This window comes from Coregonus lavaretus, assembly GCF_964263955.1.
Source record: "Coregonus lavaretus genome assembly, chromosome: 33".
Lineage (NCBI taxonomy): Eukaryota > Metazoa > Chordata > Actinopteri > Salmoniformes > Salmonidae > Coregonus > Coregonus lavaretus.
Window position 1 is genome coordinate 25,897,652 of NC_140020.1, and position 72,089 is coordinate 25,969,740.

Here is a 72,089-nt window from a genome sequence, read left to right on the forward strand (position 1 = left end):
GAATGGCTTTACTTTTCAGCAGTGCAAATGTTAGTGTTACATTAGGCCCTGTGGTTTCTTGTGTCATGATTCTACCATTGGACATAATAATCCTCATAGGATTGTAGCCTACATATTACTTATTCAATCTCAATTCAACATGATATGGAATTATATGGAACTATGTATGATTATGTCACAATCAATAGAAGTCTCTGGTTGCTATGACGTTGTTAACCTAGATTAACTATTAGTTATGTAGTCATGATTATGACTCAATAATATGTCATAACACTGAGCAATACCGCTGCTTTTCCATCCATAGAAATTGAATCTCATTCTAGTTCTGTGGATCCATCATTCAGGCACAAGACAAAAAGTTGCCTGAAGGCTGTGTATCATTGTATTGTTGACCCAGACGGAGTGCACTTCACAAGGATTGTCTTTATCTGAGAAAGCTAACCATGGATAACTCTCCTGGAGGTAAGCACTGATTGGGCTGATGTAAGGTTGCATAATTCTGGTAACTTTCCCAAAAGTCCCCTATGAACGACTACCAATGGAGCAAGGATTGACTTCATTTGTACAGTCCAATAGTCATGGTGTGCAGAATGTGTCATTGCTGAACCAAGGCTTTGTCCTCTAATCTTCCTTGCATTCTTTCTTTAGTGAACCAGGAGCAGGGAGACATACCAATGATCCCATTGGTCCATGAGCCCATGTCAGGGTAAGGGTTTTCTATGTAACACAATGTAACATCTGCACAGAGGTGCATTCTTAAAGAAATGGGAATTGGGGGACAAAGAATCCTAAAGATGGGCATGGTGTGAAATCTCTTTATCTCAGTCTGATAAACGTCCTGATGACTGCTAAGGATGAGATGCAGTGGGCCCAGAACCAGGTGAACAACTTGCAGCAGTCAATGGACCACATGCAGGGGCAGCTGAATTCCATGCAGGGGAAGTTTATTGAGTTGCAGAGTGCCCTCTCTCAGGTAGTAGATTAGTCTCAGCAAGAGTAGGATGAGTCATGTGTAATCATGATGATTAATGATGATGGCTGGAATGATAATGGTAATTCTAATGTCTTTGTAACTCCTATACTCCACCTGCACTGGATAGCTCCTTGATGACATGCCTGTGGTACCTGAAAGGGAGGGGATCCAACCGACAAACATCATCCCTGTGCAGAGGGAGGGGATCCTCCCGACAGGCATCATCCAGAGGGAGGATCCCAACAAGAACCAATCATTCCAACAAGGCATCATCCCAACACAAACCAATGGAATGGAACAGATGGAATGGCATGGACCACCTTCACCTCCCATCATCCCCATAGTGGGATCCTGGGATGCTGGAGTGAATGCTCCACGTTGTGGACATTTCTATGCCAGGAGAAAAGGTAATAAGAAAAGCCTTATCTTATGAGTGTGTTGTCTAAATGTCTACGTGAAACAGATTTAACTCTAGGAATCCATGTGCCTGTAGTCTGGTTGTGTTTGGGTTGTAACAAAGTATCATTTCAAGACACACTGTCAGCTAGTGATTGTTCTGTACTGTGATGAGCAGAGTGGCTTGACTTCTCCCACTTGTCACAGATATCCGGAGTAGATATGTGGCGGATCCTGCTTTAATGACCATCACCAAGCCGGAACACTCCGAGGCCAACCCTCAGAGCCAGACTGGCAGCTGGCTGGCGGCTGAACCTCAGCCCCCAGCACCCCCAGTACAGAAAACACCAAACAGTGGAGGCTGGCTCAGCTGGTTCTTCTGTGAAAAGAAAAAGGTTCCTCAGATGACAACGATACCAGATGACAAGCCTAGTTCTGTAAGTAACCTGTTATGTATATTCTATATAGAGACACTCTAGTGGATTCATCTATTTCTCAGTGGCTTGATTCACATTGATGGGTTGACACAAGTCCCATGCCCAAGGCTGAGGTATTCACTTTAATTCACGTCAGTAAAGCAGTGGATGACCATTGTATTTCAACTGTAAGAATGTTACTAATACATTTGCAAATTTGTTGATATGTTTTCCAGAATAAGCCTGTTCTACCTCCTCCCCCGATGGGGATGTATCTAGGGAACTCTAGTCTCCCCAAAGGAGTGAATCCTTACTCCATGAAAGCAGGTGAATAGTGCTTTAGACTACATGAGGTTTAACTCCAAGACTATACCAGCCAATGATAGCCCTCTCTGATGATCTCCTGCTAACACCTTTCCTTCTAACAGCAGGTCTAGGGGGCAGGTATCCCAAGCTATTGAACCCTGGTGGGATCACCACAACGCCTCCATACCAGGGACCTGGATCGCTCCCTGCCCAGCACACAACACTCATGGCACCAATGGCTGTGCCATTCGATGTTTAAAGGCAGAAACTTGCCCAAGGCACTCTATCCTATTGAGGTTTGACACTGAACAATCCTTCCGCAATGTATTAATTGAGTTAGCTTTACTTTACAGCAACACCTGGCTGAAGTAGCAGTGATGTTTAAGCTATTTATTTTTGTCTCACAGGTCATTTTCCAGGAGGGATCATTTGATATTTCAGCATTTTTAAAAGACAAAAAAAAGCATAAAAAAGTTATTAAAAGACTCTGTATGTTCACATAGCTTTGATATGTTTTCTGGCATCCTTTACAAGTCCATCGCTTGTGCATTTCTCTATGTTACATACTATACAGATGGCTGTATTATTTATACATATATTTCCCAAATATATAAAAAAATATATTTCATTTATCTATTTCATAAACATAATATCAAATGCAATTATAGTGCATATATTTAAATATATTACTTTACTGCAGGCCTGGCGTTGTGGGCGGGCCTTAGGGAGCCATGCTCGCCCTACCATACATTTACATTTACATTTTAGTCATTTAGCAGACGCTCTTATCCAGAGCGACTTACAGTTAGCACATACATTATTTTATCGAACACACAACCCTGGCGTTGCAAACGCCATGCTCTACCAACTGAGCTACATCCCCTGCCGGCTCCACCTCCTTGCCTGTGTAAATAAAATACATGGTTGAATGAAATTTTGCATGACTAATGTTTTTGTTGTTGTTGCTATAACATGCTATGATATGATATGATATTTGGCCCATTTAAAGTTTCAATTACCTCTATTTTTTATTGTTAAATTAAATATGGCTCAAGTAATTAAGACTGACAGGGTTTTAGACCTATCATAAATGCATCATGAAGCGTGTGTCTCTTTTTGCTGATTCAAATGAATAGTGGGTGGAGCGTTATGTAGACAGCCTCGTGATCGTTCGGAATGTCATGTTCAAGAGTAGGCTACCTTAACTTGTTTGTTCATCGTGGTCAAAATGGATATTAGAAATTGGTTTGCTAAAAAGAATGCCTCATCTGCTGCAACAAGTAGTCTTAAAACAGCCGGCCACAACACAGCAATGATATGGAATAATTTACTCTTTATTGTATTGATATGACATAGACATTGTCAACGGATTCCTTTGTATATGTTGAAATAAGCTGATCTTTGTATTTAAAGCAGTAGCTTTTTATGTTATTTTTATTGTAGTATGGAAGCAATGAATTTCATCATATAGGCTAATTTGAGAAGAATTTGTAAAACTATTATTTGACACAAGTGGTGGTGATCTGTTCAAAATGACCATAATGTGACTATTTCACGAATGGCCATGAGCGCACAAGTTGGTTAAAAAGGTACGCTACAGTAGGCCAATTTTACAGAAAAATCAGAGTGATTATTGTTATATAGAGGCAATTCTGTTTTGAATGCTTCCCAATCTACTTAATTACTGTCATGAATTCATCTTGCCTTGGTCTGCAAATGCGATCAAAGAGTTGCATTAGCCTATTATAAAGGCGATTTAAGCAGCTGTGGTGAGTGTTAGTAAAAGCATTCTAATTTAATTTACATTTCAGTGTATTTCCTATGTCATGTAGGTAGTAGGCCATGCATAATACAAATATACGGAGCTGTCCATGGTGCTGAAGTTAGAGATCAATGTACCGGTAATGCCGAAGCCAGTAGGCAGCAAGCCACGTCAACAGGTGGAACGTGGACATGGGTAGGCTTATGCATGTTGTGCATAAGCCTACCCAGTTTTACATCTCAATAAAGTAAGCGGTTGGCACTTGGCACATACCTGAAAAAAAGAATGACTTAGCCCTAGAGATGAGAGGGAAAGTGTCCTAGTAGTGTTCCCATATCTCCTATTAATTCGCTGACAAAATATTATCATTAACTGCTCTTGAGTGTGAGGATACAGTGGTGAGGATGATTGCTTTTGTGTCTCAGGGTTGGAGATTTATCTTATCTATCACACAATATTTGTTGCTCAGAATGTTTGGCTCCCAAATAACACCAGCCTGTGGTGGAGTGGTCATTAGGACAGACAGAGAGAGAGAGAGACCTTAGACCTTCTGTCTGAGGACCAACTAGGGTCACCCAGCCACAGACTTGCGGGATCCCCCCCCCCCCCCACATCCACACCCCCACCCCAACCAATCAATACCCCCCCAAACCAACCATGCCCACATCCCATATAGGCCCCCTCAGATCAGACCTATGCCCCTCCTGCCCACCCCACGCCCCCCACTCCCGCAAAGAGGGCCTCAACATAAAAGTCACACATACGCCCAGGCCGTGAGCAGGCAAACAGGCCCAACCCCCACGCTTACACTAGCCCAAGATAATGGAATGTATCAGATGCTCAGCAGGCTCTGCTCACACTTACTGGTCTGAGGCCAAAACACACGACTAACAACATTGGACACTTTATGGAACACAAATCCTTCACTATCTCGTCCTGGAGTATCCAAGGCCTGAGGTCATCTGCCTTTGGCCTAAAGATCAGGAACCTGGACTTTACCAAATAAATCAGAAATACAGACATTGTCATCCTACAAGAAACATGGTATAGAGGTGATGGACCCACTGGTTGCCCTCTAGGTTACAGAGAGCTGGTAGTCCCATCCACCAAACTAGCAGGAGTAAAACAGGGAAGGGACTCAGGGGGTATGCTAATTTGGTATAACTCACTCTATAAAAATAAATAAAAACAGGAACATTTTACATTTGGCTAGAAATTCAAAAGGAAATGATCTCAACAGAGATAAATGTCCTCCTGTGTGGTACCTATATCCCCCCACTAGAATCCCCATACTTTAATGAAGACAGCTTCTCCATCCTAGAGGGGGAGATCAATCATTTCCAGGCCCAGGGACATGTACAGTGCCTTGCAAAAGTATTTATCCCCCTTGGCGTTTTTCCTATTTTGTTGAATTACAGCCTGTAATTTAAATGGATTTTTATTTGGATTTCATGTAATGGACATACACAAAATAGTCCAAATTGGTGAAGTGAAATGAATAAAATAACTTTGCTATGAAGCCCCTAAATAAGATCTGGTGCAACCAATTACCTTCAGAAGTCACATAATTAGTTAAATAAAGTCCACCTGTGTGCAATCTAAGTGTCACATGATCTGTCACATGATTTCAGTGTATATATACACCTGTTCTGAAAGGCCCCAGAGTCTGCAAAACCACTAAGCAAGGGGCACCACCAAGCAAGCGGCACCATGAAGACCAAGGAGCTCTCCAAACAGGTCAGGGACAAAGTTGTGGAGAAGTACAGATCAGGGTTGGGTTATAAATAAATATCAGAAACTTTGAACATCCCACGGAGCACCATTAAATCCATTATTAAAAAATGGAAAGGATATGGCACCACAACAAACCTGCCAAGAGAGGGCCGCCCACCAAAACTCATGGACCAGGCAAGGAGGGCATTAATCAGAGAGGCAACAAAGAGACCAAAGATAACCCTGGAGGAGCTGCAAAGCTCCACAGTGGAGATTGGGGTATCTGTCCATAGGACCACTTTAAGCCGTACACTCCACAGAGCTGGGCTTTATGGAAGAGTGGCCAGAAAAAAGCCATTGCTTAAAGAAAAAAATAAGCAAACACGTTTGGTGTTCGCCAAAAGGCATGTGGGAGACTCCCCAAACATATGGAAGAAGGTACTCTGGTCAGATGAGACTAAAATTGAGCTTTTTGGCCATCAAGGAAAACGCTATGTATGGTGCAAACCCAACACCTCTCATCACCCCGAGAACACCATCCCCACAGTGAAGCATGGTGGTGGCAGCATCATGCTGTGGGGATATTTTTCATCGGCAGGGACTGGGAAACTGGTCAGAATTGAAGGAATGATGGATGGCGCTAAATACAGGGAAATTCTTGAGGGAAACCTGTTTCAGTCTTCCAGAGATTTGAGACTGGGACGGAGGTTCACCTTCCAGCAGGACAATGACCCTAAGCATACTGCTAAAGCAACACTTGAGTGGTTTAAGGGGGAAACATTTAAATGTCTTAGAATGGCCTAGTCAAAGCCCAGACCTCAATCCAATTGAGAATCTGTGGTATAAAGATTGCTGTACACCAGCGGAACCCATCCAACTTGAAGGAGCTGGAGCAGTTTTGCCTAGAAGAATGGGCAAAAGTCCCAGTGGCTAGATGTGCCAAGCTTATAGAGACATACCCCAAGAGACTTGCAGCTGTAATTGCTGCAAAAGGTGGCTCTACAAAGTATTGACTTTGGGGGGGGTGAATAGTTATGCACACTCAAGTTTTGTGTTTTTTTGTCTTATTTCTTGTTTGTTTCACCCAAAAAAAATATTTTGCATCTTCAAAGTGGTAGACATATTATGTAAATCAAATTATACAAACCCCCCAAAAATCCATTTTAATTCCAGGTTGTAAGGCAACAAAATAGGAAAAATGCCAAGGGGGGTGAATACTTTCGCAAGCCACTGTTCTAGTCTGTGGTGACCTAAATGCTAGAACTGGACAAGAACCTGACACCCTCAGCACACAGGGGGACAAAGACCTACCAGGAGGTGACAGCACCCCTCCCCATATGTCCCCCTAGACACAACTACGTCAACATAACCAACAAAAACGGGTCACAACTCCTGCAGCTCTGTCTCACACTGGGTATGTACATAGTCAATGGTAGGCTTCGAGGGGACTCCTACGGTAGGTATACCTATAACCCATCTCTTGGCAGTAGTACTGTAGACTACTTTATCACCAACCTCAACCCAGAGTCTCTCGGAGCATTCACAGTCAGCCCACCGACACCCCTATCAGATCACAGCAAAATCATAATCTACTTGAATGGAGCAATAATCAACCATGAGGCATCGAAGCTGAACGAACTGCATACTATTAAGAAATGCTATAGATGGAAGGAGGGTAGTGTAGAAACCTACCAAAAAACTATTGGCCAACAACACATCCAATCCCTCCTAGACAAAATGTTTTCCTTCAATAGTGAAGGTGTAAACTTAGGAACAGTAGGAAGCCTGAACAATATATTTGACCTATCAGCTGACATATTAAATTAAAATTCCGGCAGAAAACCTAAGACAACTAACAACAATGAGAAATGGTTTGATGAAGAATGTAAAAACCTAATAAAGAAATTGAGAAACCTATCCAACCAAAAACACAGAGAACCAGAAAACTTTAGCTTACGCCTTCACTATGGTGAAACACTAAAACAATACAGAAATACACTAAGAAAAAAGAAGGACCAGCATGACAGAAAACAGCTCATTGTGATTGAAGAATCCATAGAATCAAATCACTTCTGGGAAAATTGGAACACACTAAACAAACAACAACATGAAGAGCTATCTATCCAATATGAAGATGTATTGATAAACCACTTCTCCAACCTTTTTGGCCATATAACAAAGAACCAGGTGCAAAAACATATACATGATCATTTACTAAACTTAGAATAAGTTATTAAAGACTACCAGAACCCACTGGATTCTCCAATTACATTGGATGAGCTACAGGACAAAATACAACCCCCCCAAATTCAAGTTGGCTATTCTTGGAGTGATCAAGCCTTGGACCACAAATTCAAGTTGGCTATTCTTAAACTCTTCAATATTACCCTCAGCTCTGCCATCTTCCCTAATATTTGGAACCAAGGCTTGATCACTCCAACCCGTAAAATTTGACCCCAATAATTTCTGTAGAATATGCGTTAGCAGCAATCTCTGAAGAATCCTCTGCAGTATCATCAACAGCAGACTCTAACATTTCCTCAGTGGAATCAATGTCCTGAGAAAATGTCAAATTGTCTTCTTACCAAAATACTGTACGACAAACCACGTATACACCATTATTGACAAACTGGACTCAGAAATCAAATGTCTACTGTTTGCAGATGATCTGGTACTTCTGTCCCCAACCAAAGAGGGCCTAAAGCAGCAGTGAATCTCAGTAAGACAAAAATAATGGTGTTCCAAAAAAGGTCCAGTAGCCAAGACAACAAATACAAATTCTATCTAGACACTGTTGCCCTAGAGCACACAAAGAATTACACCCACCTCATCCTAAACATCAACACAACAGGTACAGTTGAAGTCGGAAGTTTTACATACACCTTAGCCAAATATATTTAAACTCAGTTTTTCACAATTCCTGACATTTAATCCTAGTAAAAATTCCCTGTTTTAGGTCAGTTAGGATCAGCACTTTATTTTAAAAATGTGAAATGACAGAATAATAGTAGAGAAGTTTACATACACTCAATTAGTATTTGGTAGCATTGCCTTTAAATAGTTTAACTTGGGTCAAACGTTTCGGGTAGCCTTCCACAAGCTTCCCACAATAAATTGGGTGAATTTTGGCCCATTCCTCCTGACAGAACTGGTGTAACTGAGTCAGGTTTGTAGGCATCCTTGCTCGCACAGGCTTTTTCAGATCTGCCCACAAAAGTCCTTCAATGCAAAACAGTATTTTAATCAGTTATTTGGTGATGTGAATATATTTACTGTATCTAAAATTGATAACTAAAAAAAAAAAACACACTATTGAAACATTTCTGAAATTCACTGAGTAGGATGGTATTTCCTGTCCTCCTCTGCTGTACAATGTTTTAAAACAGTTGCAGCCAACAGTATTTTTCAGTGACAACACGTTTGCGGCGTCCTCGGAGACGCAGATAGCTAATTAGCACGGGTAATCGACTCTGTCTTCCGTCTGTTGTCTGTAAACAAGCTCTGTAAAATGGAAATATGTCCATGTGGGGGAGTCTTAACCCTATAAAGGTGTTTTAGGAATTTAACCTTAACATTTTTATAATAATAATAATTCTTGCTGATATGAAATATACGTTCTTTGTTTCCAAAGCCGTACCGCAAGCGATCCGTGCTAACGTTTAGAGCTAGCATCAGGGCTGTAAACAACTCCCACAGCCAGAAGATACTATTGTCAATAGGCACTAAAGGTTATTAGTGTCTATGAATGGGCTGGGATTGCCTTACAACTATATATACATTCCTTATTGTAGGTGAAGGAGAAACCTCACTCAATATTGCCATTGTCTTTAGGCCTAGCTGAAATGTGTGTAATGCATCCAGAATAGGTTTTTGCTCAGAATTACAATAGCCAATGTTGTTTACCACTGTTACCATCTACGCATGGATGCCATTGTGGCAGGTTAATCTGGTTCTTCTACTATAATGGTATGCAGCCACAGGAGTCAAAATTATATGACCATTAGACCATGTTTGAATCAATAGCTGAATGACAAATGTTTAACTCGAGGGAAGACCTCTTGTAATAACATTTATAGTTGGGTGGATTTCTGTTGGGTGGATTGTTGCACAATTGCTGTTATACTAATCTATAATGAGCCTTTTAGCTAATCAGTGGGCAAGGCCAGCCCCCCTGCCAAGATGGGCCAGCCTGTTTTTCTCAGGCTGAGGTCACGCAAACTCATATTCAAAGTGAAACAGGGCTTCAGCAAAGATACTTGTTCTGACACTGTCATCAGTTAGACAGACAACATCATGGATTGTAAAAAACTGAAAGGATGGGTGTCACTGCTTATAAACTTGGAGCACATTCCACTTTGTCATATTTTTTTGGGCAGCTAAAACCATGATTTGGACAAACAGTAAAGTGCATTAGCCTCACGATTCCTGTAATGAAACTGAGCACCCTGACCCTGTGCCTGTTTCACAGGGACCTGCTGCTGTAATGAGCAAGCCACTCTCCTCTTCCCCCATGCGCTTGAGAGAGAAATGTGGTCTAATCGTTTAACATTTCAAAATGCAATTGCGGGAAATCACCGCTTTGGAAGTTTAGTCTCTTTGTCCCGTTTGAAGAGTGGAGGGCCTCAGCTTTCTCAATAGTCAGCTCAATAGTTTTACAACCAAGATATTTGATATGGCTTTGAGATATGGAGCGGCGCGCGGCGAAATGCACACCGGCCTTTGCGAGGGTATAGGCCGATAGGTCTCATGGGTAGTAGCCTACAACTGCAACATGTTTTTAGGACATAAAATGTACTGTTGGTTGAATACATGGCTACTAGCAGTGGGTATTATATTTAGAGTTATCGATCTAGTTAATGTGTTTTGAGTTTCCACTTCCTCGTGTTGTACCCCAAATTAATTAGCCTAATGATATTTGAGGTGCACATAAAGATGTATCTCTATTGAACAAAAAAATTCTGGAGTCCTATTTTGACAGTAAAATATAGCAAATATAGTCTTAATTGTCATCCCATAATTCATGACAATCACTGGGTTAGGTTAAATGTATTGAGTCATGCATTCCTGCTTGTACGTGTTAGATGAAACAACTTAGTCTGTCTATTTATTACACTTCTTAATAAAGCACTATGAATGACTTCATAAAATGATTACTCATAATTTGGGGGGCTGGTGCCAACAACTGTAAAAGTTAGTAGCACCAGTGACACCAGGGGAAAATGTTAGCCTGGAGCCCTGTAATAGTAATTGACCTAGAGACTGCTGCCCTATGTACATAGTCATTGAACACTGGTCACTTTAATAATATTTACATACTGTTTTACCTACTTTGTGTGTATGCTGTATTCTAGTCAAGGCTCATCCTATATAACTACTGCTGTACACACCTTTTCTATTCATACATTTTCCATTATGTCTATACACACCATCATATAAACTCAGCAAAACAAGAAATGTCCCTTTTTCAGGACCCTGTCTTTCAAAGATAATTTGTAAAAATCCAAATAACTTCACAGATCTCAATTGTAAAGGGTTTAAACACTGTTTCGCATGCTTGTTCAATGAACCATAAACAATTAATGAACATGCACGTGTGGAACGGTCGTTAAGACACTAACAGCTTACAGACGGTAGGCAATTAAGGTCACAGTTATGAAAACTTAGGACACTAAAGAGGCCTTTCTACTGACCTGCTCATCTGCGTGAACGTGCCTTAGACATGCTGCAAGGAGGCATGAGGACTGCCGATGTGGCCAGGGCAATAAATTGCAATGTCCGTACTGTGAGACGCCTAAGACGGCGCTACAGGGAGACAGGACAGACAGCTGATCGTCCTCGCAGTGGCAGACCACGTGTAACAACACCTGCACAGGATCGGTACATCCGAACATCACACCTGCGGGACAGGTACAGGATGGCAACAACAACTGCCCGAGTTACACCAGGAACGCACAATCCCTCCATCAGTGCTCAGACTTTCCGCAATAGGCTGAGAGAGGCTGGACTGAGGGCTTGTAGGCCTGTTGTAAGGCAGGTCCTCACCAGACATCACCGGCAACAACGTCGCCTATGGGCACAAACCCACCGTCGGGACTGGCAAAAAGTGCTCTTCACTGACGAGTCGCGGTTTTGTCTCACCAGGGGTGATGGTCGGATTCGCGTTTATCGTCGAAGGAATGAGCGTTACACCGAGGCCTGTACTCTGGAGCGGGATCAATTTGGAGGTGGAGGGTTCGTCATGGTCTGGGGCGGTGTGTCACAGCATCGTCGGAATGAGCTTGTTGTCATTGCAGGCAATCTCAACGCTGTGCGTTACAGGGAAGACATCCTCCTCCCTCATGTGGTACCCTTTCTGCAGGCTCATCCTGACATGACCCTCCAGCATGACAATGCCACCAGCCATACTGCTCGTGATTTCCTGCAAGACAGGAATGTCAGTGTTCTTCCATTGCCAACGAAGAGCCCAGATCTCAAACCCATTGAGCACGTCTGGGACCTGTTGGATCGGAGGGTGAGTGCTAGGGCCATCCCCCCTCAGAAATGTCCGGGAACTTGCAGGTGCCTTGTGGAAGAGTGGGGTAACATCTCACAGCATGAACTGGCAAATCTGGTGCAGTCCATGAGGAGGAGATGCACCACAGTACTTAATGCAGCTGGTGGCCACACCAGACTGTTACTTTTGATTTTGACCCCCCTTTTGTTCAGGGACACATTATTCAATTTCTGCTAGTCACATGTCTGTGGAACTTGTTCAGTTTGTCTCAGTTGTTGAATCTTGTTATGTTCATGCAAATATTTACACATGTTAAGTTTGCTGAAAATAAACGCAGTTGACAATGAGAGGACGTTTTCTTTATATGTATATTCCGTCTATCTAATAACTCTATATTAAATTCCTTTATTTTTATTTAGGGGATTTGTGTGGTTTTTTGTATTGTTCGCTATTATTAATATCACTACTGCACTGTTGGCGCTAGAAACATCATTTCGCTACACCCACGATAACATCTGCAAAATGTCTATGCGGCCAATAACATTTGAAGGTATGTGTTGATTCAGGAGAACATATATATGACGGGCACTAATTAGCAATATAGGCTAAGTTGCTAGCTTGGCTTTTATAACGTGGAATGTTTAAGCAGACAGAACAGAACAAAAGCAGCACTGAGTGACACCAGCGAAGATGCTGAGACAAACAAAATGGTTAGAGAAGAGGCACAGTTATAGTGGTGAGTTGTCTCCAGTGGTGTTTTTACGTATTTGTTTTAAACATGAGCTGGTTAAAAAAAGAGGACCATGTCTCGCCAATCACTGGTACAGAAAATGGTTGAGAAATGCTGTACTTTACTGCCAATGTTATGTCAGCACTACTGCCTGTGTGTAGGGTCAGGGTGAAGGGTGCATCTATGGTTGGTGGTATCATGATGGTGGGAGGGATGGTGGTGTACGCAGCGATGTGGATAATGCCAGGGCTGAATTCTTGTCCCAGTCCGCCCCTGTGCATTTATCAGTGCATTTGTGCACACCCTGCAGGCTCTGATGTCTGTGAACGCACGGCTGAGGCAGCTCTACCCCGACAGCGAAGAGCTGTTTGACATCGTCCTGATGACTAATAACCACGCCCAGGTCGGAGTGCGCCTCATCAACAGCATCAACCACTACGGTTCGTGGTCGACACGCTCAGCCATGCCTACTACAGTGCTATAAGCAGAGAAATACAATGACCAGTAATTGGAGTAATTATATTTCTATGGTTATAAGACGCGCTTATTGTGAGCTGCATTTCATTGAATGATGGGTATTTTTGACCAAATATGTTTTTAGTGGTTGTATGCATGTTTTGCATGGATGTTAGTGGCAATCTTTGGCTACCAGCCTGATGATACCATCACATTTGTATGGGGTTCTGATACGTTTTTGTTTTTCACTCTACCTGACAGATTTAACCATTGAGAGGTTCTGTATGACGGGAGGGCAAAGCCCCATTGGCTATCTGAAGGCCTATCTGACCAACCTGTACCTCTCCAAGGATGGAGAGAAAGTCATGGAGGCCATTGAGGAGGGTAGTTGAAAATGCTGCTTTCCTTTGTCCTCTAGGGATTAAACTGGTTTAGGTTAGCATGGATGCTAAATTGGTAACAGAGTAAAAAACTGTAGATGTACATTGTGGTAACACTTTTTATAGGTATGATATAGCCTACATATATGATACCGTTGTAATGCATTTTTAAGACTTATGAGCATGTATAAGCCCCTTTTTTATAATGTCTTTATAAATAGGCATTGCAGCAGCGACCATGTTTGCATCTGGAGATGTGGAGAACAAGCTTTCCGACACACAGCTGAAAGTTGCCTTTGACGGGGATGCTGTCCTCTTCTCTGATGAGTCGGAGATCATCGTGAAACAACACGGCCTGGACACGTTCTTTGAGCATGAGAAGGAGTTTGAGAACAAACCTCTTGCACAGGTGTTCATGAGAGTATATGCCTCCTATTTTATGTTAGCTTTTGACATGATTCCAAATGTTCTTTCTTTGGGTAATACTTTATTTGGAGTCTCCCTATAGAGGGTTATAGATGTTCAACTTACTATCAACAAACTTTTTAACTAACACACCCACTTACCCTAATCCTTAACAAGTTGTTGCATATCATCCGTGGCTGTTGATAGTTTGAGCATTTAAAGACCATCTATAATAGGGGACTATCCAAATAAACTGGAACCCATTGATGTATTTGCTTTAATAAAAAATGTAATAATACTATGCTAACCCTATGTCTCATTCACTCAGGGTCCCTTAAAGTGTTTCCTGGAGGCGCTTGGTAAGCTCCAGAGGAAGTTCTACGCCAAGAACGAGCGTATGACCTGCCCCATTCGTACCTACCTAGTAACATCCCGCAGCGCAGCCAGCTCAGGGGCCCGCGTCCTCAAGACCCTCAGGAGCTGGGGCCTGGAGATCGACGAGGCCCTGTTCCTAGCCGGGGCCCCTAAAGGGCCCCTCCTGCAGAAGATCCGTCCCCACATCTTCTTTGATGACCAGATGTTCCACATCGAGGGGGCCAAGGAGCTGGGTACTATCGCGGCACACGTGCCTTATGGGATTGGACAGAAGTACCACAAGGAGAAACTTAGTGAGCAGCCTGCCAAAGACACAAAGTAGTGAGCCTCCTAGGGGTGGGAAGGTATCATACATTATGCAAATAGTTAGTTGCGCACAACCCTGTCATCAGCGGTAGGTTTTGTTTTGTGCTGGATTTTGTATTAAAAGTGCCTTTATCAGAATATACTGTAATAAAAATGTAGTAGTACTCACTTCAGGGATTTTTGCTAGAATAAAACAAGTTTTACAATGTCACCTGATGTTCTCGTTCATAAGGAGAATACTTTAATGCAATATTCATCATATTCCAGTTGTTAATTACAGAATTATCTATCTAGTTTTTGCAAGAATGTATGTGTTCACATTTCACACACACAAGTGTTTTTTATATCTTTAGAGAAGAACATTTGGTCTCATTTGCTGCAGAGACCAACATGTACACTACCTGTGAAAAGTTTTAGAGCACCTACTCATTCAAGGGTTTTTCTTAATTTTTACTATTTTCTACATTGTAGAATAATAGTGAAGACATCAAAATTATGAAATAACACGTATGGAATCATGTAGTAACCAAAAAAGTATCAAAATCAAAATATATTTGAGATTCTTCAAATAGCCACCCTTTGCCTTGATGACTGCTTTGCACACTCTTGGCATTCTCTCAACTAGCTTCACCTGGAATGCTTTTCCAACAGTCTTGAAGGAGTTCACACATGCTGAGCACTTGTTGGCTGCTTTTCCTTCACTCTGTGGTCCAACTCATCCCAAACCAGCTCAATTGGGTTGAGGTTGGGGGATTGTGGAGGCCAGGTCTTCTGATGCTGCACTCCATCACTCTCCTTCTTGGTTAAATAGCCCTTATACAGCCCGGAGGTGTGTTGGGTCATTGTCCTGTTGTAAAACAAATGATAGTCCCACTAAGCACAAACCAGATGGGCCATGAAGGCCTGATTCACACAGTCTCCTCTGAACAGTTGATGTGTCTGTTACTTGAACTCTGTGAAGCATTTATTTGGGCTGCAATTTCTGAGGCTGGCAACTCTAATGAACTTATCCTCTACAGCAGAGGTAACTCTGGGTCTTCCATTCCTGTGGCAGTCCTCATGAGAGCCATCATAGCACTTGATGGTTTTTGCGACTGCACTTGAAGAAACTTTAAAAGTTCTTGAAATGTTCCATATTGACTGACCTTCATGTCTTAAAGTAATGATGGACTGTCGTTTCTCTTTGCATAATTGAGCTGTTCTTGCCATAATATGGACTTGGTCTTTTACCAAATAGGGCTATCTTCTGTATAGATACCTTGTCACAACACAACTGATTGGCTCAAACACATTAAGAAGGAAAGAAATTCCACTAATTAACTTTTAAGAAAGCACACCTGTTAATTAAAATGCTTTCCAGGTGACTACCTCATGAAGCTGGTTGAGAGAATGCCAAGAGTGTGCAAAGCTGTCATCAAGGCAAAGGGTGGCTATTTGAAGAATCTCAAATATAAAATATATTTTGATTTGTTTAACACTTTTTTGGTTACTACATGATTCCATATGTGTTATTTCATAATTTTGATGTCTTCACCATTATTCTACAATGTAGAAAATAGTAAATCCCTTGAATTAGTAGGTGTTCTAAAACTTTTGACCAGTAGTGTATTTTACAGTTAACTGCCAAAATAATGGAAGCAGATGAGTAAATGAGGGATACAACGTATATTGAAATCAGGCACTGAATGGTTTGTTAAGCATGACAACTATGTAAACCATTTGCGATGGCCGTCTCAGTCACCAGATTTCCACCCAATTGGACACTTATGGGAGATTCTGGAGCGGCGCCTGAGACGAGTTTTCCACCACCATCAACAAAACACCAAACGATGGAATTTATCGTGGAAGAAGGGTGTCGCGTCCCTCCAATAGAGTTCCAGACACGTGTAGAATCTATGCCAAGGTGCATTGAAGCTGTTCTGGCTCGTGGTGGCCCAACGCGCTATTAAGACATTTTATTTTGGTGTTTCCATTATTTTGACCTGTATAGTCTCAACACTCCTGCATCTAGACTTCGGCCAATGCATGTCATGGAATTGCGGTTTATCATAGCTTTGAAATCCTTTGCATAGAGGAACGGCAAGGATATGTGCATAGTGAAGGTATGAAAGGGAGCATTTACAAGGTAGAACGCTAATTGATATGAAAGTGATGCGTTTTGGTTTTCATGCTTAGGCTACCATATAAAATAGGCTTTATTACATTTATTTACACTTAATATCTATTCCACTTTTTACTATCCATTCATTGTTCTAATAAAGGGTTCTTCAATTCCGGTCCTGGAGGGCCGAAACACTTCTGTTTTTTTATTTCTACCTGGTAGTTAATTGCACTCACCTGGTGTCCCAGGTCTGAATTAGCCCCTGATTAGAAGGAGAGGATGAAAAACAGACCGGAATTGAAGAACCCTGTTCTAATATATTCGGTTTTCTTATTCCATAAAAAAATTACTTTTTAAACGCAATAAAGCTCACCTTGCTCTTAAAGCTATATCAAAATATCAAGCAAGCTAGTTGACCATATCTGCTGTTCCACTTGTAAAATGTTACACGTCCGGCGTTACGCTTACAGTTTAAAGTTGAATATACATAATGCGAAAGGACAGTCTCATGTTGCACATGTAGTGTTTTTCTTTTTAAACTCTAATTTCTATATTTAAGAAGATCAAGTCTGTCTTTTTGTAAACGTTTAACTGAGAATAAAGGGTTTATCGTGTGCATCTAGCAGTACGGTTGCAGGGAGGTTGAAAAAGGTTCGAAACAGAATTGAACGGTTGATTTTGTTTTTATGTATTATCAAATCTCACCAATAGATGGGGCTGCTGGCTACAAAATGGCTGAATTGTTTTGTTCACTGTTTTGTGATGTCTACATTGGCCTTTGCGTTAGCATTTTATGCTCTCAAGTGAACTATAACAATCAAATGTAGGAAACTCATTCAGATCCTGGAGTAAAATCTTCCATAAATCAGCCTTGCTCTTCTGAACCAGAGTTGATCAAAAGCCTCTCTTCTATGCACTTGCAGGTACGCCCCACAGGAGAGCACTGTCATTCACACTATTTAGTGTACATGAGGTATCTTTCTGCCTGTTGGGCAACGGACTGCATCTCCATGAGCTGGGCCCAGTCTGCAGTTGCCATGGATACTCTGGGTGCTGACACTAGGAGGACTGAGTAGCCACTGCTTGTTTAAGACACTATTCATAACAAAGGATTAGAGGCACAAAGTACCCCCACTGCGTTATATGAGATACACCTCATCCTCATCACACAGGCACTATAATTAGCTGTACGTGGGTGTTTGCTTGTGTGAAGGTGGGGATCATGGTGTTAATTCTGTAAATTCTCAAACCATTGTACTTTGTAAAATAGGTAATTCACCTCATCCACTACCAATATGTACTTACCTATGCAACAGATGGTTGATTGTGGTTGTTGCTCTACTACTGTAGATGTCTGGGATTGACCTGTATGTGTTTGTGTTTTCCAGAATGAGTTCAAGGCCAAGAACATCAAGAAGAAGCAGAAGGTGAGCATTATAATGTCTGTAGATGAAAACAGAAGGTAAGGGGGGTTCTCAATGATAGGAGACGGATTGGAGCGTGTGGCTATGTGGGGTTTATTTAGGATCATCTTTGAAGAGGTAGGGTTTGCATGAACATTATCTGTTGGTGATAAGTGTGTGTCAGGATGGGATGGGGTTGTTTTGGTGTCTACAGGGATGTCAACAGCAGCAGCAGCACTTGACTGTATCGTGCTTCCAGGGGGCTAGCATGTGGAACATCTTTAGGCTGTGTTACATAGGACTGACACACACACAGTGATACGGCTGCTTCTTGCCAACAGGAAACTGTGATATGATAATGACATGTATTGTGGTCAGCTGGCCCCGTTCCTTACGAGAAGGAGCAGGATGAATCCCACAGCAGCAACATTATCCAGGTCACCAACCGAAATCTGGGAGGGGCCTAAAATACTGTAATTCAACCAAATGACTATCAACTCACTGTAACTTATTGTAGGTCTATTTATAGAGGAACTTATTTAGTTGTTTAGTGATAACGTTTTTATAAGACATTGGCCTATAAGACAGAGTTGAAAGCAGATGTTCATCAAGGACTCTACTATAGACTTCTATTTCCTTACAAAATAGTGTAACAAATATGGTTCTGTGCATATATAAAAGCTATATGTATTGAGTTTCAGTGGATTTTAGAATGGCTTTACTTTTCAGCAGTGCAAATGTTAGTGTTACATTAGGCCCTGTGGTTTCTTGTGTCATGATTCTATCATTGGACATAATAATCCTCATAGGATTGTAGCCTACATATTACTTATTCAATCTCAATTCAACATGATATGGAATTATATGGAACTATGTATTGATTATGTCACAATCAATAGAAGTCTCTGGTTGCTATGACGTTGTTAACCTATATTAACTATTAGTTATGTAGTCATGATTATGACTCAATAATATGTCATAACACTGAGCAATACCGCTGCTTTTCCATCCATAGAAATTGAATCTCATTCTAGTTCTGTGGATCCATCATTCAGGCACAAGACAAAAAGTTGCCTGAAGGCTGTGTATCATTGTATTGTTGACCCAGACGGAGTGCACTTCACAAGGATTGTCTTTATCTGAGAAAGCTAACGATGGATAACTCTCCTGGAGGTAAGCACTGATTGGGCTGATGTAAGGTTGCATAATTCTGGTAACTTTCCCAAAAGTCCCCTATGAACGACTACCAATGGAGCAAGGATTGACTTCATTTGTACAGTCCAATAGTCATGGTGTGCAGAATTTGTCATTGCTGAACCAAGGCTTTGTCCTCTAATCTTCCTTGCATTCTTTCTTTAGTGAACCAGGAGCAGGGAGACATACCAATGATCCCATTGGTCCATGAGCCCATGTCAGGGTAAGGGTTTTCTATGTAACACAATGTAACATCTGCACAGAGGTGCATTCTTAAAGAAATGGGAATTGGGGGACAAAGAATCCTAAAGATGGTCCAATGGGCATGGTGTGAAATCTCTTTATCTCAGTCTGATAAACGTCCTGATGACTGCTAAGGATGAGATGCAGTGGGCCCAGAACCAGGTGAACAACTTGCAGCAGTCAATGGACCACATGCAGGGGCAGCTGAATTCCATGCAGGGGAAGTTTATTGAGTTGCAGAGTGCCCTCTCTCAGGTAGTAGATTAGTCTCAGCAAGAGTAGGATGAGTCATGTGTAATCATGATGATTAATGATGATGGCTGGAATGATAACGGTAATTCTAATGTCTTTGTAACTCCTATACTCCACCTGCACTGGATAGCTCCTTGATGACATGCCTGTGGTACCTGAAAGGGAGGGGATCCAACCGACAAACATCATCCCTGTGCAGAGGGAGGGGATCCTCCCGACAGGCATCATCCAGAGGGAGGATCCCAACAAGAACCAATCATTCCAACAAGGCATCATCCCAACACAAACCAATGGAATGGAACAGATGGAATGGCATGGACCACCTTCACCTCCCATCATCCCCATAGTGGGATCCTGGGATGCTGGAGTGAATGCTCCACGTTGTGGACATTTCTATGCCAGGAGAAAAGGTAATAAGAAAAGCCTTATCTTATGAGTGTGTTGTCTAAATGTCTACGTGAAACAGATTTAACTCTAGGAATCCATGTGCCTGTAGTCTGGTTGTGTTTGGGTTGTAACAAAGTATCATTTCAAGACACACTGTCAGCTAGTGATTGTTCTGTACTGTGATGAGCAGAGTGGCTTGACTTCTCCCACTTGTCACAGATATCCGGAGTAGATATGTGGCGGATCCTGCTTTAATGACCATCACCAAGCCGGAACACTCCGAGGCCAACCCTCAGAGCCAGACTGGCAACTGGCTGGCGGCTGAACCTCAGCCCCCAGCACCCCCAGTACAGAAAACACCAAACAGTGGAGGCTGGCTCAGCTGGTTCTTCAGTGAAAAGAAAGATGTTCCTCAGATGACAAGGATACCAGATGACAAGCCTAGTTCTGTAAGTAACCTGTTATGTATATTCTATATAGAGACACTCTAGTGGATTCATCTATTTCTCAGTGGCTTGATTCACATTGATGGGTTGACACAAGTCCCATGCCCAAGGCTGAGGTATTCACTTTAATTCACGTCAGTAAAGCAGTGGATGACCATTGTATTTCAACTGTAAGAATGTTACTAATACATTTGCAAATTTGTTGATATGTTTTCCAGAATAAGCCTGTTCTACCTCCTCCCCCGATGGGGATGTATCTAGGGAACTCTAGTCTCCCCAAAGGAGTGAATCCTTACTCCATGAAAGCAGGTGAATAGTGCTTTAGACTACATGAGGTTTAACTCCAAGACTATACCAGCCAATGATAGCCCTCTCTGATGATCTCCTGCTAACACCTTTCCTTCTAACAGCAGGTCTAGGGGGCAGGTATCCCAAGCTATTGAACCCTGGTGGGATCACCACAACGCCTCCATACCAGGGACCTGGATCGCTCCCTGCCCAGCACACAACACTCATGGCACCAATGGCTGTGCCATTCGATGTTTAAAGGCAGAAACTTGCCCAAGGCACTCTATCCTATTGAGGTTTGACACTGAACAATCCTTCCGCAATGTATTAATTGAGTTAGCTTTACTTTACAGCAACACCTGGCTGAAGTAGCAGTGATGTTTAAGCTATTTATTTTTGTCTCACAGGTCATTTTCCAGGAGGGATCATTTGATATTTCAGCATTTTTAAAAGACAAAAAAAAGCATAAAAAAGTTATTAAAAGACTCTGTATGTTCACATAGCTTTGATATGTTTTCTGGCAGCCTTTACAAGTCCATCGCTTGTGCATTTCTCTATGTTACATACTATACAGATGGCTGTATTATTTATACATATATTTCCCAAATATATAAAAAAAGATATTTCATTTATCTATTTCATAAACATAATATCAAATGCAATTATAGTGCATATATTTAAATATATTACTTTACTGCAGGCCTGGCGTTGTGGGCGGGCCTTAGGGAGCCATGCTCGCCCTACCATACATTTACATTTACATTTTAGTCATTTAGCAGACGCTCTTATCCAGAGCGACTTACAGTTAGCGCATACATTATTTTATCGAACACACAACCCTGGCGTTGCAAACGCCATGCTCTACCAACTGAGCTACATCCCCTGCCGGCTCCACCTCCTTGCCTGTGTAAATAAAATACATGGTTGAATGAAATTTTGCATGACTAATGTTTTTGTTGTTGTTGCTATAACATGCTATGATATGATATGATATTTGGCCCATTTAAAGTTTCAATTACCTCTATTTTTTATTGTTAAATTAAATATGGCTCAAGTAATTAAGACTGACAGGGTTTTAGACCTATCATAAATGCATCATGAAGCGTGTGTCTCTTTTTGCTGATTCAAATGAATAGTGGGTGGAGCGTTATGTAGACAGCCTCGTGATCGTTCGGAATGTCATGTTCAAGAGTAGGCTACCTTAACTTGTTTGTTCATCGTGGTCAAAATGGATATTAGAAATTGGTTTGCTAAAAAGAATGCCTCATCTGCTGCAACAAGTAGTCTTAAAACAGCCGGCCACAACACAGCAATGATATGGAATAATTTACTCTTTATTGTATTGATATGACATAGACATTGTCAACGGATTCCTTTGTATATGTTGAAATAAGCTGATCTTTGTATTTAAAGCAGTAGCTTTTTATGTTATTTTTATTGTAGTATGGAAGCAATGAATTTCATCATATAGGCTAATTTGAGAAGAATTTGTAAAACTATTATTTGACACAAGTGGTGGTGATCTGTTCAAAATGACCATAATGTGACTATTTCACGAATGGCCATGAGCGCACAAGTTGGTTAAAAAGGTACGCTACAGTAGGCCAATTTTACAGAAAAATCAGAGTGATTATTGTTATATAGAGGCAATTCTGTTTTGAATGCTTCCCAATCTACTTAATTACTGTCATGAATTCATCTTGCCTTGGTCTGCAAATGCGATCAAAGAGTTGCATTAGCCTATTATAAAGGCGATTTAAGCAGCTGTGGTGAGTGTTAGTAAAAGCATTCTAATTTAATTTACATTTCAGTGTATTTCCTATGTCATGTAGGTAGTAGGCCATGCATAATACAAATATACGGAGCTGTCCATGGTGCTGAAGTTAGAGATCAATGTACCGGTAATGCCGAAGCCAGTAGGCAGCAAGCCACGTCAACAGGTGGAACGTGGACATGGGTAGGCTTATGCATGTTGTGCATAAGCCTACCCAGTTTTACATCTCAATAAAGTAAGCGGTTGGCACTTGGCACATACCTGAAAAAAAGAATGACTTAGCCCTAGAGATGAGAGGGAAAGTGTCCTAGTAGTGTTCCCATATCTCCTATTAATTCGCTGACAAAATATTATCATTAACTGCTCTTGAGTGTGAGGATACAGTGGTGAGGATGATTGCTTTTGTGTCTCAGGGTTGGAGATTTATCTTATCTATCACACAATATTTGTTGCTCAGAATGTTTGGCTCCCAAATAACACCAGCCTGTGGTGGAGTGGTCATTAGGACAGACAGAGAGAGAGAGAGACCTTAGACCTTCTGTCTGAGGACCAACTAGGGTCACCCAGCCACAGACCTGCGGGACCCCCCCCCCCCCCCCCCCACATCCACACCCCCACCCCAACCAATCAATACCCCCCCAAACCAACCATGCCCAAATCCCATATATGCCCCCTCAGATCAGACCTATGCCCCTCCTGCCCACCCCACGCCCCCCACTCCCGCAAAGAGGGCCTCAACATAAAAGTCACACATACGCCCAGGCCGTGAGCAGGCAAACAGGCCCAACCCCCACGCTTACACTAGCCCAAGATAATGGAATGTATCAGATGCTCAGCAGGCTCTGCTCACACTTACTGGTCTGAGGCCAAAACACACGACTAACAACATTGGACACTTTATGGAACACAAATCCTTCACTATCTCGTCCTGGAGTATCCAAGGCCTGAGGTCATCTGCCTTTGGCCTAAAGATCAGGAACCTGGACTTTACCAAATAAATCAGAAATACAGACATTGTCATCCTACAAGAAACATGGTATAGAGGTGATGGACCCACTGGTTGCCCTCTAGGTTACAGAGAGCTGGTAGTCCCATCCACCAAACTACCAGGAGTAAAACAGGGAAGGGACTCAGGGGGTATGCTAATTTGGTATAACTCACTCTATAAAAATAAATAAAAACAGGAACATTTTACATTTGGCTAGAAATTCAAAAGGAAATGATCTCAACAGAGATAAATGTCCTCCTGTGTGGTACCTATATCCCCCCACTAGAATCCCCATACTTTAATGAAGACAGCTTCTCCATCCTAGAGGGGGAGATCAATAATTTCCAGGCCCAGGGACATGTACAGTGCCTTGCAAAAGTATTTAACCCCCTTGGCGTTTTTCCTATTTTGTTGAATTACAGCCTGTAATTTAAATGGATTTTATTTGGATTTCATGTAATGGACATACACAAAATAGTCCAAATTGGTGAAATGAAATGAATAAAATAACTTTGCTATGAAGCCCCTAAATAAGATCTGGTGCAACCAATTACCTTCAGAAGTCACATAATTAGTTAAATAAAGTCCACCTGTGTGCAATCTAAGTGTCATATGATCTGTCACATGATTTCAGTGTATATATACACCTGTTCTGAAAGGCCCCAGAGTCTGCAAAACCACTAAGCAAGGGGCACCACCAAGCAAGCGGCACCATGAAGACCAAGGAGCTCTCCAAACAGGTCAGGGACAAAGTTGTGGAGAAGTACAGATCAGGGTTGGGTTATAAAAAAATATCAGAAACTTTGAACATCCCACGGAGCACCATTAAATCCATTATTAAAAAATGGAAAGGATATGGCACCACAACAAACCTGCCAAGAGAGGGCCGCCCACCAAAACTCATGGACCAGGCAAGGAGGGCATTAATCAGAGAGGCAACAAAGAGACCAAAGATAACCCTGGAGGAGCTGCAAAGCTCCACAGTGGAGATTGGGGTATCTGTCCATAGGACCACTTTAAGCCGTACACTCCACAGAGCTGGGCTTTATGGAAGAGTGGCCAGAAAAAAGCCATTGCTTAAAGAAAAAAATAAGCAAACACGTTTGGTGTTCGCCAAAAGGCATGTGGGAGACTCCCCAAACATATGGAAGAAGGTACTCTGGTCAGATGAGACTAAAATTGAGCTTTTTGGCCATCAAGGAAAACGCTATGTATGGTGCAAACCCAACACCTCTCATCACCCCGAGAACACCATCCCCACAGTGAAGCATGGTGGTGGCAGCATCATGCTGTGGGGATATTTTTCATCGGCAGGGACTGGGAAACTCGTCAGAATTGAAGGAATGATGGATGGCGCTAAATACAGGGAAATTCTTGAGGGAAACCTGTTTCAGTCTTCCAGAGATTTGAGACTGGGACGGAGGTTCACCTTCCAGCAGGACAATGACCCTAAGCATACTGCTAAAGCAACACTTGAGTGGTTTAAGGGGGAAACATTTAAATGTCTTAGAATGGCCTAGTCAAAGCCCAGACATCAATCCAATTGAGAATCTGTGGTATAAAGATTGCTGTACACCAGCGGAACATATCCAACTTGAAGGAGCTGGAGCAGTTTTGCCTAGAAGAATGGGCAAAAATCCCAGTGGCTAGATGTGCCAAGCTTATAGAGACATACCCCAAGAGACTTGCAGCTGTAATTGCTGCAAAAGGTGGCTCTACAAAGTATTGACTTTGGGGGGGGGGGGGGTGAATAGTTATGCACACTCAAGTTTTGTGTTTTTTTGTCTTATTTCTTGTTTGTTTCACCCAAAAAAAATATTTAGCATCTTCAAAGTGGTAGACATATTATGTAAATCAAATTATACAAACCCCCCAAAAATCCATTTTAATTCCAGGTTGTAAGGCAACAAAATAGGAAAAATGCCAAGGGGGGTGAATACTTTCGCAAGCCACTGTTCTAGTCTGTGGTGACCTAAATGCTAGAACTGGACAAGAACCTGACACCCTCAGCACACAGGGGGACAAAGACCTACCTGGAGGTGACAGCACCCCTCCCCATATGTCCCCCTAGACACAACTACGTCAACATAACCAACAAAAACGGGTCACAACTCCTGCAGCTCTGTCTCACACTGGGTATGTACATAGTCAATGGTAGGCTTCGAGGGGACTCCTACGGTAGGTATACCTATAACCCATCTCTTGGCAGTAGTACTGTAGACTACTTTATCACCAACCTCAACCCAGAGTCTCTCGGAGCATTCACAGTCAGCCCACCGACACCCCTATCAGATCACAGCAAAATCATAATCTACTTGAACGGAGCAATAATCAACCATGAGGCATCGAAGCTGAACGAACTGCATACTATTAAGAAATGCTATAGATGGAAGGAGGGTAGTGTAGAAACCTACCAAAAAACTATTGGCCAACAACACATCCAATCACTCCTAGACAAAATGTTTTCCTTCAATAGTGAAGGTGTAAACTTAGGAACAGTAGGAAGCCTGAACAATATATTTGACCTATCAGCTGACATATTAAATTAAAATTCCGGCAGAAAACCTAAGACAACTAACAACAATGAGAAATGGTTTGATGAAGAATGTAAAAACCTAATAAAGAAATTGAGAAACCTATCCAACCAAAAACACAGAGAACCAGAAAACTTTAGCTTACGCCTTCACTATGGTGAAACACTAAAACAATACAGAAATACACTAAGAAAAAAGAAGGACCAGCATGACAGAAAACAGCTCATTGTGATTGAAGAATCCATAGAATCAAATCACTTCTGGGAAAATTGGAACACACTAAACAAACAACAACATGAAGAGCTATCTATCCAATATGAAGATGTATTGATAAACCACTTCTCCAACCTTTTTGGCCATATAACAAAGAACCAAGTGCAAAAACATATACATGATCATTTACTAAACTTAGAATAAGTTATTAAAGACTACCAGAACCCACTGGATTCTCCAATTACATTGGATGAGCTACAGGACAAAATACAACCCCCCCCACCCCAACCCAAAAAGGGCTGTGGTGTTGATGGTGTCCTAAACAAAATGATAAAATATATGGACCACAAATTCAAGTTGGCTACTCTTAAACTCTTCAATATTACCCTCAGCTCTGGCATCTTCCCTAATATTTGGAACCAAGGCTTGATCACTCCAACCCATAAAATGTGACCCCAATAATTTCTGTAGAATATGCGTTAGCAGCAATCTCTGAAGAATCCTCTGCAGTATCATCAACAGCAGACTCTAACATTTCCTCAGTGGAATCAATGTCCTGAGAAAATGTAAAATTGTCTTCTTACCAAAATACTGTACGACAAACCACGTATACACCATTATTGACAATCTGGACTCAGAAATCAAATGTCTACTGTTTGCAGATGATCTGGTACTTCTGTCCCCAACCAAAGAGGGCCTAAAGCAGCAGTGAATCTCAGTAAGACAAAAATAATGGTGTTCCAAAAAAGGTCCAGTAGCCAAGACAACAAATACAAATTCTATCTAGACACTGTTGCCCTAGAGCACACAAAGAATTACACCCACCTCATCCTAAACATCAACACAACAGGTACAGTTGAAGTCGGAAGTTTTACATACACCTTAGCCAAATATATTTAAACTCAGTTTTTCACAATTCCTGACATTTAATCCTAGTAAAAATTCCCTGTTTTAGGTCAGTTAGGATCAGCACTTTATTTTAAAAATGTGAAATGACAGAATAATAGTAGAGAAGTTTACATACACTCAATTAGTATTTGGTAGCATTGCCTTTAAATAGTTTAACTTGGGTCAAACGTTTCGGGTAGCCTTCCACAAGCTTCCCACAATAAATTGGGTGAATTTTGGCCCATTCCTCCTGACAGAACTGGTGTAACTGAGTCAGGTTTGTAGGCATCCTTGCTCGCACAGGCTTTTTCAGATCTACCCACAAAAGTCCTTCAATGCAAAACAGTATTTTAATCAGTTATTTGGTGATGTGAATATATTTACTGTATCTAAAATTGATAACTTAAAAAAAAACACACTATTGAAACATTTCTGAAATTCACTGAGTAGGATGGTATTTCCTGTCCTCCTCTGCTGTACAATGTTTTAAAACAGTTGCAGCCAACAGTATTTTTCAGTGACAACACGTTTGTGGCGTCCTCGGAGACGCAGATAGCTAATTAGCACGGGTAGTCGACTCTGTCTTCCGTCTGTTGTCTGTAAACAAGCTCTGTAAAATGGAAATATGTCCATGTGGGGGAGTCTTAACCCTATAAAGGTGTTTTAGGAATTTAACCTTAACATTTTTATAATAATAATAATTCTTGCTGATATGAAATATACGTTCTTTGTTTCCAAAGCCGTACCGCAAGCGATCCGTGCTAACGTTTAGAGCTAGCATCAGGGCTGTAAACAACTCCCACAGCCAGAAGATACTCTTGTCAATAGGCACTAAAGGTTATTAGTGTCTATGAATGGGCTGGGATTGCCTTACAACTATATATACATTCCTTATTGTAGGTGAAGGAGAAACCTCACTCAATATTGCCATTGTCTTTAGGCCTAGCTGAAATGTGTGTAATGCATCCAGAATAGGTTTTTGCTCCGAATTACAATAGCCAATGTTGTTTACCACTGTTACCATCTACGCATGGATGCCATTGTGGCAGGTTAATCTGGTTCTTCTACTATAATGGTATGCAGCCACAGGAGTCAAAATTATATGACCATTAGACCATGTTTGAATCAATAGCTGAATGACAAATGTTTAACTCGAGGGAAGACCTCTTGTAATAACATTTATAGTTGGGTGGATTTCTGTTGGGTGGATTGTTGCACAATTGCTGTTATACTAATCTATAATGAGCCTTTTAGCTAATCAGTGGGCAAGGCCAGCCCCCCTGCCAAGATGGGCCAGCCTGTTTTTCTGGTAGGCTGATGTCACGCAAACTCATATTCAAAGTGAAACAGGGCTTCAGCAAAGATACTTGTTCTGACACTGTCATCAGTTAGACAACATCATGGATTGTAAAAAACTGAAAGGATGGGTGTCACTACTTATAAACTTGGAGCACATTCCACATTGTCATATTTTTTTGGGCAGCTAAAACCATGATTTGGACAAACAGTAAAGTGCATTAGCCTCACGATTCCTGTAATGAAACTGAGCACCCTGACCCTGTGCCTGTTTCACAGGGACCTGCTGCTGTAATGAGCAAGCCACTCTCCTCTTCCCCCATGCGCTTGAGAGAGAAATGTGGTCTAATCGTTTAACATTTCAAAATGCAATTGCGGGAAATCACCGCTTTGGAAGTTTAGTCTCTTTGTCCCGTTTGAAGAGTGGAGGGCCTCAGCTTTCTCAATAGTCAGCTCAATAGTTTTACAACCAAGATATTTGATATTCCTTTGAGATATGGAGCGGCGCGCGGCGAAATGCACACCGGCCATTGCGAGGGTATAGGCCGATAGGTCTCATGGGTAGTAGCCTACAACTGCAACATGTTTTTAGGACATAAAATGTACTGTTGGTTGAATACATGGCTACTAGCAGTGGGTATTATATTTAGAGTTATCAATCTAGTTAATGTGTTTTGAGTTTCCACTTCCTCGTGTTGTACCCCAAATTAATTAGCCTAATGATATTCGAGGTGCACATAAAGATTTATCTCTATTGAACAAAAAAATTCTGGACATTCTGGAGTCCTATTTTGACAGTAAAATATAGCAACTATAGTCTTAATTGTCATCCCATAATTCATGACAATCACTGGGTTAGGTTGCACAAAATGTATTGAGTCATGCATTCCTGCTTGTACGTGTTAGATGAAACAACTTAGTCTATCTATTTATTACACTTCTTAATAAAGCACTATGAATGACTTCATAAAATGATTATTCGTAATTTGGGGGGCTGGTGCCAACAACTGTAAAAGTTAGTAGCACCAGTGACACCAGGGGAAAATGTTAGCCTGGAGCCCTGTAATAGTAACTGACCTAGAGACTGCTGCCCTATGTACATAGTCATTGAACACTGGTCACTTTAATAATATTTACATACTGTTTTAACTACTTTGTGTGTATACTGTATTCTAGTCAAGGCTCATCCTATATAACTACTGCTGTACACACCTTTTCTATTCATACATTTTCCATTATGTCTATACACACCATCATATAAACTCAGCAAAAAAAGAAATGTCCCTTTTTCAGGACCCTGTCTTTCAAAGATAATTTGTAAAAATCCAAATAACTTCACAGATCTCAATTGTAAAGGGTTTAAACACTGTTTCCCATGCTTGTTCAATGAACCATAAACAATTAATGAACATGCACCTGTGGAACGGTCGTTAAGACACTAACAGCTTACAGACGGTAGGCAATTAAGGTCACAGTTATGAAAACTTAGGACACTAAAGAGGCCTTTCTACTGACCTGCTCATCTGCGTGAACGTGCCTTAGGCATGCTGCAAGGAGGCATGAGGACTGCAGATGTGGCCAGGGCAATAAATTGCAATGTCCGTACTGTGAGACGCCTAAGACAGCGCTACAGGGAGACAGGACAGACAGCTGATCGTCCTCGCAGTGGCAGAACACATGTAACAACACCTGCACAGGATTGGTACATCCGAACATCACACCTGCGGGACAGGTACAGGATGGCAACAACAACTGCCCGAGTTACATCAGGAACGCACAATCCATGCATCACTGCTCATACTTTCCGCAATACGCTGAGAGAGGCTGGACTGAGGGCTTGTAGGCCTGTTGTAAGGCAGGTCCTCACCAGACATCACCGGCAACAACGTCGCCTATGGGCACAAACCCAACGTCGGGACTGGCAAAAAGTGCTCTTCACTGACGAGTCGCGGTTTTGTCTCACCAGGGGTGATGGTCGGATTCGCGTTTATCGTTTAAGAAATGAGCGTTACACCGAGGCCTGTACTCTGGAGCGGGATCAATTTGGAGGTGGAGGGTCCGTCATGGTCTGGGGCGGTGTGTCACAGCATCATCGGAATGAGCTTGTTGTCATTGCAGGCAATCTCAACGCTGTGCGTTACAGGGAAGACATCCTCCTCCCTCATGTGGTACCCTTTCTGCAGGCTCATCCTGACATGACCCTCCAGCATGACAATGCCACCAGCCATACTGCTAGTTCTGTGCGTGATTTCCTGCAAGACAGGAATGTCAGTGTTCTTCCATTGCTAGCGAAGAGCTCAGATCTCAATCCCATTGGGCACGTCTGGGACCTGTTGGATCGGTGTTATGTGAATTATTTAACAAACTATTTTAGTGTCTCTGTGCGTCTCCCAAAAGGTTGTAAGTCTTTTGGGATTTAAGTAACGGCCAGAGTCCCGGTCTGCATTGTCAGAGATATTTATTCATTGAGAATTCTGCCATCACAATTTCAGAGTCCATCTTTTATACTCATACAAAAAGAAATCCCTTCCCTCTGTAGGCGGGCTGTAGTTTTCCACTCTAAAACTGCTCTACTGACCTTCAGTTCACACACACACACACATGCATACACACATGCATACACACACACACACACACACACACACATATCCTACTCCCTGCTTTACTCAGTTATTGCCGTTCTCACAATATTCTGCACCATGTTTTCATAACAGTTTCTCCCCTCCCTAAATTGGGAGGCCTCTTTATTTTAGTTTCTCAGTTGTCTTTGTTGTCTGGCCTAACTCTTACTCACATTGCTAAATAGTGGCTCAATGCCATAGCCTTTACTGGTCCTACACTCACACATTTCTAACACATTATACACAGTTTCAGGGTGTAATAATTAGTCATTAATAATTAATCTATCAATCGGAGGGTGAGGGCTAGGGCCATCCCCCCTCAGAAATATCTGGGAACTTGCAAGTGCCTTGTGGAAGAGTGGGGTAACATCTCACAGCAAGAACTGGCAAATCTGGTGCAGTCCATGAGGAGGAGATGCACCGCAGTACTTAATGTAGCTGGTGGCCACACCAGATACTGACTGTTACTTTTGATTTTGACCCCCCTTTTTTTCAGGGACACATTCCATTTCTGCTAGTCACATGTCTGTGGAACTTGTTCAGTTTATGTCTCAGTTGTTGACTCTTGTTATGTTCATGCAAATATTTACACATGTTAAGTTTGCTGAAAATAAACGCAGTTGACAGTGAGAGGACGTTTTCTTTATATGTATATTCCGTCTATCTAATAACTCTATATTAAATTCCTTTATTTTTATTTAGGGGATTTGTGTGTTTTTTTTGTATTGTTTGCTATTATTAATATCACTACTGCACTGTTGGCGCTAGAAACATCATTTCGCTACACCCACGATAACATTTGCAAAATGTCTATGCGGCCAATAACATTTGAAGGTATGTGTTGATTCAGGAGAACATATATATGACGGGCACTAATTAGCAATATAGGCTAAGTTGCTAGCTTGGCTTTTATAACGTGGAATGTTTAAGCAGACAGAACAGAACAAAAGCAGCACCGAGTGACACCAGCGAAGATGCTGAGACAAACAAAATGGTTAGAGAAGAGGCACAGTTATAGTGGTGAGTTGTCTCCAGTGGTGTTTTTACGTATTTGTTTTAAACATGAGCTGGTTAAAAAAAGAGGACCATGTCTCGCCAATCACTGGTACAGAAAATGGTTGAGAAATGCTGTACTTTACTGCCAATGTTATGTCAGCACTACTGCCTGTGTGTAGGGTCAGGGTGAAGGGTGCATCAATGGTTGGTGGTATCATGATGGTGGGAGGGATGGTGGTGTACGCAGCGATGTGGATAATGCCAGGGCTGAATTCTTGTCCCAGTCCGCCCCTGTGCATTTATCAGTGCATTTGTGCACACCCTGCAGGCTCTGATGTCTGTGAACGCACGGCTGAGGCACCTCTACCCCGACAGCGAAGAGCTGTTTGACATCGTCCTGATGACTAATAACCACGCCCAGGTCGGAGTGCGCCTCATCAACAGCATCAACCACTACGGTTCGTGGTCGACACGCTCAGCCATGCCTACTACAGTGCTATAAGCAGAGAAATACAATGACCAGTAATTGGAGTACCGGTAATTATATTTCTATGGTTATAAGACGCGCTTATTGTGAGCTGCATTTCATTGAATGATGGGTATTTTTGACCAAATATGTTTTTAGTGGTTGTATGCATGTTTTGCATGGATGTTAGTGGCAATCTTTGGCTACCAGCCTGATGATACCATCACATTTGTATGGGGTTCTGATACGTTTTTGTTTTTCACTCTACCTGACAGATTTAACCATTGAGAGGTTCTGTATGACGGGAGGGCAAAGCCCCATTGGCTATCTGAAGGCCTATCTGACCAACCTGTACCTCTCCAAGGATGGAGAGAAAGTCATGGAGGCCATTGAGGAGGGTAGTTGAAAATGCTGCTTTCCTTTGTCCTCTAGGGATTAAACTGGTTTAGGTTAGCATGGATGCTAAATTGGTAACAGAGTAAAAAACTGTAGATGTACATTGTGGTAACACTTTTTATAGGTATGATATAGCCTACATATATGATACCGTTGTAATGCATTTTTAAGACTTATGAGCATGTATAAGCCCCTTTTTTATAATGTCTTTATAAATAGGCATTGCAGCAGCGACCATGTTTGCATCTGGAGATGTGGAGAACAAGCTTTCCGACACACAGCTGAAAGTTGCCTTTGACGGGGATGCTGTCCTCTTCTCTGATGAGTCGGAGATCATCGTGAAACAACACGGCCTGGACACGTTCTTTGAGCATGAGAAGGAGTTTGAGAACAAACCTCTTGCACAGGTGTTCATGAGAGTATATGCCTCCTATTTTATGTTAGCTTTTGACATGATTCCAAATGTTCTTTCTTTGGGTAATACTTTATTTGGAGTCTCCCTATAGAGGGTTATAGATGTTCAACTTACTATCAACAAACTTTTTAACTAACACACCCACTTACCCTAATCCTAGACCTTAACAAGTTGTTGCATATCATCCGTGGCTGTTGATAGTTTGAGCATTTAAAGACCATCTATAATAGGGGACTATCCAAATAAAGTGGAACCCATTGATGTATTTGCTTTAATAAAAAATGTAATAATACTATGCTAACCCTATGTCTCATTCACTCAGGGTCCCTTAAAGTGTTTCCTGGAGGCGCTGGGGAAGCTCCAGAGGAAGTTCTACGCCAAGAACGAGCGTATGACCTGCCCCATTCGTACCTACCTAGTAACATCCCGCAGCGCAGCCAGCTCAGGGGCCCGCGTCCTCAAGACCCTCAGGAGCTGGGGCCTGGAGATCGACGAGGCCCTGTTCCTAGCCGGGGCCCCTAAAGGGCCCCTCCTGCAGAAGATCCGTCCCCACATCTTCTTTGATGACCAGATGTTCCACATCGAGGGGGCCAAGGAGCTGGGTACTATCGCGGCACACGTGCCTTATGGGATTGGACAGAAGTACCACAAGGAGAAACTTAGTGAGCAGCCTGCCAAAGACACAAAGTAGTGAGCCTCCTAGGGGTGGGAAGGTATCATACATTATGCAAATAGTTAGTTGCGCACAACCCTGTCATCAGCGGTAGGTTTTGTTTTGTGCTGGATTTTTTATTAAAAGTGCCTTTATCAGAATATACTGTAATAAAAATGTAGTAGTACTCACTTCAGGGATTTTTGCTAGAATAAAACAAGTTTTACAATGTCACCTGATGTTCTCGTTCATAAGGAGAATACTTTAATGCAATATTCATAATATTCCAGTTGTTAATTACAGAATTAAGTATCTAGTTTTTGTAAGAATGTATGTCATAAAATGTGTTCACATTTCACACACACAAGTGTTTTTTATATCTTTAGAGAAGAACATTTGGTCTCATTTGCTGCAGAGACCAACATGTACACTACCGGTGAAAAGTTTTAGAGCACCTACTCATTCAAGGGTTTTTCTTAATTTTTACTATTTTCTACATTGTAGAATAATAGTGAAGACATCAAAATTATGAAATGACACGTATGGAATCATGTAGTAACCAAATAAGTGTTAAACAAATCAAAATATATTTGAGATTCTTCAAATAGCCACCCTTTGCCTTGATGACTGCTTTGCCCACTCTTGGCATTCTCTCAACTAGCTTCACCTGGAATGCTTTTCCAACAGTCTTGAAGGAGTTCACACATGCTGAGCACTTGTTGGCTGCTTTTCCTTCACTCTGCCGTCCGACTCATCCCAAACCAGCTCAATTGGGTTGAGGTCGGGGGTTTGTGGAGGCCAGGTAATCTGATGCAGCACTCATCACTCTCCTTCTTGGTAAAAATATCCCTTACACAGCCTGGAGGTGTGTTGGGTCATTGTCCTGTTGAAAAACAAATGATAGTCCCACTAAGCCCAAACCAGATGGGCCATGAAGGCCTGATTCACACAGTCTCCTCTGAACAGTTGATGTTGATGTGTCTGTTACTTGAACTCTGTGAAGCATTTATTTGGGCTGCAATTTCTGAGGCTGGCAACTCTAATGAACTTATCCTCTCCAGCAGAGGTAACTCTGGGTCTTCCATTCCTGTGGCAGTCCTCATGAGAGCCAGTTGCATCATAGCACTTGATGGTTTTTGCAACTGCACTTGAAGAAACTTTAAAAGTTCTTCACTGACGAGTCGCGGTTTTGTCTCACCAGGGGTGATGGTCGGATTCGCGTTTATCGTCGAAGAAATGAGCGTTACACCGAGGCCTGTACTCTGGAGCGGGATCAATTTGGAGGTGGAGGGTCCGTCATGGTCTGGGGCGGTGTGTCACAGCATCATCGGACTGAGCTTGTTGTCATTGCAGGCAATCTCAACGCTGTGCGTTACAGGGAAGACATCCTCCTCCCTCATTTGGTACCCTTTCTGCAGGCTCATCCTGACATGACCCTCCAGCATGACAATGCCACCAGCCATACTGCTCGTTCTGTGCGTGATTTCCTGCAAGACAGGAATGTCAGTGTTCTTCCATTGCCAGCGAAGAGCCCAGATCTCAATCCCATTGGGCACGTCTGGGACCTGTTGGATCGGTGTTATGTGAATTATTTAACAAACTATTTTAGTGTCTCTGTGCGTCTCCCAAAAGGTTGTAAGTCTTTTGGGATTTAAGTAACGGCCAGAGTCCCGGTCTGCATTGTCAGAGATATTTATTCATTGAGAATTCTGCAATCACAATTTCAGAGTCCATCTTTTATACTCATACAAAAAGAAATCCCTTCCCTCTGTAGGCGGGCTGTAGTTTTCCACTCTAAAACTGCTCTACTGACCTTCAGTTCACACACACACACACATGCATACACACATGCATACACACACACACACACACACACACACATATCCTACTCCCTGCTTTACTCAGTTATTGCCGTTCTCACAATATTCTGCACCATGTTTTCATAACAGTTTCTCCCCTCCCTAAATTGGGAGGCCTCTTTATCTTAGTTTCTCAGTTGTCTTTGTTGTCTGGCCTAACTCTTACTCACATTGCTAAATAGTGGCTCAATGCCATAGCCTTTACTGGTCCTACACTCACACATTTCTAACACATTATACACAGTTTCAGGGTGTAATAATTAGTCATTAATAATTAATCTATCAATCGGAGGGTGAGGGCTAGGGCCATCCCCCCTCAGAAATGTCCGGGAACTTGCAAGTGCCTTGTGGAAGAGTGGGGTAACATCTCACAGCAAGAACTGGCAAATCTGGTGCAGTCCATGAGGAGGAGATGCACCGCAGTACTTAATGCAGCTGGTGGCCACACCAGATACTGACTGTTACTTTTGATTTTGACCCCCCTTTTTTTCAGGGACACATTCCATATCTGCTAGTCACATGTCTGTGGAACTTGTTCAGTTTGTCTCAGTTGTTGACTCTTGTTATGTTCATGCAAATATTTACACATGTTAAGTTTGCTGAAAATAAACGCAGTTGACAGTGAGAGGACGTTTTCTTTATATGTATATTCCGTCTATCTAATAACTCTATATTAAATTCCTTTATTTTTATTTAGGGGATTTGTGTGTTTTTTTTGTATTGTTCGCTATTATTAATATCACTACTGCACTGTTGGCGCTAGAAACATCATTTCGCTACACACACGATAACATCTGCAAAATGTCTATGCGGCCAATAACATTTGAAGGTATGTGTTGATTCAGGAGAACATATATATGACGGGCACTAATTAGCAATATAGGCTAAGTTGCTAGCTTGGCTTTTATAACGTGGAATGTTTAAGCAGACAGAACAGAACAAAAGCAGCACAGAGTGACACCAGCGAAGATGCTGAGACAAACAAAATGGTTAGAGAAGAGGCACAGTTATAGTGGTGAGTTGTCTCCAGTGGTGTTTTTACATATTTGTTTTAAACATGAGCTGGTTAAAAAAGAGGACCATGTCTCGCCAATCACTGGTACAGAAAATGGTTGAGAAATGCTGTACTTTACTGCCAATGTTATGTCAGCACTACTGCCTGTGTGTAGGGTCAGGGTGAAGGGTGCATCAATGGTTGGTGGTATCATGATGGTGGGAGGGATGGTGGTGTACGCAGCGATGTGGATAATGCCAGGGCTGAATTCTTGTCCCAGTCCGCCCCTGTGCATTTATCAGTGCATTTGTGCACACCCTGCAGGCTCTGATGTCTGTGAACGCACGGCTGAGGCAGCTCTACCCGACAGCGAAGAGCTGTTTGACATCGTCCTGATGACTAATAACCACGCCCAGGTCGGAGTGCGCCTCATCAACAGCATCAACCACTACGGTTCGTGGTCGACACGCTCAGCCATGCCTACTACAGTGCTATAAGCAGAGAAATACAATGACCAGTAATTGGAGTAATTATATTTCTATGGTTATAAGACGCGCTTATTGTGAGCTGCATTTCATTGAATGATGGGTATTTTTGACCAAATATGTTTTTAGTGGTTGTATGCATGTTTTGCATGGATGTTAGTGGCAATCTTTGGCTACCAGCCTGATGATACCATCACATTTGTATGGGGTTCTGATACGTTTTTGTTTTTCACTCTACCTGACAGATTTAACCATTGAGAGGTTCTGTATGACGGGAGGGCAAAGCCCCATTGGCTATCTGAAGGCCTATCTGACCAACCTGTACCTCTCCAAGGATGGAGAGAAAGTCATGGAGGCCATTGAGGAGGGTAGTTGAAAATGCTGCTTTCCTTTGTCCTCTAGGGATTAAACTGGTTTAGGTTAGCATGGATGCTAAATTGGTAACAGAGTAAAAAACTGTAGATGTACATTGTGGTAACACTTTTTATAGGTATGATATAGCCTACATATATGATACCGTTGTAATGCATTTTTAAGACTTATGAGCATGTATAAGCCCCTTTTTTATAATGTCTTTATAAATAGGCATTGCAGCAGCGACCATGTTTGCATCTGGAGATGTGGAGAACAAGCTTTCCGACACACAGCTGAAAGTTGCCTTTGACGGGGATGCTGTCCTCTTCTCTGATGAGTCGGAGATCATCGTGAAACAACACGGCCTGGACACGTTCTTTGAGCATGAGAAGGAGTTTGAGAACAAACCTCTTGCACAGGTGTTCATGAGAGTATATGCCTCCTATTTTATGTTAGCTTTTGACATGATTCCAAATGTTCTTTCTTTGGGTAACACTTTATTTGGAGTCTCCCTATAGAGGGTTATAGATGTTCAACTTACTATCAACAAACTTTTTAACTAACACACCCACTTACCCTAATCCTAGACCTTAACAAGTTGTTGCATATCAACCGTGGCTGTTGATAGTTTGAGCATTTAAAGACCATCTATAATAGGGGACTATCCAAATAAACTGGAACCCATTGATGTATTTGCTTTAATAAAAAATGTAATAATACTACGCTAACACTGTCTCATTCACTCAGGGTCCCTTAAAGTGTTTCCTGGAGGCGCTGGGGAAGCTCCAGAGGAAGTTCTACACCAAGAACGAGCGTATGACCTGCCCCATTCGTACCTACCTAGTAACATCCCGCAGCGCAGCCAGCTCAGGGGCCCGCGTCCTCAAGACCCTCAGGAGCTGGGGCCTGGAGATCGACGAGGCCCTGTTCCTAGCCGGGGCCCCTAAAGGGCCCCTCCTGCAGAAGATCCGTCCCCACATCTTCTTTGACCACCAGATGTTCCACATCGAGGGGGCCAAGGAGCTGGGTACTATCGCGGAACACGTGCCTTATGGGATTGGACAGAAGTACCACAAGGAGAAACTTAGTGAGCAGCCTGCCAAAGACACAAAGTAGTGAGCCTCCTAGGGGTGGGAAGGTATCATACATTATGCAAATAGTTAGTTGCGCACAACCCTGTCATCAGCGGTAGGTTTTGTTTTGTGCTGGATTTTGTATTAAAAGTGCCTTTATCAGAATATACTGTAGTAAAAATGTAGTAGTACTCACTTCAGGGATTTTTGCTAGAATAAAACAAGTTTTACAATGTCACCTGATGTTCTCGTTCATAAGGAGAATTTTTTAATGCAATATTCATAATATTCCAGTTGTTAATTACAGAATTAAGTATCTAGTTTTTGTAAGAATGTATGTCATAAAATGTGTTTACATTTCACACACACAGGTGTTTTTTATATCTTTAGAGAAGAACATTTGGTCTCATTTGCTGCAGAGACCAACATGTACACTACCGGTGAAAAGTTTTAGAGCACCTACTCATTCAAGGGTTTTTCTTAATTTTTACTATTTTCTACATTGTAGAATAATAGTGAAGACATCAAAATTATGAAATAACACGTATGGAATCATGTAGTAACCAAAAAAGTGTTAAACAAATCAAATAGCCACCCTTTGCCTTTGTCACAAGAGCTGAGTGTGTATGTGGTGGAGGAATCAAACGTAGGCACACGAAGTCTTGGTCAACAGTCAAATATGTATTGTAAATAGGTAATCCAAAACAGGAAATAATGTCCAACCTCATCAGGGGCAAGGAAACTATAACGCACAAACAAACCCGTGCGTAAAAGAGGGAAAAATGCGCACACAGTGCGGAAACGAAAAACACACGCACGAGCACAAAATCCCAAACAAGAAACGAACACAGCCGACAGGAAATAAACACTCACAACACCTGACCCCAAACACAGAAACTAAATAGGCACATAATCAAACACTAACAAGGGTCAGGTGTACAAACAGACAAAACCAAACAAACACGAAACATCGAACGGTGGCAGCTAGTACTCCGGAGACGACGACCGCCGAAACCTGCCCGAACAAGGAGGAGGGGCAGCCTCGGCCGAAACCGTGACAGCCTTGATGACAGCTTTGCACACTCTTGGCATTCTCTCAACCAGCTTCACCTGGAATGCTTTTCCAACAGTCTTGAAGGAGTTCACACATGCTGAGCACTTGTTGGCTGCTTTTCCTTCACTCTGCCGTCCGACTCATCCCAAACCAGCTCAATTGGGTTGAGGTCGGGGGTTTGTGGAGGCCAGGTAATCTGATGCAGCACTCATCACTCTCCTTCTTGGTAAAAAATATCCCTTACACAGCCTGGAGGTGTGTTGGGTCATTGTCCTGTTGAAAAACAAATGATAGTCCCACTAAGCACAAACCAGATGGGCCATGAAGGCCTGATTCACACAGTCTCCTCTGAACAGTTGATGTTGAGATGTGTCTGTTACTTGAACTCTGAATTATTTATTTGGGCTGCAATTTCTGAGGCTGGTAACTAATGAACTTATCCTCTGCAGCAGAGGTAACTCTGGGTCTTCCTTTCCTGTGGCGGTCCTCATGAGAGCCAGTTGCATCATAGCACTTGAGGGTTTTTGCGACTGCACTTGAAGAAACTTTAAAAGTTCTTGAAATGTTCCATATTGACTGACCTTCATGTCTTAAAGTAATGATGGACTGTCGTTTCTCTTTGCATAATTGAGCTGTTCTTGCCATAATATGGACTTGGTCTTTTACCAAATAGGGCTATCTTCTGTATAGATACCTTGTCACAACACAACTGATTGGCTCAAACGCATTAAGAAGGAAAGAAATTCCACTAATTAACTTTTAAGAAAGCACACCTGTTAATTAAAATGCTTTCCAGGTGACTACCTCATGAAGCTGGTTGAGAGAATGCCAAGAGTGTGCAAAGCTGTCATCAAGGCAAAGGTGGCTATTTGAAGAATCTCAAATATAAAATATATTTTGATTTGTTTAACACTTTTTTGGTTACTACATGATTCCATATGTGTTATTTCATAATTTTGATGTCTTCACCATTATTCTACAATGTAGAAAATAGTAAATCCCTTGAATTAGTAGGTGTTCTAAAACTTTTGACCAGTAGTGTATTTTACAGTTAACTGCCAAAATAATGGAAGCAGATGAGTAAATGAGGGATACAACGTATATTGAAATCAGGCACTGAATGGTTTGATAAGCATGACAACTATGTAAACCATTTGCGATGGCCGTCTCAGTCACCAGATTTCCACCCAATTGGACACTTAAGGGGAGATTCTGGAGCGGCGCCTGAGACGAGTTTTCCACCACCATCAACAAAACACCAAACGATGGAATTTATCGTGGAAGAAGGGTGTCGCGTCCCTCCAATAGAGTTCCAGACACGTGTAGAATCTATGCCAAGGTGCATTGAAGCTGTTCTGGCTCGTGGTGGCCCAACGCGCTATTAAGACATTTTATTTTGGTGTTTCCATTATTTTGACCTGTATATTCTCAACACTCCTGCATCTAGACTTCGGCCAATGCATGTCATGGAATTGCGGTTTATCATAGCTTTGAAATCCTTTGCATAGAGGAACGGCAAGGATATGTGCATAGTGAAGGTATGAAAGGGAGCATTTACAAGGTAGAACGCTAATTGATATGAAAGTGATGCGTTTTGGTTTTCATGCTTAGGCTACCATATAAAATAGGCTTTATTACATTTATTTACACTTAATATTGTCAATGTCGCGTCAATTCAAATCTGGTATCAGGAACAAAAGAGGTCAACACGACTTCTAAGGTATACTAGTTATTTTAATTAATGCAAAAACCTTCAATGGTAAATATGATGTTTCGTATATACGGGCTCTCTGTGATGCCTCGCAGGACACTCCAGAGAACTAACACATTGTTCCAGAAAACAATACCCAAATACTCTGACAGAGGAAGTTTCCCACTTCTCTGCTGGCCAATTAGAGTAAAGACTTGAGCGTGGTTTACACTATCTCAGCCAATCCGTTGATGCAGTGGTTGCTCTCATCTCCTCGACGCCATTTGTTACACACTTAATCCAGGCACAAGATTATCATAACAACCTATCATAGTGAGAAGAGCCAGCTCCCTTAGACATCATTCCCATGTCAAAGGAAGACTCATAGATCACAATGAACTATTATAGTCTAGCATTTGAAGACACAATCCTTATCTTCTCTTCACATCAATCACAGCCTTCCAGGTGTCACAGCCTACATTAGCCCAGTCAAGACTGCATTCTTTCTAAGTTAGTCATCCTATCAGTTTAGAAGAATAATAAATCCCCAATAATATCTATTCCACTTTTTACTATCCATTCATTGTTCTAATACAGGGTTCTTCAATTCCGGTCCTGGAGGGCCGAAACACTTCTGTTTTATATTTCTACCTGGTAGTTAATTGCACTCACCTGGTGTCCCAGGTCTGAATTAGCCCCTGATTAGAAGGAGAGGATGAAAACAGAGGTGTTTCGGCCCTCCAGGACCGGAATTGAAGAACCCTGTTCTAATATATTCGGCTTTCCTATTCCATAAAATAATTACTTTTTAAACGCAATAAACCTCACCTTGCTCTTAAAGCTATATCAAAATCTCAAGCAAGTTAGTTGACCATATCTGCTGTTCCACTTGTAAAATGTTACACGTCCGGCGTTACGCTTACAGTTTAAAGTTGAATATACATAATGCGAAAGGACAGTCTCATGTTGCACATGTAGTGTTTTTCTTTTTAAACTCTAATTTCTATATTTAAGAAGATCAAGTCTGTCTTTTTGTAAACGTTTAACTGAGAATAAAGGGTTTATCGTGTGCATATAGCAGTACGGTTGAAGGGAGGTTGAAAAAGGTTCGAAACAGAATTGAACGGTTGATTTTGTTTTTATGTATTATCAAATCTCACCAATAGATGGGGCTGCTGGCTACAAAATGGCTGAATTGTTTTGTTCACTGTTTTGTGATGTCTACATTGGCCTTTGCGTTAGCATTTTATGCTCTCAAGTGAACTATAACAATCAAATGTAGAAAACTCATTCAGATCCTGGAGTAAAATCTTCCATAAATCAGCCTTGCTCTTCTGAACCAGAGTTGATCAAAAGCCTCTCTTCCATGCACTTGCAGGTACGCCCCACAGGAGAGCACTGTCATTCACACTATTTAGTGTACATGAGGTATCTTTCTGCCTGTTGGGCAACGGACTGCATCTCCATGAGCTGGGCCCAGTCTGCAGTTGCCATGGATACTCTGGGTGCTGACACTAGGAGGACTGAGTAGCCACTGCTTGTTTAAGACACTATTCATAACAAAGGATTAGAGGCACAAAGTACCCCCACTGCGTTATATGAGATACACCTCATCCTCATCACACAGGCACTATAATTAGCTGTACGTGGGTGTTTGCTTGTGTGAAGGTGGGGATCATGGTGTTAATTCTGTAAATTCTCAAACCATTTTACTTTGTAAAATAGGTAATTCACCTCATCCACTACCAATATGTACTTACCTATGCAACAGATGGTTGATTGTGGTTGTTGCTCTACTACTGTAGATGTCTGGGATTGACCTGTATGTGTTTGTGTTTTCCAGAATGAGTTCAAGGCCAAGAACATCAAGAAGAAGCAGAAGGTGAGCATTATAATGTCTGTGGATGAAAACAGAAGGTAAGGGGGGGTCTCAATGATAGGAGACGGATTGGAGCGTGTGGCTATGTGGGGTTTATTTAGGATCATCTTTGAAGAGGTAGGGTTTGCATGAACATTATCTGTTGGTGATAAGTGTGTGTCAGGATGGGATGGGGATGTTTTGGTGTCTACAGGGATGTCAACAGCAGCAGCAGCACTTGACTGTATCGTGCTTCCAGGGGGCTAGCATGTGGCACATCTTTAGGCTGTGTTACATAGGACTGACACACACACAGTGATACGGCTTCTTCTTGCCAACAGGAAACTGTGATATGATAATGACATGTATTGAGGTCAGCTGGCCCCGTTCCTTACGAGAAGGAGCAGGATGAATCCCACAGCAGCAACATTATCCAGGTCACCAACCGAAATCTGGGAGGGGCCTAAAATACTGTAATTCAACCAAATGACTATCAACTCACTGTAACTTATTGTAGGTCTATTTATAGAGGAACTTATTTAGTTGTTTAGTGATAACGTTTTTATAAGACATTGGCCTATAAGACAGAGTTGAAAGCAGATGTTCATCAAGGACTCTACTATAGACTTCTATTTCCTTACAAAATAGTGTAACAAATATGGTTCTGTGCATATATAAAAGCTATATGTATTGAGTTTCAGTTGATTTTAGAATGGCTTTACTTTTCAGCAGTGCAAATGTTAGTGTTACATTAGGCCCTGTGGTTTCTTGTGTCATGATTCTATCATTGGACATAATAATCCTCATAGGATTGTAGCCTACATATTACTTATTCAATCTCAATTCAACATGATATGGAATTATATGGAACTATGTATTTATTATGTCACAATCAATAGAAGTCTCTGGTTGCTATGACGTTGTTAACCTAGATTAACTATTAGTTATGTAGTCATGATTATGACTCAATAATATGTCATAATACTGAGCAATACCGCTGCTTTTCCATCCATAGAAATTGAATCTCATTCTAGTTCTGTGGATCCATCATTCAGGCACAAGACAAAAAGTTGCCTGAAGGCTGTGTATCATTGTATTGTTGACCCAGACGGAGTGCACTTCACAAGGATTGTCTTTATCTGAGAAAGCTAACCATGGATAACTCTCCTGGAGGTAAGCACTGATTGGGCTGATGTAAGGTTGCATAATTCTGGTAACTTTCCCAAAAGTCCCCTATGAACGACTACCAATGGAGCAAGGATTGACTTCATTTGTACAGTCCAATAGTCATGGTGTGCAGAATGTGTCATTGCTGAACCAAGGCTTTGTCCTCTAATCTTCCTTGCATTCTTTCTTTAGTGAACCAGGAGCAGGGAGACATACCAATGATCCCATTGGTCCATGAGCCCATGTCAGGGTAAGGGTTTTCTATGTAACACAATGTAACATCTGCACAGAGGTGCATTCTTAAAGAAATGGGAATTGGGGGACAAAGAATCCTAAAGATGGTCCAATGGGCATGGTGTGAAATCTCTTTATCTCAGTCTGATAAACGTCCTGATGACTGCTAAGGATGAGATGCAGTGGGCCCAGAACCAGGTGAACAACTTGCAGCAGTCAATGGACCACATGCAGGGGCAGCTGAATTCCATGCAGGGGAAGTTTATTGAGTTGCAGAGTGCCCTCTCTCAGGTAGTAGATTAGTCTCAGCAAGAGTAGAATGATTCATGTGTAATCATGATGATTAATGATGATGGCTGGAATGATAATGGTAATTCTAATGTCTTTGTAACTCCTATACTCCACCTGCACTGGATAGCTCCTTGATGACATGCCTGTGGTACCTGAAAGGGAGGGGATCCAACCGACAAACATCATCCCTGTGCAGAGGGAGGGGATCCTCCCGACAGGCATCATCCAGAGGGAGGATCCCAACAAGAACCAATCATTCCAACAAGGCATCATCCCAACACAAACCAATGGAATGGAACAGATGGAATGGCATGGACCACCTTCACCTCCCATCATCCCCATAGTGGGATCCTGGGATGCTGGAGTGAATGCTCCACGTTGTGGACATTTCTATGCCAGGAGAAAAGGTAATAAGAAAAGCCTTATCTTATGAGTGTGTTGTCTAAATGTCTACGTGAAACAGATTTAACTCTAGGAATCCATGTGCCTGTAGTCTGGTTGTGTTTGGGTTGTAACAAAGTATCATTTCAAGACACACTGTCAGTTAGTGATTGTTCTGTACTGTGATGAGCAGAGTGGCTTGACTTCTCCCACTTGTCACAGATATCCGGAGTAGATATGTGGCGGATCCTGCTTTAATGACCATCACCAAGCCGGAACACTCCGAGGCCAACCCTCAGAGCCAGACTGGCAACTGGCTGGCGGCTGAACCTCAGCCCCCAGCACCCCCAGTACAGAAAACACCAAACAGTGGAGGCTGGCTCAGCTGGTTCTTCTGTGAAAAGAAAAAGGTTCCTCAGATGACAACGATACCAGATGACAAGCCTAGTTCTGTAAGTAACCTGTTATGTATATTCTATATAGAGACACTCTAGTGGATTCATCTATTTCTCAGTGGCTTGATTCACATTGATGGGTTGACACAAGTCCCATGCCCAAGGCTGAGGTATTCACTTTAATTCACGTCAGTAAAGCAGTGGATGACCATTGTATTTCAACTGTAAGAATGTTACTAATACATTTGCAAATTTGTTGATATGTTTTCCAGAATAAGCCTGTTCTACCTCCTCCCCCGATGGGGATGTATCTAGGGAACTCTAGTCTCCCCAAAGGAGTGAATCCTTACTCCATGAAAGCAGGTGAATAGTGCTTTAGACTACATGAGGTTTAACTCCAAGACTATACCAGCCAATGATAGCCCTCTCTGATGATCTCCTGCTAACACCTTTCCTTCTAACAGCAGGTCTAGGGGGCAGGTATCCCAAGCTATTGAACCCTGGTGGGATCACCACAACGCCTCCATACCAGGGACCTGGATCGCTCCCTGCCCAGCACACAACACTCATGGCACCAATGGCTGTGCCATTCGATGTTTAAAGGCAGAAACTTGCCCAAGGCACTCTATCCTATTGAGGTTTGACACTGAACAATCCTTCCGCAATGTATTAATTGAGTTAGCTTTACTTTACAGCAACACCTGGCTGAAGTAGCAGTGATGTTTAAGCTATTTATTTTTGTCTCACAGGTCATTTTCCAGGAGGGATCATTTGATATTTCAGCATTTTTAAAAGACAAAAAAAAGCATAAAAAAGTTATTAAAAGACTCTGTATGTTCACATAGCTTTGATATGTTTTCTGGCATCCTTTACAAGTCCATCGCTTGTGCATTTCTCTATGTTACATACTATACAGATGGCTGTATTATTTATACATATATTTCCCAAATATATAAAAAAAGATATTTCATTTATCTATTTCATAAACATAAGATCAAATGCAATTATAGTGCATATATTTAAATATATTACTTTACTGCAGGCCTGGCGTTGTGGGCGGGCCTTAGGGAGCCATGCTCGCCCTACCATACATTTACATTTACATTTTAGTCATTTAGCAGACGCTCTTATCCAGAGCGACTTACAGTTAGCACATACATTATTTTATCGAACACACAACCCTGGCGTTGCAAACGCCATGCTCTACCAACTGAGCTACATCCCCTGCCGGCTCCACCTCCTTGCCTGTGTAAATAAAATACATGGTTGAATGAAATTTTGCATGACTAATGTTTTTGTTGTTGTTGCTATAACATGCTATGATATGATATGATATTTGGTTAAATTAAATATGGCTCAAGTAATTAAGACTGACAGGGTTTTAGACCTATCATAAATGCATCATGAAGCGTGTGTCTCTTTTTGCTGATTCAAATGAATAGTGGGTGGAGCGTTATGTAGACAGCCTCGTGATCGTTCGGAATGTCATGTTCAAGAGTAGGCTACCTTAACTTGTTTGTTCATCGTGGTCAAAATGGATATTAGAAATTGGTTTGCTAAAAAGAATGCCTCATCTGCTGCAACAAGTAGTCTTAAAACAGCCGGCCACAACACAGCAATGATATGGAATAATTTACTCTTTATTGTATTGATATGACATAGACATTGTCAACGGATTCCTTTGTATATGTTGAAATAAGCTGATCTTTGTATTTAAAGCAGTAGCTTTTTATGTTATTTTTATTGTAGTGTGGAAGCAATGAATTTCATCATATAGGCTAATTTGAGAAGAATTTGTAAAACTATTATTTGACACAAGTGGTGGTGATCTGTTCAAAATGACCATAATGTGACTATTTCACGAATGGCCATGAGCGCACAAGTTGGTTAAAAAGGTACGCTACAGTAGGCCAATTTTACAGAAAAATCAGAGTGATTATTGTTATATAGAGGCAATTCTGTTTTGAATGCTTCCCAATCTACTTAATTACTGTCATGAATTCATCTTGCCTTGGTCTGCAAATGCGATCAAAGAGTTGCATTAGCCTATTATAAAGGCGATTTAAGCAGCTGTGGTGAGTGTTAGTAAAAGCATTCTAATTTAATTTACATTTCAGTGTATTTCCTATGTCATGTAGGTAGTAGGCCATGCATAATACAAATATACGGAGCTGTCCATGGTGCTGAAGTTAGAGATCAATGTACCGGTAATGCCGAAGCCAGTAGGCAGCAAGCCACGTCAACAGGTGGAACGTGGACATGGGTAGGCTTATGCATGTTGTGCATAAGCCTACCCAGTTTTACATCTCAATAAAGTAAGCGGTTGGCACTTGGCACATACCTGAAAAAAAGAATGACTTAGCCCTAGAGATGAGAGGGAAAGTGTCCTAGTAGTGTTCCCATATCTCCTATTAATTCGCTGACAAAATATTATCATTAACTGCTCTTGAGTGTGAGGATACAGTGGTGAGGATGATTGCTTTTGTGTCTCAGGGTTGGAGATTTATCTTATCTATCACACAATATTTGTTGCTCAGAATGTTTGGCTCCCAAATAACACCAGCCTGTGGTGGAGTGGTCATTAGGACAGACAGAGAGAGAGAGAGACCTTAGACCTTCTGTCTGAGGACCAACTAGGGTCACCCAGCCACAGACTTGCGGGATCCCCCCCCCCACATCCACACCCCCACCCCAACCAATCAATACCCCCCCAAACCAACCATGCCCACATCCCATATAGGCCCCCTCAGATCAGACCTATGCCCCTCCTGCCCACCCCACGCCCCCCACTCCCGCAAAGAGGGCCTCAACATAAAAGTCACACATACGCCCAGGCCGTGAGCAGGCAAACAGGCCCAACCCCCACGCTTACACTAGCCCAAGATAATGGAATGTATCAGATGCTCAGCAGGCTCTGCTCACACTTACTGGTCTGAGGCCAAAACACACGACTAACAACATTGGACACTTTATGGAACACAAATCCTTCACTATCTCGTCCTGGAGTATCCAAGGCCTGAGGTCATCTGCCTTTGGCCTAAAGATCAGGAACCTGGACTTTACCAAATAAATCAGAAATACAGACATTGTCATCCTACAAGAAACATGGTATAGAGGTGATGGACCCACTGGTTGCCCTCTAGGTTACAGAGAGCTGGTAGTCCCATCCACCAAACTAGCAGGAGTAAAACAGGGAAGGGACTCAGGGGGTATGCTAATTTGGTATAACTCACTCTATAAAAATAAATAAAAACAGGAACATTTTACATTTGGCTAGAAATTCAAAAGGAAATGATCTCAACAGAGATAAATGTCCTCCTGTGTGGTACCTATATCCCCCCACTAGAATCCCCATACTTTAATGAAGACAGCTTCTCCATCCTAGAGGGGGAGATCAATCATTTCCAGGCCCAGGGACATGTACAGTGCCTTGCAAAAGTATTTATCCCCCTTGGCGTTTTTCCTATTTTGTTGAATTACAGCCTGTAATTTAAATGGATTTTTATTTGGATTTCATGTAATGGACATACACAAAATAGTCCAAATTGGTGAAGTGAAATGAATAAAATAACTTTGCTATGAAGCCCCTAAATAAGATCTGGTGCAACCAATTACCTTCAGAAGTCACATAATTAGTTAAATAAAGTCCACCTGTGTGCAATCTAAGTGTCACATGATCTGTCACATGATTTCAGTGTATATATACACCTGTTCTGAAAGGCCCCAGAGTCTGCAAAACCACTAAGCAAGGGGCACCACCAAGCAAGCGGCACCATGAAGACCAAGGAGCTCTCCAAACAGGTCAGGGACAAAGTTGTGGAGAAGTACAGATCAGGGTTGGGTTATAAATAAATATCAGAAACTTTGAACATCCCACGGAGCACCATTAAATCCATTATTAAAAAATGGAAAGGATATGGCACCACAACAAACCTGCCAAGAGAGGGCCGCCCACCAAAACTCATGGACCAGGCAAGGAGGGCATTAATCAGAGAGGCAACAAAGAGACCAAAGATAACCCTGGAGGAGCTGCAAAGCTCCACAGTGGAGATTGGGGTATCTGTCCATAGGACCACTTTAAGCCGTACACTCCACAGAGCTGGGCTTTATGGAAGAGTGGCCAGAAAAAATCCATTGCTTAAAGAAAAAAATAAGCAAACACGTTTGGTGTTCGCCAAAAGGCATGTGGGAGACTCCCCAAACATATGGAAGAAGGTACTCTGGTCAGATGAGACTAAAATTGAGCTTTTTGGCCATCAAGGAAAACGCTATGTATGGTGCAAACCCAACACCTCTCATCACCCCGAGAACACCATCCCCACAGTGAAGCATGGTGGTGGCAGCATCATGCTGTGGGGATATTTTTCATCGGCAGGGACTGGGAAACTGGTCAGAATTGAAGGAATGATGGATGGCGCTAAATACAGGGAAATTCTTGAGGGAAACCTGTTTCAGTCTTCCAGAGATTTGAGACTGGGACGGAGGTTCACCTTCCAGCAGGACAATGACCCTAAGCATACTGCTAAAGCAACACTTGAGTGGTTTAAGGGGGAAACATTTAAATGTCTTAGAATGGCCTAGTCAAAGCCCAGACCTCAATCCAATTGAGAATCTGTGGTATAAAGATTGCTGTACACCAGCGGAACCCATCCAACTTGAAGGAGCTGGAGCAGTTTTGCCTAGAAGAATGGGCAAAAGTCCCAGTGGCTAGATGTGCCAAGCTTATAGAGACATACCCCAAGAGACTTGCAGCTGTAATTGCTGCAAAAGGTGGCTCTACAAAGTATTGACTTTGGGGGGGGGTGAATAGTTATGCACACTCAAGTTTTGTGTTTTTTTGTCTTATTTCTTGTTTGTTTCACCCAAAAAAAATATTTTGCATCTTCAAAGTGGTAGACATATTATGTAAATCAAATTATACAAACCCCCCAAAAATCCATTTTAATTCCAGGTTGTAAGGCAACAAAATAGGAAAAATGCCAAGGGGGGTGAATACTTTCGCAAGCCACTGTTCTAGTCTGTGGTGACCTAAATGCTAGAACTGGACAAGAACCTGACACCCTCAGCACACAGGGGGACAAAGACCTACCAGGAGGTGACAGCACCCCTCCCCATATGTCCCCCTAGACACAACTACGTCAACATAACCAACAAAAACGGGTCACAACTCCTGCAGCTCTGTCTCACACTGGGTATGTACATAGTCAATGGTAGGCTTCGAGGGGACTCCTACGGTAGGTATACCTATAACCCATCTCTTGGCAGTAGTACTGTAGACTACTTTATCACCAACCTCAACCCAGAGTCTCTCGGAGCATTCACAGTCAGCCCACCGACACCCCTATCAGATCACAGCAAAATCATAATCTACTTGAATGGAGCAATAATCAACCATGAGGCATCGAAGCTGAACGAACTGCATACTATTAAGAAATGCTATAGATGGAAGGAGGGTAGTGTAGAAACCTACCAAAAAACTATTGGCCAACAACACATCCAATCCCTCCTAGACAAAATGTTTTCCTTCAATAGTGAAGGTGTAAACTTAGGAACAGTAGGAAGCCTGAACAATATATTTGACCTATCAGCTGACATATTAAATTAAAATTCCGGCAGAAAACCTAAGACAACTAACAACAATGAGAAATGGTTTGATGAAGAATGTAAAAACCTAATAAAGAAATTGAGAAACCTATCCAACCAAAAACACAGAGAACCAGAAAACTTTAGCTTACGCCTTCACTATGGTGAAACACTAAAACAATACAGAAATACACTAAGAAAAAAGAAGGACCAGCATGACAGAAAACAGCTCATTGTGATTGAAGAATCCATAGAATCAAATCACTTCTGGGAAAATTGGAACACACTAAACAAACAACAACATGAAGAGCTATCTATCCAATATGAAGATGTATTGATAAACCACTTCTCCAACCTTTTTGGCCATATAACAAAGAACCAGGTGCAAAAACATATACATGATCATTTACTAAACTTAGAATAAGTTATTAAAGACTACCAGAACCCACTGGATTCTCCAATTACATTGGATGAGCTACAGTGTCACGATCGTCTAGGAGTGAAGGAGACCAAAGCGCAGCGCGTTGAACGAACATGACTTTAATTGAAAAAAGCACCGAAATACAAAACAAAAGACGACTCGTGAAGTCCACAGTACAACGACTGAAACACGGAACAATAACCCACAATGCCCACAGGAAAACATGCAGTATAAATATGGCTCCCAATCAGAGATAACGAGCCGACAGCTGACACTCGTTACCTCCGATTGGGAGTCAATGACCAAACCTAGAAATAAACGTGACAGAAATGCAAACATAGAAAATCACCCAAAACCCAACAAAACACAATACACCCTGGCTCAAATACAAAAGTCCCGGAGCCAGAGTGTTACAGTACCCCCCCCTAAAGGTGCGCACTCCGGGCGCACCAGCATACAGTCTAGGGGAGGGTCTGGGTGGGCGTCTGTCCACGGTGGCGGTTCTGGCCCTGGTCGTGGTCCCCACCCCACCTTAGTCACCACCCGCTTCCCTAGCCTCCTCCACATGACCACCCCCCAATTAAACCCCACTGGATTAAGGGGCGGCACCGGACTAAGGGACAGTACCTGACTAAGGGGCGGATCCTGGCTGGCTGGCTCTGGCGGATCCTGGCTGGACGGCTCATGGCAGGCTGAAGGATCTGGCTGCTCATGGCTGGCTGACGGATCTGGCTGCTCATGGCTGGCCGACGGATCTGGCTGCTCATGGCTGGCCGACGGATCTGGCTGCTCATGGCTGGCCGACGGATCTGGCTGCTCATGGCTGGCCGACGGATCTGGCTGCTCATGGCTGGCCGACGGATCTGGCTGCTCATGGCTGGCGGAAGGCTCTGGCTGATCCTGTCTGGCGGAAGGCTCTGTCTGATCCTGTCTGGCGGAAGGCTCTGGCTGATCCTGTCTGGCAGAAGGCTCTGGCTGATCCTGTCTGGCAGAAGGCTCTGGCTGATCCTGTCTGGCGGAAGGCTCTGGCTGATCCTGTCTGGCGGAAGGCTCTAGCGGCTCTGGTCTGGCGGACGGCTCTGATGGCTCATGGCAGACGGGCGGCTTTGCAGGCTTTAGGCAGACGGGCAGTTCAGGCCCCGTTGGGCAGACGGCAGACTCTGGCCGTCTGAGGCGCACCGTAGACTTAGTGCGGGTGGCCGGAACAGGCCGGACCGGGCTTGCGACGCGCACCGTAGTCTTGGTGCGGGTGGCAGGAACAGGCCGGGTCGGGCTGGCGACGCGCACCGTAGTCTTGGTGCGGGTGGCAGGAACAGGCCGGGTCGGGCTGGCGACGCGCACCGTAGTCTTGGTGCGGGTGGCAGGAACAGGCCGGACCGGGCTGGCGACGCGCACCGTAGACTTGGTGCGGGTGGCAGGAACAGGCCGGACCGGGCTGGCGACGCACACCGTAGACCTGGTGCGGGTGGCAGGAACAGGCCGGACCGTGCTGGCGACGCGCACCGTAGACTTGGTGCGGGTGGCAGGAACAGGCCGGACCGGGCTGGCGACGCACACCGTAGACCTGGTGCGGGTGGCAGGAACAGGCCGGACCGGGCTGTGGAGACGGATAGGAGGCCTGGAGCGAACAGCGGACACCACCCGTCCTGGCTGAATGCCTACCCTCACACACTCTGTGTGAGGCATCAGCACAGGACGTACAGGGCGGTGTACCCCTGGCCTGGTGGCCTCCTGGATACTCCCCCTTTTCTCCTCCGTCAGCCCCGTCGTCCATGCCGTGTGCCCCCCCCTAAAAATGTTCTGGGGTTGACACACGACCCTCCGACGATGGCCCTGCTGCCGCCGTTGCTCCTCTCTCGCCAGGGCCTTGATCCTTCCCCAAGGTCCCTTGCCTCCGAGCATGTCCTCCCAGGACCACGATGTGCCCACCTGGGCCATCGCCAGCCTCTCCATCTCCTTGCCCGGTGCCTCCTCCCATGTCCAGTCTCCCTGCTCCTGGACACGCTGCTTGGTCTTTCTTTGGTGGGTTATTCTGTCACGATCGTCTAGGAGTGAAGGAGACCAAAGCGCAGCGCGTTGAACGAACATGACTTTAATTGAAAAAAGCACCGAAATACAAAACAAAAGACGACTCGTGAAGTCCACAGTACAACGACTGAAACACGGAACAATAACCCACAATGCCCACAGGAAAACATGCAGTATAAATATGGCTCCCAATCAGAGATAACGAGCCGACAGCTGACACTCGTTACCTCCGATTGGGAGTCAATGACCAAACCTAGAAATAAACGTGACAGAAATGCAAACATAGAAAATCACCCAAAACCCAACAAAACACAATACACCCTGGCTCAAATACAAAAGTCCCGGAGCCAGAGTGTTACATACAGGACAAAATACAACTTATTTTTCAGTGACAACACGTTTGTGGCGTCCTTGGAGACGCAGATAGCTAATTAGCACGGGTAGTCGACTCTGTCTTCCGTCTGTTGTCTGTAAACAAGCTCTGTAAAATGGAAATATGTCCATGTGGGGGAGTCTTAACCCTATAAAGGTGTTTTAGGAATTTAACCTTAACATTTTTATAATAATAATAATTCTTGCTGATATGAAATATACGTTCTTTGTTTCCAAAGCCGTACCGCAAGCGATCCGTGCTAACGTTTAGAGCTAGCATCAGGGCTGTAAACAACTCCCACAGCCAGAAGATACTATTGTCAATAGGCACTAAAGGTTATTAGTGTCTATGAATGGGCTGGGATTGCCTTACAACTATATATACATTCCTTATTGTAGGTGAAGGAGAAACCTCACTCAATATTGCCATTGTCTTTAGGCCTAGCTGAAATGTGTGTAATGCATCCAGAATAGGTTTTTGCTCAGAATTACAATAGCCAATGTTGTTTACCACTGTTACCATCTACGCATGGATGCCATTGTGGCAGGTTAATCTGGTTCTTCTACTATAATGGTATGCAGCCACAGGAGTCAAAATTATATGACCATTAGACCATGTTTGAATCAATAGCTGAATGACAAATGTTTAACTCGAGGGAAGACCTCTTGTAATAACATTTATAGTTGGGTGGATTTCTGTTGGGTGGATTGTTGCACAATTGCTGTTATACTAATCTATAATGAGCCTTTTAGCTAATCAGTGGGCAAGGCCAGCCCCCCTGCCAAGATGGGCCAGCCTGTTTTTCTCAGGCTGAGGTCACGCAAACTCATATTCAAAGTGAAACAGGGCTTCAGCAAAGATACTTGTTCTGACACTGTCATCAGTTACAGACAACATCATGGATTGTAAAAAACTGAAAGGATGGGTGTCACTGCTTATAAACTTGGAGCACATTCCACTTTGTCATATTTTTTTGGGCAGCTAAAACCATGATTTGGACAAACAGTAAAGTGCATTAGCCTCACGATTCCTGTAATGAAACTGAGCACCCTGACCCTGTGCCTGTTTCACAGGGACCTGCTGCTGTAATGAGCAAGCCACTCTCCTCTTCCCCCATGCGCTTGAGAGAGAAATGTGGTCTAATCGTTTAACATTTCAAAATGCAATTGCGGGAAATCACCGCTTTGGAAGTTTAGTCTCTTTGTCCCGTTTGAAGAGTGGAGGGCCTCAGCTTTCTCAATAGTCAGCTCAATAGTTTTACAACCAAGATATTTGATATGGCTTTGAGATATGGAGCGGCGCGCGGCGAAATGCACACCGGCCTTTGCGAGGGTATAGGCCGATAGGTCTCATGGGTAGTAGCCTACAACTGCAACATGTTTTTAGGACATAAAATGTACTGTTGGTTGAATACATGGCTACTAGCAGTGGGTATTATATTTAGAGTTATCGATCTAGTTAATGTGTTTTGAGTTTCCACTTCCTCGTGTTGTACCCCAAATTAATTAGCCTAATGATATTTGAGGTGCACATAAAGATGTATCTCTATTGAACAAAAAAATTCTGGAGTCCTATTTTGACAGTAAAATATAGCAAATATAGTCTTAATTGTCATCCCATAATTCATGACAATCACTGGGTTAGGTTAAATGTATTGAGTCATGCATTCCTGCTTGTACGTGTTAGATGAAACAACTTAGTCTGTCTATTTATTACACTTCTTAATAAAGCACTATGAATGACTTCATAAAATGATTACTCGTAATTTGGGGGGCTGGTGCCAACAACTGTAAAAGTTAGTAGCACCAGTGACACCAGGGGAAAATGTTAGCCTGGAGCCCTGTAATAGTAATTGACCTAGAGACTGCTGCCCTATGTACATAGTCATTGAACACTGGTCACTTTAATAATATTTACATACTGTTTTACCTACTTTGTGTGTATGCTGTATTCTAGTCAAGGCTCATCCTATATAACTACTGCTGTACACACCTTTTCTATTCATACATTTTCCATTATGTCTATACACACCATCATATAAACTCAGCAAAAAAAGAAATGTCCCTTTTTCAGGACCCTGTCTTTCAAAGATAATTTGTAAAAATCCAAATAACTTCACAGATCTCAATTGTAAAGGGTTTAAACACTGTTTCGCATGCTTGTTCAATGAACCATAAACAATTAATGAACATGCACGTGTGGAACGGTCGTTAAGACACTAACAGCTTACAGACGGTAGGCAATTAAGGTCACAGTTATGAAAACTTAGGACACTAAAGAGGCCTTTCTACTGACCTGCTCATCTGCGTGAACGTGCCTTAGACATGCTGCAAGGAGGCATGAGGACTGCCGATGTGGCCAGGGCAATAAATTGCAATGTCCGTACTGTGAGACGCCTAAGACGGCGCTACAGGGAGACAGGACAGACAGCTGATCGTCCTCGCAGTGGCAGACCACGTGTAACAACACCTGCACAGGATCGGTACATCCGAACATCACACCTGCGGGACAGGTACAGGATGGCAACAACAACTGCCCGAGTTACACCAGGAACGCACAATCCCTCCATCAGTGCTCAGACTTTCCGCAATAGGCTGAGAGAGGCTGGACTGAGGGCTTGTAGGCCTGTTGTAAGGCAGGTCCTCACCAGACATCACCGGCAACAACGTCGCCTATGGGCACAAACCCACCGTCGGGACTGGCAAAAAGTGCTCTTCACTGACGAGTCGCGGTTTTGTCTCACCAGGGGTGATGGTCGGATTCGCGTTTATCGTCGAAGGAATGAGCGTTACACCGAGGCCTGTACTCTGGAGCGGGATCAATTTGGAGGTGGAGGGTTCGTCATGGTCTGGGGCGGTGTGTCACAGCATCGTCGGAATGAGCTTGTTGTCATTGCAGGCAATCTCAACGCTGTGCGTTACAGGGAAGACATCCTCCTCCCTCATGTGGTACCCTTTCTGCAGGCTCATCCTGACATGACCCTCCAGCATGACAATGCCACCAGCCATACTGCTCGTGATTTCCTGCAAGACAGGAATGTCAGTGTTCTTCCATTGCCAACGAAGAGCCCAGATCTCAAACCCATTGAGCACGTCTGGGACCTGTTGGATCGGAGGGTGAGTGCTAGGGCCATCCCCCCTCAGAAATGTCCGGGAACTTGCAGGTGCCTTGTGGAAGAGTGGGGTAACATCTCACAGCATGAACTGGCAAATCTGGTGCAGTCCATGAGGAGGAGATGCACCGCAGTACTTAATGCAGCTGGTGGCCACACCAGACTGTTACTTTTGATTTTGACCCCCCTTTTGTTCAGGGACACATTATTCCATTTCTGCTAGTCACATGTCTGTGGAACTTGTTCAGTTTGTCTCAGTTGTTGAATCTTGTTATGTTCATGCAAATATTTACACATGTTAAGTTTGCTGAAAATAAACGCAGTTGACAATGAGAGGACGTTTTCTTTATATGTATATTCCGTCTATCTAATAACTCTATATTAAATTCCTTTATTTTTATTTAGGGGATTTGTGTGGTTTTTTGTATTGTTCGCTATTATTAATATCACTACTGCACTGTTGGCGCTAGAAACATCATTTCGCTACACCCACGATAACATCTGCAAAATGTCTATGCGGCCAATAACATTTGAAGGTATGTGTTGATTCAGGAGAACATATATATGACGGGCACTAATTAGCAATATAGGCTAAGTTGCTAGCTTGGCTTTTATAACGTGGAATGTTTAAGCAGACAGAACAGAACAAAAGCAGCACTGAGTGACACCAGCGAAGATGCTGAGACAAACAAAATGGTTAGAGAAGAGGCACAGTTATAGTGGTGAGTTGTCTCCAGTGGTGTTTTTACGTATTTGTTTTAAACATGAGCTGGTTAAAAAAAGAGGACCATGTCTCGCCAATCACTGGTACAGAAAATGGTTGAGAAATGCTGTACTTTACTGCCAATGTTATGTCAGCACTACTGCCTGTGTGTAGGGTCAGGGTGAAGGGTGCATCTATGGTTGGTGGTATCATGATGGTGGGAGGGATGGTGGTGTACGCAGCGATGTGGATAATGCCAGGGCTGAATTCTTGTCCCAGTCCGCCCCTGTGCATTTATCAGTGCATTTGTGCACACCCTGCAGGCTCTGATGTCTGTGAACGCACGGCTGAGGCAGCTCTACCCCGACAGCGAAGAGCTGTTTGACATCGTCCTGATGACTAATAACCACGCCCAGGTCGGAGTGCGCCTCATCAACAGCATCAACCACTACGGTTCGTGGTCGACATGCTCAGCCATGCCTACTACAGTGCTATAAGCAGAGAAATACAATGACCAGTAATTGGAGTAATTATATTTCTATGGTTATAAGACGCGCTTATTGTGAGCTGCATTTCATTGAATGATGGGTATTTTTGACCAAATATGTTTTTAGTGGTTGTATGCATGTTTTGCATGGATGTTAGTGGCAATCTTTGGCTACCAGCCTGATGATACCATCACATTTGTATGGGGTTCTGATACGTTTTTGTTTTTCACTCTACCTGACAGATTTAACCATTGAGAGGTTCTGTATGACGGGAGGGCAAAGCCCCATTGGCTATCTGAAGGCCTATCTGACCAACCTGTACCTCTCCAAGGATGGAGAGAAAGTCATGGAGGCCATTGAGGAGGGTAGTTGAAAATGCTGCTTTCCTTTGTCCTCTAGGGATTAAACTGGTTTAGGTTAGCATGGATGCTAAATTGGTAACAGAGTAAAAAACTGTAGATGTACATTGTGGTAACACTTTTTATAGGTATGATATAGCCTACATATATGATACCGTTGTAATGCATTTTTAAGACTTATGAGCATGTATAAGCCCCTTTTTTATAATGTCTTTATAAATAGGCATTGCAGCAGCGACCATGTTTGCATCTGGAGATGTGGAGAACAAGCTTTCCGACACACAGCTGAAAGTTGCCTTTGACGGGGATGCTGTCCTCTTCTCTGATGAGTCGGAGATCATCGTGAAACAACACGGCCTGGACACGTTCTTTGAGCATGAGAAGGAGTTTGAGAACAAACCTCTTGCACAGGTGTTCATGAGAGTATATGCCTCCTATTTTATGTTAGCTTTTGACATGATTCCAAATGTTCTTTCTTTGGGTAATACTTTATTTGGAGTCTCCCTATAGAGGGTTATAGATGTTCAACTTACTATCAACAAACTTTTTAACTAACACACCCACTTACCCTAATCCTTAACAAGTTGTTGCATATCATCCGTGGCTGTTGATAGTTTGAGCATTTAAAGACCATCTATAATAGGGGACTATCCAAATAAACTGGAACCCATTGATGTATTTGCTTTAATAAAAAATGTAATAATACTATGCTAACCCTATGTCTCATTCACTCAGGGTCCCTTAAAGTGTTTCCTGGAGGCGCTTGGTAAGCTCCAGAGGAAGTTCTACGCCAAGAACGAGCGTATGACCTGCCCCATTCGTACCTACCTAGTAACATCCCGCAGCGCAGCCAGCTCAGGGGCCCGCGTCCTCAAGACCCTCAGGAGCTGGGGCCTGGAGATCGACGAGGCCCTGTTCCTAGCCGGGGCCCCTAAAGGGCCCCTCCTGCAGAAGATCCGTCCCCACATCTTCTTTGATGACCAGATGTTCCACATCGAGGGGGCCAAGGAGCTGGGTACTATCGCGGCACACGTGCCTTATGGGATTGGACAGAAGTACCACAAGGAGAAACTTAGTGAGCAGCCTGCCAAAGACACAAAGTAGTGAGCCTCCTAGGGGTGGGAAGGTATCATACATTATGCAAATAGTTAGTTGCGCACAACCCTGTCATCAGCGGTAGGTTTTGTTTTGTGCTGGATTTTGTATTAAAAGTGCCTTTATCAGAATATACTGTAATAAAAATGTAGTAGTACTCACTTCAGGGATTTTTGCTAGAATAAAACAAGTTTTACAATGTCACCTGATGTTCTCGTTCATAAGGAGAATACTTTAATGCAATATTCATCATATTCCAGTTGTTAATTACAGAATTATCTATCTAGTTTTTGCAAGAATGTATGTGTTCACATTTCACACACACAAGTGTTTTTTATATCTTTAGAGAAGAACATTTGGTCTCATTTGCTGCAGAGACCAACATGTACACTACCTGTGAAAAGTTTTAGAGCACCTACTCATTCAAGGGTTTTTCTTAATTTTTACTATTTTCTACATTGTAGAATAATAGTGAAGACATCAAAATTATGAAATAACACGTATGGAATCATGTAGTAACCAAAAAAGTATCAAAATCAAAATATATTTGAGATTCTTCAAATAGCCACCCTTTGCCTTGATGACTGCTTTGCACACTCTTGGCATTCTCTCAACTAGCTTCACCTGGAATGCTTTTCCAACAGTCTTGAAGGAGTTCACACATGCTGAGCACTTGTTGGCTGCTTTTCCTTCACTCTGTGGTCCAACTCATCCCAAACCAGCTCAATTGGGTTGAGGTTGGGGGATTGTGGAGGCCAGGTCTTCTGATGCTGCACTCCATCACTCTCCTTCTTGGTTAAATAGCCCTTATACAGCCCGGAGGTGTGTTGGGTCATTGTCCTGTTGTAAAACAAATGATAGTCCCACTAAGCACAAACCAGATGGGCCATGAAGGCCTGATTCACACAGTCTCCTCTGAACAGTTGATGTGTCTGTTACTTGAACTCTGTGAAGCATTTATTTGGGCTGCAATTTCTGAGGCTGGCAACTCTAATGAACTTATCCTCTACAGCAGAGGTAACTCTGGGTCTTCCATTCCTGTGGCAGTCCTCATGAGAGCCATCATAGCACTTGATGGTTTTTGCGACTGCACTTGAAGAAACTTTAAAAGTTCTTGAAATGTTCCATATTGACTGACCTTCATGTCTTAAAGTAATGATGGACTGTCGTTTCTCTTTGCATAATTGAGCTGTTCTTGCCATAATATGGACTTGGTCTTTTACCAAATAGGGCTATCTTCTGTATAGATACCTTGTCACAACACAACTGATTGGCTCAAACACATTAAGAAGGAAAGAAATTCCACTAATTAACTTTTAAGAAAGCACACCTGTTAATTAAAATGCTTTCCAGGTGACTACCTCATGAAGCTGGTTGAGAGAATGCCAAGAGTGTGCAAAGCTGTCTTCAAGGCAAAGGGTGGCTATTTGAAGAATCTCAAATATAAAATATATTTTGATTTGTTTAACACTTTTTTGGTTACTACATGATTCCATATGTGTTATTTCATAATTTTGATGTCTTCACCATTATTCTACAATGTAGAAAATAGTAAATCCCTTGAATTAGTAGGTGTTCTAAAACTTTTGACCAGTAGTGTATTTTACAGTTAACTGCCAAAATAATGGAAGCAGATGAGTAAATGAGGGATACAACGTATATTGAAATCAGGCACTGAATGGTTTGTTAAGCATGACAACTATGTAAACCATTTGCGATGGCCGTCTCAGTCACCAGATTTCCACCCAATTGGACACTTATGGGAGATTCTGGAGCGGCGCCTGAGACGAGTTTTCCACCACCATCAACAAAACACCAAACGATGGAATTTATCGTGGAAGAAGGGTGTCGCGTCCCTCCAATAGAGTTCCAGACACGTGTAGAATCTATGCCAAGGTGCATTGAAGCTGTTCTGGCTCGTGGTGGCCCAACGCGCTATTAAGACATTTTATTTTGGTGTTTCCATTATTTTGACCTGTATAGTCTCAACACTCCTGCATCTAGACTTCGGCCAATGCATGTCATGGAATTGCGGTTTATCATAGCTTTGAAATCCTTTGCATAGAGGAACGGCAAGGATATGTGCATAGTGAAGGTATGAAAGGGAGCATTTACAAGGTAGAACGCTAATTGATATGAAAGTGATGCGTTTTGGTTTTCATGCTTAGGCTACCATATAAAATAGGCTTTATTACATTTATTTACACTTAATATCTATTCCACTTTTTACTATCCATTCATTGTTCTAATAAAGGGTTCTTCAATTCCGGTCCTGGAGGGCCGAAACACTTCTGTTTTTTTATTTCTACCTGGTAGTTAATTGCACTCACCTGGTGTCCCAGGTCTGAATTAGCCCCTGATTAGAAGGAGAGGATGAAAAACAGACCGGAATTGAAGAACCCTGTTCTAATATATTCGGTTTTCTTATTCCATAAAAAAATTACTTTTTAAACGCAATAAAGCTCACCTTGCTCTTAAAGCTATATCAAAATATCAAGCAAGCTAGTTGACCATATCTGCTGTTCCACTTGTAAAATGTTACACGTCCGGCGTTACGCTTACAGTTTAAAGTTGAATATACATAATGCGAAAGGACAGTCTCATGTTGCACATGTAGTGTTTTTCTTTTTAAACTCTAATTTCTATATTTAAGAAGATCAAGTCTGTCTTTTTGTAAACGTTTAACTGAGAATAAAGGGTTTATCGTGTGCATCTAGCAGTACGGTTGCAGGGAGGTTGAAAAAGGTTCGAAACAGAATTGAACGGTTGATTTTGTTTTTATGTATTATCAAATCTCACCAATAGATGGGGCTGCTGGCTACAAAATGGCTGAATTGTTTTGTTCACTGTTTTGTGATGTCTACATTGGCCTTTGCGTTAGCATTTTATGCTCTCAAGTGAACTATAACAATCAAATGTAGGAAACTCATTCAGATCCTGGAGTAAAATCTTCCATAAATCAGCCTTGCTCTTCTGAACCAGAGTTGATCAAAAGCCTCTCTTCTATGCACTTGCAGGTACGCCCCACAGGAGAGCACTGTCATTCTCACTATTTAGTGTACATGAGGTATCTTTCTGCCTGTTGGGCAACGGACTGCATCTCCATGAGCTGGGCCCAGTCTGCAGTTGCCATGGATACTCTGGGTGCTGACACTAGGAGGACTGAGTAGCCACTGCTTGTTTAAGACACTATTCATAACAAAGGATTAGAGGCACAAAGTACCCCCACTGCGTTATATGAGATACACCTCATCCTCATCACACAGGCACTATAATTAGCTGTACGTGGGTGTTTGCTTGTGTGAAGGTGGGGATCATGGTGTTAATTCTGTAAATTCTCAAACCATTGTACTTTGTAAAATAGGTAATTCACCTCATCCACTACCAATATGTACTTACCTATGCAACAGATGGTTGATTGTGGTTGTTGCTCTACTACTGTAGATGTCTGGGATTGACCTGTATGTGTTTGTGTTTTCCAGAATGAGTTCAAGGCCAAGAACATCAAGAAGAAGCAGAAGGTGAGCATTATAATGTCTGTGGATGAAAACAGAAGGTAAGGGGGGTTCTCAATGATAGGAGACGGATTGGAGCGTGTGGCTATGTGGGGTTTATTTAGGATCATCTTTGAAGAGGTAGGGTTTGCATGAACATTATCTGTTGGTGATAAGTGTGTGTCAGGATGGGATGGGGTTGTTTTGGTGTCTACAGGGATGTCAACAGCAGCAGCAGCACTTGACTGTATCGTGCTTCCAGGGGGCTAGCATGTGGAACATCTTTAGGCTGTGTTACATAGGACTGACACACACACAGTGATACGGCTGCTTCTTGCCAACAGGAAACTGTGATATGATAATGACATGTATTGTGGTCAGCTGGCCCCGTTCCTTACGAGAAGGAGCAGGATGAATCCCACAGCAGCAACATTATCCAGGTCACCAACCGAAATCTGGGAGGGGCCTAAAATACTGTAATTCAACCAAATGACTATCAACTCACTGTAACTTATTGTAGGTCTATTTATAGAGGCACTTATTTAGTTGTTTAGTGATAACGTTTTTATAAGACATTGGCCTATAAGACAGAGTTGAAAGCAGATGTTCATCAAGGACTCTACTATAGACTTCTATTTCCTTACAAAATAGTGTAACAAATATGGTTCTGTGCATATATAAAAGCTATATGTATTGAGTTTCAGTGGATTTTAGAATGGCTTTACTTTTCAGCAGTGCAAATGTTAGTGTTACATTAGGCCCTGTGGTTTCTTGTGTCATGATTCTATCATTGGACATAATAATCCTCATAGGATTGTAGCCTACATATTACTTATTCAATCTCAATTCAACATGATATGGAATTATATGGAACTATGTATTGATTATGTCACAATCAATAGAAGTCTCTGGTTGCTATGACGTTGTTAACCTATATTAACTATTAGTTATGTAGTCATGATTATGACTCAATAATATGTCATAACACTGAGCAATACCGCTGCTTTTCCATCCATAGAAATTGAATCTCATTCTAGTTCTGTGGATCCATCATTCAGGCACAAGACAAAAAGTTGCCTGAAGGCTGTGTATCATTGTATTGTTGACCCAGACGGAGTGCACTTCACAAGGATTGTCTTTATCTGAGAAAGCTAACCATGGATAACTCTCCTGGAGGTAAGCACTGATTGGGCTGATGTAAGGTTGCATAATTCTGGTAACTTTCCCAAAAGTCCCCTATGAACGACTACCAATGGAGCAAGGATTGACTTCATTTGTACAGTCCAATAGTCATGGTGTGCAGAATGTGTCATTGCTGAACCAAGGCTTTGTCCTCTAATCTTCCTTGCATTCTTTCTTTAGTGAACCAGGAGCAGGGAGACATACCAATGATCCCATTGGTCCATGAGCCCATGTCAGGGTAAGGGTTTTCTATGTAACACAATGTAACATCTGCACAGAGGTGCATTCTTAAAGAAATGGGAATTGGGGGACAAAGAATCCTAAAGATGGTCCAATGGGCATGGTGTGAAATCTCTTTATCTCAGTCTGATAAACGTCCTGATGACTGCTAAGGATGAGATGCAGTGGGCCCAGAACCAGGTGAACAACTTGCAGCAGTCAATGGACCACATGCAGGGGCAGCTGAATTCCATGCAGGGGAAGTTTATTGAGTTGCAGAGTGCCCTCTCTCAGGTAGTAGATTAGTCTCAGCAAGAGTAGGATGAGTCATGTGTAATCATGATGATTAATGATGATGGCTGGAATGATAACGGTAATTCTAATGTCTTTGTAACTCCTATACTCCACCTGCACTGGATAGCTCCTTGATGACATGCCTGTGGTACCTGAAAGGGAGGGGATCCAACCGACAAACATCATCCCTGTGCAGAGGGAGGGGATCCTCCCGACAGGCATCATCCAGAGGGAGGATCCCAACAAGAACCAATCATTCCAACAAGGCATCATCCCAACACAAACCAATGGAATGGAACAGATGGAATGGCATGGACCACCTTCACCTCCCATCATCCCCATAGTGGGATCCTGGGATGCTGGAGTGAATGCTCCACGTTGTGGACATTTCTATGCCAGGAGAAAAGGTAATAAGAAAAGCCTTATCTTATGAGTGTGTTGTCTAAATGTCTACGTGAAACAGATTTAACTCTAGGAATCCATGTGCCTGTAGTCTGGTTGTGTTTGGGTTGTAACAAAGTATCATTTCAAGACACACTGTCAGCTAGTGATTGTTCTGTACTGTGATGAGCAGAGTGGCTTGACTTCTCCCACTTGTCACAGATATCCGGAGTAGATATGTGGCGGATCCTGCTTTAATGACCATCACCAAGCCGGAACACTCCGAGGCCAACCCTCAGAGCCAGACTGGCAGCTGGCTGGCGGCTGAACCTCAGCCCCCAGCACCCCCAGTACAGAAAACACCAAACAGTGGAGGCTGGCTCAGCTGGTTCTTCAGTGAAAAGAAAGATGTTCCTCAGATGACAAGGATACCAGATGACAAGCCTAGTTCTGTAAGTAACCTGTTATGTATATTCTATATAGAGACACTCTAGTGGATTCATCTATTTCTCAGTGGCTTGATTCACATTGATGGGTTGACACAAGTCCCATGCCCAAGGCTGAGGTATTCACTTTAATTCACGTCAGTAAAGCAGTGGATGACCATTGTATTTCAACTGTAAGAATGTTACTAATACATTTGCAAATTTGTTGATATGTTTTCCAGAATAAGCCTGTTCTACCTCCTCCCCCGATGGGGATGTATCTAGGGAACTCTAGTCTCCCCAAAGGAGTGAATCCTTACTCCATGAAAGCAGGTGAATAGTGCTTTAGACTACATGAGGTTTAACTCCAAGACTATACCAGCCAATGATAGCCCTCTCTGATGATCTCCTGCTAACACCTTTCCTTCTAACAGCAGGTCTAGGGGGCAGGTATCCCAAGCTATTGAACCCTGGTGGGATCACCACAACGCCTCCATACCAGGGACCTGGATCGCTCCCTGCCCAGCACACAACACTCATGGCACCAATGGCTGTGCCATTCGATGTTTAAAGGCAGAAACTTGCCCAAGGCACTCTATCCTATTGAGGTTTGACACTGAACAATCCTTCCGCAATGTATTAATTGAGTTAGCTTTACTTTACAGCAACACCTGGCTGAAGTAGCAGTGATGTTTAAGCTATTTATTTTTGTCTCACAGGTCATTTTCCAGGAGGGATCATTTGATATTTCAGCATTTTTAAAAGACAAAAAAAAGCATAAAAAAGTTATTAAAAGACTCTGTATGTTCACATAGCTTTGATATGTTTTCTGGCATCCTTTACAAGTCCATCGCTTGTGCATTTCTCTATGTTACATACTATACAGGTGGCTGTATTATTTATACATATATTTCCCAAATATATAAAAAAAGATATTTCATTTATCTATTTCATAAACATAATATCAAATGCAATTATAGTGCATATATTTAAATATATTACTTTACTGCAGGCCTGGCGTTGTGGGCGGGCCTTAGGGAGCCATGCTCGCCCTACCATACATTTACATTTACATTTTAGTCATTTAGCAGACGCTCTTATCCAGAGCGACTTACAGTTAGCGCATACATTATTTTATCGAACACACAACCCTGGCGTTGCAAACGCCATGCTCTACCAACTGAGCTACATCCCCTGCCGGCTCCACCTCCTTGCCTGTGTAAATAAAATACATGGTTGAATGAAATTTTGCATGACTAATGTTTTTGTTGTTGTTGCTATAACATGCTATGATATGATATGATATTTGGCCCATTTAAAGTTTCAATTACCTCTATTTTTTATTGTTAAATTAAATATGGCTCAAGTAATTAAGACTGACAGGGTTTTAGACCTATCATAAATGCATCATGAAGCGTGTGTCTCTTTTTGCTGATTCAAATGAATAGTGGGTGGAGCGTTATGTAGACAGCCTCGTGATCGTTCGGAATGTCATGTTCAAGAGTAGGCTACCTTAACTTGTTTGTTCATCGTGGTCAAAATGGATATTAGAAATTGGTTTGCTAAAAAGAATGCCTCATCTGCTGCAACAAGTAGTCTTAAAACAGCCGGCCACAACACAGCAATGATATGGAATAATTTACTCTTTATTGTATTGATATGACATAGACATTGTCAACGGATTCCTTTGTATATGTTGAAATAAGCTGATCTTTGTATTTAAAGCAGTAGCTTTTTATGTTATTTTTATTGTAGTATGGAAGCAATGAATTTCATCATATAGGCTAATTTGAGAAGAATTTGTAAAACTATTATTTGACACAAGTGGTGGTGATCTGTTCAAAATGACCATAATGTGACTATTTCACGAATGGCCATGAGCGCACAAGTTGGTTAAAAAGGTACGCTACAGTAGGCCAATTTTACAGAAAAATCAGAGTGATTATTGTTATATAGAGGCAATTCTGTTTTGAATGCTTCCCAATCTACTTAATTACTGTCATGAATTCATCTTGCCTTGGTCTGCAAATGCGATCAAAGAGTTGCATTAGCCTATTATAAAGGCGATTTAAGCAGCTGTGGTGAGTGTTAGTAAAAGCATTCTAATTTAATTTACATTTCAGTGTATTTCCTATGTCATGTAGGTAGTAGGCCATGCATAATACAAATATACGGAGCTGTCCATGGTGCTGAAGTTAGAGATCAATGTACCGGTAATGCCGAAGCCAGTAGGCAGCAAGCCACGTCAACAGGTGGAACGTGGACATGGGTAGGCTTATGCATGTTGTGCATAAGCCTACCCAGTTTTACATCTCAATAAAGTAAGCGGTTGGCACTTGGCACATACCTGAAAAAAAGAATGACTTAGCCCTAGAGATGAGAGGGAAAGTGTCCTAGTAGTGTTCCCATATCTCCTATTAATTCGCTGACAAAATATTATCATTAACTGCTCTTGAGTGTGAGGATACAGTGGTGAGGATGATTGCTTTTGTGTCTCAGGGTTGGAGATTTATCTTATCTATCACACAATATTTGTTGCTCAGAATGTTTGGCTCCCAAATAACACCAGCCTGTGGTGGAGTGGTCATTAGGACAGACAGAGAGAGAGAGAGACCTTAGACCTTCTGTCTGAGGACCAACTAGGGTCACCCAGCCACAGACCTGCGGGACCCCCCCCCCCCCCCCCCCACATCCACACCCCCACCCCAACCAATCAATACCCCCCCAAACCAACCATGCCCAAATCCCATATATGCCCCCTCAGATCAGACCTATGCCCCTCCTGCCCACCCCACGCCCCCCACTCCCGCAAAGAGGGCCTCAACATAAAAGTCACACATACGCCCAGGCCGTGAGCAGGCAAACAGGCCCAACCCCCACGCTTACACTAGCCCAAGATAATGGAATGTATCAGATGCTCAGCAGGCTCTGCTCACACTTACTGGTCTGAGGCCAAAACACACGACTAACAACATTGGACACTTTATGGAACACAAATCCTTCACTATCTCGTCCTGGAGTATCCAAGGCCTGAGGTCATCTGCCTTTGGCCTAAAGATCAGGAACCTGGACTTTACCAAATAAATCAGAAATACAGACATTGTCATCCTACAAGAAACATGGTATAGAGGTGATGGACCCACTGGTTGCCCTCTAGGTTACAGAGAGCTGGTAGTCCCATCCACCAAACTACCAGGAGTAAAACAGGGAAGGGACTCAGGGGGTATGCTAATTTGGTATAACTCACTCTATAAAAATAAATAAAAACAGGAACATTTTACATTTGGCTAGAAATTCAAAAGGAAATTATCTCAACAGAGATAAATGTCCTCCTGTGTGGTACCTATATCCCCCCACTAGAATCCCCATACTTTAATGAAGACAGCTTCTCCATCCTAGAGGGGGAGATCAATCATTTCCAGGCCCAGGGACATGTACAGTGCCTTGCAAAAGTATTTATCCCCCTTGGCGTTTTTCCTATTTTGTTGAATTACAGCCTGTAATTTAAATGGATTTTATTTGGATTTCATGTAATGGACATACACAAAATAGTCCAAATTGGTGAAGTGAAATGAATAAAATAACTTTGCTATGAAGCCCCTAAATAAGATCTGGTGCAACCAATTACCTTCAGAAGTCACATAATTAGTTAAATAAAGTCCACCTGTGTGCAATCTAAGTGTCATATGATCTGTCACATGATTTCAGTGTATATATACACCTGTTCTGAAAGGCCCCAGAGTCTGCAAAACCACTAAGCAAGGGGCACCACCAAGCAAGCGGCACCATGAAGACCAAGGAGCTCTCCAAACAGGTCAGGGACAAAGTTGTGGAGAAGTACAGATCAGGGTTGGGTTATAAAAAAATATCAGAAACTTTGAACATCCCACGGAGCACCATTAAATCCATTATTAAAAAATGGAAAGGATATGGCACCACAACAAACCTGCCAAGAGAGGGCCGCCCACCAAAACTCATGGACCAGGCAAGGAGGGCATTAATCAGAGAGGCAACAAAGAGACCAAAGATAACCCTGGAGGAGCTGCAAAGCTCCACAGTGGAGATTGGGGTATCTGTCCATAGGACCACTTTAAGCCGTACACTCCACAGAGCTGGGCTTTATGGAAGAGTGGCCAGAAAAAAGCCATTGCTTAAAGAAAAAAATAAGCAAACACGTTTGGTGTTCGCCAAAAGGCATGTGGGAGACTCCCCAAACATATGGAAGAAGGTACTCTGGTCAGATGAGACTAAAATTGAGCTTTTTGGCCATCAAGGAAAACGCTATGTATGGTGCAAACCCAACACCTCTCATCACCCCGAGAACACCATCCCCACAGTGAAGCATGGTGGTGGCAGCATCATGCTGTGGGGATATTTTTCATCGGCAGGGACTGGGAAACTCGTCAGAATTGAAGGAATGATGGATGGCGCTAAATACAGGGAAATTCTTGAGGGAAACCTGTTTCAGTCTTCCAGAGATTTGAGACTGGGACGGAGGTTCACCTTCCAGCAGGACAATGACCCTAAGCATACTGCTAAAGCAACACTTGAGTGGTTTAAGGGGGAAACATTTAAATGTCTTAGAATGGCCTAGTCAAAGCCCAGACCTCAATCCAATTGAGAATCTGTGGTATAAAGATTGCTGTACACCAGCGGAACATATCCAACTTGAAGGAGCTGGAGCAGTTTTGTCTAGAAGAATGGGCAAAAATCCCAGTGGCTAGATGTGCCAAGCTTATAGAGACATACCCCAAGAGACTTGCAGCTGTAATTGCTGCAAAAGGTGGCTCTACAAAGTATTGACTTTGGGGGGGGGGGGGGTGAATAGTTATGCACACTCAAGTTTTGTGTTTTTTTGTCTTATTTCTTGTTTGTTTCACCCCAAAAAAATATTTTGCATCTTCAAAGTGGTAGACATATTATGTAAATCAAATTATACAAACCCCCCAAAAATCCATTTTAATTCCAGGTTGTAAGGCAACAAAATAGGAAAAATGCCAAGGGGGGTGAATACTTTCGCAAGCCACTGTTCTAGTCTGTGGTGACCTAAATGCTAGAACTGGACAAGAACCTGACACCCTCAGCACACAGGGGGACAAAGACCTACCTGGAGGTGACAGCACCCCTCCCCATATGTCCCCCTAGACACAACTACGTCAACATAACCAACAAAAACGGGTCACAACTCCTGCAGCTCTGTCTCACACTGGGTATGTACATAGTCAATGGTAGGCTTCGAGGGGACTCCTACGGTAGGTATACCTATAACCCATCTCTTGGCAGTAGTACTGTAGACTACTTTATCACCAACCTCAACCCAGAGTCTCTCGGAGCATTCACAGTCAGCCCACCGACACCCCTATCAGATCACAGCAAAATCATAATCTACTTGAACGGAGCAATAATCAACCATGAGGCATCGAAGCTGAACGAACTGCATACTATTAAGAAATGCTATAGATGGAAGGAGGGTAGTGTAGAAACCTACCAAAAAACTATTGGCCAACAACACATCCAATCACTCCTAGACAAAATGTTTTCCTTCAATAGTGAAGGTGTAAACTTAGGAACAGTAGGAAGCCTGAACAATATATTTGACCTATCAGCTGACATATTAAATTAAAATTCCGGCAGAAAACCTAAGACAACTAACAACAATGAGAAATGGTTTGATGAAGAATGTAAAAACCTAATAAAGAAATTGAGAAACCTATCCAACCAAAAACACAGAGAACCAGAAAACTTTAGCTTACGCCTTCACTATGGTGAAACACTAAAACAATACAGAAATACACTAAGAAAAAAGAAGGACCAGCATGACAGAAAACAGCTC

At 42.5% G+C, this 72,089-nt stretch overlaps 4 protein-coding genes and 1 pseudogene across 5 annotated transcripts in view; all 5 read left to right on the forward strand.

Moving 5' to 3' along the window:
* Nucleotides 1-443: 443 nt before the first annotated feature.
* LOC311108386 (uncharacterized protein) lies at nt 444-14,727 on the forward strand (the record flags this gene model as incomplete). The annotated part of the gene is made up of 9 exons (XM_084151020.1): nt 444-462; nt 649-706; nt 826-973; nt 1,101-1,380; nt 1,577-1,806; nt 13,100-13,229; nt 13,507-13,629; nt 13,847-14,034; nt 14,359-14,727. 9 exons carry the CDS (start codon nt 444-446, stop codon nt 14,725-14,727), a joined length of 1,545 nt encoding a protein of 514 aa, XP_084007146.1.
* A 4,642-nt stretch (nt 14,728-19,369) lies between these two features.
* On the forward strand, nt 19,370-34,303 carry LOC311108387 (uncharacterized protein; the record flags this gene model as incomplete). Its single annotated transcript, XM_084151021.1, has 9 exons — nt 19,370-19,388; nt 19,575-19,632; nt 19,760-19,907; nt 20,035-20,314; nt 20,511-20,740; nt 32,664-32,793; nt 33,077-33,199; nt 33,417-33,604; nt 33,935-34,303. 9 exons carry the CDS (start codon nt 19,370-19,372, stop codon nt 34,301-34,303), a joined length of 1,545 nt encoding a protein of 514 aa, XP_084007147.1.
* A 2,901-nt stretch (nt 34,304-37,204) lies between these two features.
* Nucleotides 37,205-39,072, forward strand: LOC311108388 (cytosolic 5'-nucleotidase 1A-like; annotated as a pseudogene). The gene is made up of 5 exons: nt 37,205-37,222; nt 37,442-37,570; nt 37,848-37,970; nt 38,188-38,375; nt 38,704-39,072. The product of its transcript is annotated as a cytosolic 5'-nucleotidase 1A-like (transcript).
* Nucleotides 39,073-44,785: 5,713 nt separating this feature from the next.
* On the forward strand, nt 44,786-60,270 carry LOC311108389 (uncharacterized protein; the record flags this gene model as incomplete). Its single annotated transcript, XM_084151022.1, has 9 exons — nt 44,786-44,804; nt 44,991-45,048; nt 45,176-45,323; nt 45,451-45,730; nt 45,927-46,156; nt 58,643-58,772; nt 59,050-59,172; nt 59,390-59,577; nt 59,902-60,270. The coding sequence occupies 9 exons, from the start codon at nt 44,786-44,788 to the stop codon at nt 60,268-60,270; spliced, it is 1,545 nt and encodes a 514-aa protein (XP_084007148.1).
* A 4,642-nt stretch (nt 60,271-64,912) lies between these two features.
* The window catches only part of LOC311108390 (uncharacterized protein), a gene marked incomplete at both ends in the record, with an annotated part of 14,325 nt that continues 7,148 nt past the window's right edge, over nt 64,913-72,089 (forward strand). The window contains 5 exons of the mRNA XM_084151023.1: nt 64,913-64,931; nt 65,118-65,175; nt 65,303-65,450; nt 65,578-65,857; nt 66,054-66,283. Coding sequence (XP_084007149.1) covers nt 64,913-64,931; nt 65,118-65,175; nt 65,303-65,450; nt 65,578-65,857; nt 66,054-66,283 — 735 coding nt within the window. The remainder of the gene's footprint in view (nt 64,932-65,117; nt 65,176-65,302; nt 65,451-65,577; nt 65,858-66,053; nt 66,284-72,089) is intronic.